Source organism: Xenopus laevis, chromosome 2L (assembly GCF_017654675.1).
Source record: "Xenopus laevis strain J_2021 chromosome 2L, Xenopus_laevis_v10.1, whole genome shotgun sequence".
Taxonomy (NCBI): Eukaryota; Metazoa; Chordata; class Amphibia; order Anura; family Pipidae; genus Xenopus; species Xenopus laevis.
The window spans coordinates 9933685-10002628 of record NC_054373.1 but is presented as its reverse complement, the minus strand read 5'-3'; the positions used below and the strand labels follow the sequence as shown (position 1 = coordinate 10002628).

General features: G+C 38.9%; 1 protein-coding gene across 1 annotated transcript; it reads left to right on the top strand.

Annotated features, from left to right (window-relative positions):
- Window positions 1–19699: 19699 nt before the first annotated feature.
- tmprss2.10.L (transmembrane serine protease 2 gene 10 L homeolog) lies at window positions 19700–60540 on the top strand. The gene is made up of 19 exons (XM_041581524.1): window positions 19700–19869; window positions 22356–22406; window positions 24390–24417; window positions 25421–25516; window positions 27519–27599; window positions 30446–30562; window positions 32939–33064; window positions 36496–36621; window positions 36853–36987; window positions 40074–40178; window positions 41976–42105; window positions 43857–43967; window positions 46636–46679; window positions 48827–48995; window positions 50346–50521; window positions 53816–53911; window positions 55396–55538; window positions 56980–57132; window positions 60191–60540. Exons 2-19 carry the CDS (start codon window positions 22404–22406, stop codon window positions 60194–60196), a joined length of 1845 nt encoding a protein of 614 aa, XP_041437458.1. The 5' UTR covers window positions 19700–19869; window positions 22356–22403; the 3' UTR covers window positions 60197–60540.
- The last annotated feature ends 8404 nt before the right edge of the window (window positions 60541–68944 follow it).

Here is a 68944-nt window from a genome sequence, read left to right as displayed (position 1 = left end):
TCCCATCTTGGATTTTGTTAGGAGTGTCAGTGACACTCACATGCTCAGTGGGCTCTGATTGGCTGTTGAGAAGCTAAGCTTAGGGCTCGTCACTAATTATCCAGCAGAAAATGAGCTTCCCCTGTAATATAAGCTGATGCTACAGGTTTGCTGATTATTCAATTCTGATGCTAATTGCACTGGTTTCTGTGCTGCCATGTAGTAATTATGTGTATTAATGACTAATCAGCCTTATATTGTGACATTTATATTTTATATATTCAGAATACTGTGCCTCAGTCACTAAGCTCACGTGACAGCAGCCCACAGCATGTACTGGGTCAGCAGAAAACGGGGAGCTACATGGGCAAATTTGGAGACACAGATCTTTACTGCTAAAGAGCTGTGGTTGCCATTGACTGGTAGAGAAGCACAAAACATAATGTACAACATTTCTACCTACTTCTTTGGTTAAGCTTTAGTTCTCCTTTAAACCCTTAAGGAGGGAGGAATAAACACTGCAGTTAATTAAAGTCCAATTGAATCTTCCCTTTTATATTATAATTTAATACTAAAGGCTTCAGCTACAACAAGGAAAAGTGCAAAAATGGACATACTCTGACATTTTTTGTATTTTAAACCCTGCCTTCCTCTATTTCTGAATTGTTGCAGGTCTCTGCGCTTCATTTTGGAGAGAAGAAACCTGTGACTGCCTACATGAATACAGTGTTGCCTGTGCTCAGCAGCCCTTTATTCATAAGAGGTGGGGGGAAGCAGTAGTCACCTCTTTTAGCCGTGCAACTTAAGATGCACCAGCAGAGACTTTGCTCTGCACTACATTTCCACAGAGAGAAGTACTCCATCCACGCCTGCACTATATTATCTATTAATCCAAAAGACATGAAACAGAAGTCAGTGATCAATAAGGGAGTCTAAAGTGCTGTTGTTTTGATGATGATGATGATGAAATTCCCACCACCACTAAAACCTAATATAAATGCACCTACCATTTCGTTTTCAAGCGTAGACATGCTGAGACCTAATTATAAAGAACCTAGAGAAATGAAAGACATTTGCAGCGTTATTTAAGCAAAAATCTCAAAAAGCAAAAATTGATTGTCGGTAATCAATTGACCAACCTGCCAAACAACTTTGACCTATTTTTTTTAGTTTCTATGTAACTAGTTAATAAAGTAATTTCCCATCCAAACATCACTAAATCCCTTTATCTAATTTTGTGATTATTTCTTAAGTAGCCACAAAACATTGGAGATAAACATCACCAGTGATTTTGCCCAAAGCAGCCAATCAGCAATTCGATTTGAACAAAAAACTCGAATTAATTGAGTTTTCGGGCAAAACCCTCCAAAAAAAAATTCGAACATCAGGCTATTAACATCTTCAAATGGTTCAAGGGACCTCTGTCATTGACTCCTACATGACCTTGACAGGTTTCAGATGGTGTATTTTTAGATTTGAGCTACTGTATTTCCAGGGACGGGGTAATAATATTTCTTTTAAAGGAAAACTATACCCCCAAAATGAACACTTAAGCAACAGATAGTTCATATCATATTAAGTGGCATATTAAAGAATCTTACCAAACTGGAATATATATTTAAGTAAATATTGCCCTTTTACATCTCTTGCCTTGAGCCACCATTTCGTGATGGTCTGTGTGTTGCCTCAGAGATCACCTGACCAGAAATACTGCAGCTCTAACTGTAACAGGAAGAAGTGTGGAAGCAAAAGACACAACTCTGTCTGTTAATTGGCTCATGTGACCTAACATGTATGGTTTGTTTGGTATGTTTGTGAGTACAGTGAATCCTACGATCCCAGGGGGGGGCCCTTATTTTTTAAAATGGCAATTTTCTATTTATGATTACCCAATGGCACATACTACTAGAAAAGTATATTATTATGAAAATGGTTTATTTACATGAAGCAGGGTTTTACATATGAGCTGTTTTATGCAATATCTTTTTATAGAGACCTACATTGTTTGGGGGGTATACAGTGGCGTAACTAGTTGTTACTGGGCCCCATAGCAAATTCAATTTAGGGCCCCAAAATATTTATAAGTTGGCCTATTTTACCAAGATATATTAAAATTGCTAATTAATTAGGGTCTCACTGGGCCCCCTACACTCCTGGGCCCCCCTGCAACCGCAGGGTCTGCTTCCTCTATAGTTACGCCCCTGGGGGTATAGTTTTCCTTTAAGCCCTGCACTGGATATGTGCAGGAGTAAGTATAGAGCTGCCAACTTTCACAAGTCTTCCCCACTTTCCAGAGATCTCCGGCTGGGCAAGGCTGGCACTAGGATGAAGCTGACAATGATCTCAGCATCTGGGAACAGCATTTTTATTGTAAGTGGCACTTTCCATGAGCACATGCAAGGAGACAGGGAGAGAACACAGGGAGCAGCAAACAGTACCTGGCCCAGCCTTATGTCAACAACACAATTGCCTTTATTGTCTTTATAAACTGGCATAAACAGCATTTGGAACAAATATACAAAGTGCATGGAACCATGTTTCAAGAGTCTGTTACAGTTCAGTAGAAGCACTGAACTCTAACACCCTACCAATTCAGAAGTCCCCTACTGTGTTAAATCTAAGCATTAGACTTTTATGAGCTTTAAATTTTCCTAGAACTATTACATTTCTGTACGAACAATTTTCCTAGCTACAAGTAAAAGGCTTGAAGATTTTGCCAAACAAATTATTATTAATAAAGCTTCGCTTGTAAGCTCTTTGGGCTGGGTACCCCTTTCCATTGGTCTTTTTAGCAATAAATATTGAATATAATTGTGTGTGTATGTATATATATATTCTATTATTGTATTGATCCCTGGATATTCTATTCATTTATTTTTCTAAAGTATAATGCTCTATATAAATTAACTATACATACAAATATACATAAAACATAGTGACAAGTATTGTTTGTTCATACCTGGTCTGATAATTCTCTATCCGTTCCTTCAGTGATATTGAGAAGATAAAGAGAGAAACAGGACACTGAGCATCTGTAGATATCGAGTACAATAAAGCTGTATTTATCAGTGCCAGGCTTTGGTATGAGGAAAGAAAATCACTATAAACATGTAAAACATATCAAAAGGTACATTCCGATGTCACAGTCCAAACAGGACATCATTACCTATAAAATGTGGAGGGAGGAGCTTATAAAAGTAACATTTATTTGTACAAGATAAAACAACACAATAGCATATAAACATTAGTGATATACATTAATGACAGGCATCAAAGCAAAGGGCATCCAAATCTTTTGGCCTTTAGAGCTTTTAAATGGATTCTGTCAAGGGAAAACATCTCTTTCACAAAAAAGTTAATAGCACTCCTCCAGCAGAATTCTTCATTGAAATCCTTTTTTCAAAAGAGCAGATAAACAGATATTTTTTTTTAAATTTCATTTTGAAATCTGACATGGGGCTAAACATGTTGTTAGTTTCCCAGGTACCCTCAATCATGTGACTTGTGCTCTGATAAACTTCAGTCACACTTTTTTTTTTAACAGTTGTTTTTTTTACACATTTTTGAAGTTCAAAACATATGAACAAACGTTATAAAATATATTAAAATGATAAAACAGGAAGCGTTATAAATATGCAGTGTAATCATTTACATGTATGCAAAGCTGAACAGAGCCGCATCAATGTAGTAGGTAGTAAAGAAAGTAATAATATCAGGTTTATATGTTCATGTACAGTGGTCATAGTTATCAGCTTAGTTGTAACAAAGAAAATCAGTGTAATCTTAGCTCTAAAGAAAAACAAGAAAAAACCTCAGACACAAGAAAACAAAAACAATAAAACCCCCCGCAACAAATTAACTAAATGTCCATCCAAGAGAAACAAATATATGGATAATATGCAGAAGAGAAATTATCTGTGAATAAATGTAGTAGTAATTAGCGCTAGACACCATTTGACTATTAAGAAAGGGAGTCATTTGGCTCCTGTGTAGGGAAGTATTTGGTCAGCCATGATTCCCAAACCACCTCAAATTTAGATGGGCATCCTCTTTGTAAATATGTTATTTTGTATACTGGGTCGTTATTGTTTACCATTAATATCCATAGCTCCCTGTGGGTGCCGTGGTTGCTTTCCAGGTTTTAGCCATTACCTTTTTGGTGTGTATAAACAGTGCTGAAAGGAGAGTACTGTTTCTTCTATTACCTCTCTCCAGAATGTTTGAAGGCATGACCTGAGGGCATGACCAGACCATATGTATGAGTGTAGCAGGGGAATAGTTACATTTCGGGCACAGTAGGCATATAGTAGGTGGATTCTGTGCAGCCTATGTGGGGTTAAATACGTTCTGTGCAGACATCTGAATTGCGCTTATTAAACTGATTCCAATACAGCTTTCCATATATCTGTTCCCCATTTGGCATATAGCTTGGGGAGTATTGGTTTAAGGGGTAAACTAAGGAGTCTATAAAACTGTGAGAAAGATGTGCTTCCAAACGGGTAGGTAGTATAGCAGTATATGATAGATGGGTAGCAAGGGGATGTTTTAGCTGTAAAAATTGAAATAACATTTTATTTGGTGGGTTGAATTTAGATTTGAGGTCATCACAGGGTAGAAGGGTGCCCTGGTCAATCATGTGTCCTATATATTTTATAGACTATTGCGCCCATAGTTTAGGGTCTGGAATGGTCTTCAAGTGGAAGCATAGGGTTAAACCACAGAGGGACAAAATGTGAACAATAATTTTGGTCTCTGAAGAAGTACTTTCCAGTCTGCAAGTATAGCTGACATACTGTAGGCTGTGTGAAATGATTTGCCCAATACAGTGATAAAATCAATTAATCAATTTTTTAAACAAGGAGTTTGGGATGTGACATATTTAAAAACATATTTAAACTAAGTTGATTATTCACAGGACTGTTAAGACAATTGTGACCACGTTCTGAGTTTAACTTCAAGACTCTTCAGGATTGGAGCTAGGTTCAGTTCAATGAACTTGTCCAGGTCTTTATGTATGATGCCTAAATGTTTGAATGAGACAACCTAGTTTAAATTAGTATGTGTCTAGGATTGATCTGGAATGAACTGGTCTATGGAAAAATTATGGACTTGGATCAGTAAATCTTAAGCCATGAATAAGTGGTATGACCATTGATTGTTTCTAGTGCATTAGTAAGAGATAAGTGTGGGTTTTTCACTAAGAGCAAGGTGTCATCTGCGTGCACAGTCATTTTTTCCATATGTCGACCAGTTTTAAGCCCCACTATTTCCTCATTTTCCATTACAAGCATAGCCATTGCTTACATTGCAAGAGCAAATAGTAGGGGAGAGAGAGGAAAACACTGCTGAGTTCCCCTGGAGACATCAAAGGATGCCAATATGTTTTGGTTAGTTTTAACTTTGGTTAGAGGGTTATAATAGAGAGCCTGAACCCAATTAAGAAAATGTTGTCCAATGCCCATTGATTGCATTACAACCCATAGGTATTTCCACTCCACTGAGTCAAAACCTTTTTTATTATCAAGAGCTACGACTACTCTTTTTTTTTTTTAATGCTTTTTTTTTAGATTTTTCCAAAACATAAATATTTTGTTGTATGCACAATACTCTATTCTAACATATATAGGATAGAGGCAAGGTGTGAAAAGTAGAGGGGAAGGAAAAGTCACACTATAGTTCCAACAACATTAGTTTACTGATTGGATAAAGTACCTTAGGGTTGCGTTGACCAGTGCTTTCCATGCCTCTATGGTAGGTGCAGCCGGTCTATTCCATTTAAGTACAATCATTTTTTTGGCATAATATAAAAGAGTCTGGAGAAACACTCTGCTTTCCTTAGAGAAGACAATTCCCGTGGTTTGCCCCATTAGCGCAGTAGCTTCAGTGGGTTCAATTGGCAGTACCATTACTTTTGAAATAAAGTCAAAAACTTGTATCCAATTGTCCTGGATCTCAGTACAGGACCATTTCATGTGGTACCAATTTCCAGGGCCTCTTCCGCATCTGGGACAGGTTTTTGACCTATCCGGATTTAAAGAGTTGAGCCTTTCTGGCGTCATATATACACGGTGGATACATTTCACTTGTATCAATTTGTCCTTGGCTGGCACTAATGGTGGTAACAAGTCTTTTGTTAATGTGGGTATGTCTGAGTTCTATTTGGCTTGACAAAGGAGTTGCTTTTGGTTAATAAGGAGCGTGAGAGCCTGGTAAATAGTCGAGAGAGTTTATTAATGAAAGTGGCCTATAGAAGGCACACTGAGACAGGTCTTTCCTTTTCTTTGGGATAATGACAATTAAAGCTTTGGACATAGATTTAGATGAGATACCAGTTTCCACTATTCTGTTAAATTGTATTGACAGATGGGGAACTATTTCTCCTTCATGCTTTTTGTAGAATTCAGAAGGCAGCCCATCTGGGCCTGGAGCTTTACCTAATGGGAGATCAAGGATTGCTACCTTTACCTCATCATTTGTAATTGGGGCATCTAAGGCTGTTCTAAGGATTCTAGGTTCAGAAATGCCAATGGAATGAGTTCTAGGAATTGTTGTATGTCTTGGGCTGTCTTATTTATTTTTGAGGAATATAAAGTGTTATAATATTCCCTGAACACCTCTACGATTTGACAAGAAGTATTTACTTCCTCTCCTGCATGGTCTCTTATAGTGGATACAGTCGTAGTTTTCTGGGCATCCCTGCTAATAATTTCCCTGACTTATCACCCATAGTGAATACTCGGTGGGCCTGCGTGATTAGCTATTTTTTTCGCTAGCTCAGTATTTGCTAAGGATAAAAGTCTGTCTGATTGGAGCCAGTCATTCTTATTTGTATCTTTGGGGTCACTAAGATATTTTTGTTTTTTACTTCTGTTTCAAGCTCATCAATTTTAGTTTGTATTGTACTTTTAGCATGCTTAATTCCAGATATATACTGTATGCCCCCCTGGCTACTGCTTTAAAGGTATCCCAGACTACTTGCTCTGGTGCGCTACCCAGGTTAGTTTGCCAGTAATGGGTTACTTCCCTTTGCACTACCTGATTCACTCTATCATTGACTGCCCAGTGTGGTTGTAGTCTCCATATCATATCTGAGGGGTCCTGTCTTGTAGTAATAATCATTTCCATCGGAGAGTGATCCGATATACCTCTGGGCAAGTAGGTTACTGTTTTTATTAGTGGAAGAACTTCCTGTGTAACATAAGTATGATCTATTCTGAAGTGGGAACTATGGGAAGCAGAGTAACAGGAGAACTCAACCTGAGCACTGCATATCTTAATAGCGCTATATAAATAAATGACGATGTTGATGATGATGATGATGATGATGAGTTGGGTGCTTCCATTGCCATGCCTCTGTCAGGTTACTGGTTTCTGTCCATTCTTTAATGGGAAGCCGGCTATAGTGTGTCCCTGTTCTGGTGTCCAGCTGGGGATCAACTACAGCATTAAAATCCCCCATCAAAATCCAAGTGGTCTCTTACAGCCAATGCCTATCCCCTTTCACAGTAGGAATTTTATTATTATTGAGTGTCACCTACATAGAGTAGCACAGTTATAAGGGTGGTTTACTTTCAGCAAGATGGCACCTTTTGTTCCATTATGCCAGCCCATAACATTGCTTTAGGAATACAACCCTGATGTTTCTGAACTACAGCTCCCAGCATGTCTCAACCATCATTATATGTTACATTAGTATGGGATTTGTAGTCCAGCAACAAGTGAGTAAAGTTAATTGGCAGTGTTTACTACCCCTTTATATTTTACCCTGTTGAGAAATGATTAATTAACCTAGGGATCCAGAAGGATTGACAGCAGTTCAATCTCTTTTATAGCTGTCCATACTGAGGCAGAAATGCCCTAATTCATGGACCTTTTGCCATTCTCCCAATGAATCTCGGCAGCCAAACCATTATTTTAAGTTATGGCTCGGGTTCTAATTTTATCTTAATTATAATAAATAATTATTTAAGAACTAAAGTGTTGTTTCAGTGATGCACTCATATATTATACATATATATATTGTAATGATAATTTTCCCACAAGGAAACCCTTCCAGTACTTTCCCAATATTTATTCCCCCCCATATAGTTTTTTTCCCTTACAGTTCACACGGAAGTTGCCTTCAGCCAAGTCAATATACTACAAATGCCTAGAGCTGCGTATCCTGTAAAATCATAAGGCACCAGTGAAACCATCACATTTGCATAAAACTTTCTTTATACTGTGTGATGTGATAAAACAAATGTCTCTATAAAGTTTGTGTTTGTTGTGATTGGGGGGGACTTACCTGGCACAAGAAGGAAAACGTGACTTTGTGATGCACGTCCTGTAAGGGAGGGTTCTAGGTGCTCCTCGATTAGTTTATTGTATAGTTGTTTTTTTTTGACAGGGGCAACAATTCTGATGTGGGCGACAATTAAACCTACGCCCATTGACTTTAATGCACGTCAAATGTCGCCCACGTCAGAACTGTCGCCGGCGTCGATTTTGGTGACAAATTGACACCGGCATCAAAATTTGCATTTCGCAAATTTCACTACGAAGCAAAGCATTCTGTATAGCAGGTCCTATACCTGAATACAGTATACTGTATATGTGGAACAATTTACAATCTATTGCAAAATATGGGGGACAATATACTATATAACAGGGGTGTAACCTCCCATTCCTAGGCCACTCCTCATTGGAGAAATTTCGTGTTAAATAAGTTTATTCTACCAATTAAGGATAAGGGAAGTCTGAGCCATTAATCAATTGTATGGACAAGTTGTGACATCAATGGGTCTAGATTGAGCTCCTTGAATTTGTCTATTTGCGGGTGTATAACTATACCCAGATACTTTGTTGTTTCTACGTGAACCAAGGGAAGTGAAGCATCCATATTAGTTAGGGCTAAGGGATCTAGCTCCATTATAGATGATTTTGCCCAGTTAATTTTAAGGCCTGAAAATTGTGTATGATTGTTGATTAAAGATAGGGCCTTATTGTCAGGGAGCCGGGAGCTCCCACCAGGGAGGTAGTCAGGATGGAGGAGGAAGCCCTCCGGAGGAATCAAAGTCGCGGTGTCCAAGGGGTTAATCAAACGGATAATGAAGTTCAGGCGAGAGTTCAAAGGCAGGCAGATAGAAGCAAGATCAAAAGTCCAGGCAAGGATCAGGATAACAATCAGGAACAAGATTCAACAATAACAGCTCACAGGGAACCCAGGATACACACAGGAAATGTTTCCTATTCTTGGGCGCCATCCTGGTGCCTGGGTTGCGCTTTTAAGTTTGAATATGGTGCCATAGTGACGCCATTGGCGTCCTGACGCCGGCGTCGATGCGCTGGCGTGTTTGCACCGGCGCTGCTACCCACGTGGCGGCCATGGGCGCCACCATTTTGGGAGCGACGCCGGTAGGAACGGATGCGCCGCCCGGAGTTCCTGGAACTGCTCCGGGCGGCGTTCCTGACACTTATGCAGTGATGGACCTGGGTCATTGAGATAAAGAAATGTATCATCCGCAAAGAGCGAAATTTTTTCCCTAAGATTCTCTATCTCAAGACAATGGGGCAAATTCACTAAGCCGCGAAGCGCCGAACGCTAGCGTTAATTCGCTAGCGTTTGGCATTTTCGCTACTGCGCAAATTCACTAACGAACGCTGGCGTAGTTTCGATAGTGTTACTTCGCAACCTTACGCCAGGTGGTTTTTCGCTAGCGACGAAACTACGCAAATTCACTAACTTGCGCAGTGTACCGAACGCTACCTTTTACGCTAGACTTCCTTCGCCACCTCAGACCTGGTGAAGCGCAATAGAGTAGATAGGGATTGTTTAAAAAAAAGTCAATTTTTTTTCTAAGTCCCAAAAAACGCTGGCGTGTTTTCTACATGATGGGTGATAGGCTGAAAAAGATCGAAAATGTTTTGGGGCTCCCCTTCCTCTCCCCTACATTTCCTGACTCATGGCAACTTACCTAGACAGTGGGCACATGTGTAGGGCAAAATAAAAATTTTATTTGCTGATTTGAAGGTTTTCTAGGCATTTGTAGTGCAGATACGTGTTCCTCCACTGAAATTTGAATTTCGCGCCGTATGCAAATTAGCCTTCGCTAGCATAACTTCGCTTTATAAAGCGAATCAACGCTAGCGCAACTTCGCAACCTTACGCTACCCCTGTGCGCAACTTCGGATTTTAGTGAATTTGCGGAGCCCTGGCGAAACTACACCTGGCGAAGTGAGGCGAAGTTGCGCCTGGCGCAACTTCGCATCCTAGTGAATTTGTCCCCTTGTATCTCATGGGTTGCTCTAATTAGACATGGTAGTGGTTCAATAGCAAGGGCGAAGAGACCCGATGACAGGAGGCACCCCTGGCGAGTTCCTCTAAATAGTCTAAAAGGGGGACAAAGCTCTAAATTGGATAGGATTCTGGCAGTAGGTTGGTTATACAGAGCTTGGATCCAGGTTATAAAGTTTTTGCGGCATCCAAATAATTTCAAAGTTTGCCATAAGTAGTCCTATTTGACTCATGATCCAAGAAGGCAATGACTCTAGTACCCATGTTTGCGTGAGTGATTGCAAGATTGGTGTATCGCCTTCTAATATTTAGTTCTGCTGCTTTATGAGGAATGAAGCCTACTTGGTCAGGAGCTATTATTGAAGTTATCACATGGTTTAACCGTTTTGCCAGTACTTTAGCAAATATTTTAGCATCCGAATTAATTAATGAGATGGGCCTATAAGAGGAGTGTAATTGAGGGTTTTTCCCTGTCTTTAGAATTAAAACTAATGTGGCGTCTTTAAAAGACGGGGGGAGAGCTTCTGTAAGTGAGGTTTGATTAAAGATATCTGTGAGGAAAGGGGCTAGTTGTGTGCGCTGCTCCTTTGGTAGCTCAGGCCTATGGGGATCCGCCATTTTAGAAGGCCTCACAGAGTGATGAAGATGTCCGAGGATTCTGCCGCAAGTAGTTTTTTTTGCCCATTGGTTTGCTCCCAGCGATTAGCGATAGTCTATAGACAGTTTCACTGCTGACAATATCAGGATATTGACCGGATAAAGCTGTTAATCAGAGGAGCTAAGGCTGCGTGCGTCTGATCACATCACTAGTTGGCCACGCCCCCGATTGTTTTGCCCTTAATAAGTATTAATTATAGCTTAGTTGGGATCAAGTAAAAGGTACTGTTTTATTAAAGAGATAAAGGAAATAATTTAAAATGGAGGGTACAAGTATGGCCTATTTCTAAGCCACTCATTCCTTTACCTGTGGTATTGTCTATCCCCTTTCACTCTAGGGGGCAAATTCACTAAGCGCCGAAGCGCCGAACGCTAGCGTTAATTCTAAGTCCCAAAAAACGCTGGCGTGTTTTCTACATTATGGGTGATAGGCTGAAAAAGATCGAAATTTTTTTTAGGGCTCCCCTCCTTCCCCCTACATTTCCTGACTCATGGCAACTTACCTAGACAGTGGGCACATGTGTAGGGCAAAATAAAATTTTTATTTGATGTTTTGAAGGTTTTCTAGGCATTTGTAGTGCAGATACGTGTTCCTCCATTGAAATTTGAATTTGGCGCCGTATGCAAATTAACCTTCGCTAGCGTAACTTCGCTTCACTTAGCGAATCAACGCTAGCGCAACTTCGAAACCTTACACTACCCCTGTGCGCAACTTCAGATTTTAGTGAATTTGCGGAGCGCTGGTGAAACTACGCCTGGCGAAGTGCGGCGAAGCGCGGCGAAGTTGCGTCTGGTGCAACTACGAATCTTAGTGAATTTGCCCCTAGGACTCACCTAGCCATGGACATTATTGTTGGTCACCTACCCGGAGTAACACAGTTATAAGGGTAGTTTTTGATCCCTTATAAGATGGCGCTTTCTGTTCTATTATGCCAGCCCATAACATTGCTTTAGGAACAAACCCTGATGTTTCTGAACTGCAGCTCACAGCATGTCTCAACCATGATTATATGTTATATTATCCTGGGATTTGTAGTCCAGCAACAACTGAGTAAAGTTTAGTTGAGTAGTGCAGTACATCAAGGTTTACTACTACTTTAAACATTACCCTGCTGGTAAATGATTAATTAAGCTAGGGATTCCAGAAGGATTGCCAGCAGTTCAACCTTTTTTATAACATAGCTGTCCATACGGAGGCAGAAATGCCCTGATTCATAGACACAAGCAGTATTGCCATTCACTAGAAAGAAGACAGTAGAGCAGAACTAGGCGAGAAATAGAGGAGAAAGGTTAAACACAAATGGGCAAATAAGACATTTATAAGCAACTGATCTCATTCCTGAATTGCTTCTTTCCTTCTGCTTCCTCTTTATCTCACATGTAGCAGTGACTGTATGATAATTAAAATGTTTATTACATTGACTGAGTTTCAGCTTAACCCTCATTTACCTTAAGTTTTTTTTTTTATATTACTCACGTGTTAAACTTTTCTCTAGTGGAGAAGCAGTGGTTGAAATTGAGAAAATCTCCATTTTTCAAGTATGAGAAACCTGCTTCAGAAGTATATGGTGTGGTATATATATGTGTGTTATTTTAAGTTACGGCTCAGGTTCTAATTTTATCGCAATTATAAATAATCATTTGAGAACCAAAGTGTTGTTTAAGTGATGCACTAATATATTATACATATATAAATTGTAATGATAATTTTCCTAAAAGCCAACCCTTCCAACACTTTCCCATTATCTATTCCCCCCCATATAGAGTAACTTTTTTCCCTAACAGAGTACATGGAAGTTGCCTTCAGCCAAATCAATATACTACAAATGCCTAGAGCTGCATATCCTGTAAAATCACAAGGCACCAGTCAAACCATCACATTTGCATTAAACTATCTCTTTACTATGTAATGTGATAAAACAAATGTCTGTATAAAGTTTGTGTTTGTTGTGATTGGGGGAACCAAGAAAGATAACGTGACTTTGTGATGCACGTCCTGTAAGGGAAAGTTCTAGGTGCTCCTAGTTTAGATTATTGTATAGTTTATATACAGTATATATATAACATAGCAGAGCAGGTGCCTTGAGTGTGTAGTTGAGAATGTATGTGTATGTGCCTGTGATTATAAAAACTGTGAGAAGCTTTTGTAATGACAGGCACATGGGTTTCTTCTGTAGAGAAGAGACAAAAAAAAAAAGGACTTTGCCAACAACGTTTTACTCACAGTTCATTTCAGAGACCTTATTTTTCAGCCAGGCCACACAGATCCTTCTTCCTTGTCACACTTCCTAACATAGCCTTTCTTACTGTCTTCTCAGAGGCTCCTTAAGCACTACTGTATCTCTCTCTTTGGGGCATATTTACAAAAGGGTGAAAGTGAAAACTTGGAGTAGCAAAGAATGAACAGCACCAGTTTACCAAAAGGAGAACAGGGCCAGAACTAGGGGTAGGCAGAGTAGGCATGTGCCTGGGACGCAAAAGCTGGGGGCGACAGGCACGTACCTCCTCTTTCTAATCAAATGCGGGCGATGCTCAACTATTACTCACCACTTGTTGTAGCGCCTGGTGCCAACTGCTGGTACCACTGCCAGGGACCGACATATAACAAACACATGCTGCAGCACTCTGAATCCTGTGAAAGTGGTTTATTGTGCCAACAAACTAGACAACATTTTGGGCCAATGCCCTTTCCCAAGCCTGTCTCAACGTTGCCTAGAAAAAACAAGATCATTTACAACTCAATGGAAGAGGTCCATTGAACCATTTGAAGATGTTAATTGCCTTCCTGACATTCAAGTTTTTTTATCCCGGAGAAAAACGGGATTCACATTCGATTCGAATTTTCAGGTCGGGACTTTTCTATCAAATATTAGACATTCAAGTTTTTTCACAAATGACCTCCCATTCGAGTTGTGAATACATTCAAATTTAATAGTGTAAAAGAAAAAATTCACCTTGGCAATGCCATTTGCCAAGTAGTCTCTGCAGCATTTGTTAATAATTATAGATAATCATTACAAAAAAAAAACTCCATGTCTGTGTATTTTGTAATGACAATATTTCGTACAAAGCAACCCCTCAAACATTTCCCCATGATCTCTTCCCCCATATATAAGGCATCTTTCGATTGTTGCCAATCGTTATTCCTGTAGCAAAAAGAAAAGCAGAGCAGGCAGTAACCAAAATAAACGTGTTTATACAAAGAAATTACATACATAGAACATACAGAGTTACATACATGAAGACCAGTACCAGTACAAGAGTGTAAGGGAGTAAGGCCCTGTGCAAAAGAGCTTACAATCTAGTAATGTCGGCAAACATTAGTAGGGTCATTTATAAACACTGGGCAAATTTGCGCCTGAGCATTAACCCATAGCAACCAATCAGTGATTAGATTTTTTTTCAACACTGAAAGCTGATTGGTTGTCATGGATTACTGCCCAGGTGCAAATTTGCCTAGTTTTTATAAATTACCCCCTGTGTGTCTTTTTTGTTGCAGAACCACCAACATTTATGATATATATTTTCTCACTCAAAATGTTTTCCCTCTGTGTTTGGATATAATCAAAGGACATTTCTTTATTGCTAGGAAACATTTTAACGGATGTATTAAAAATTTAGTCTAACCTTGTTTTCATCGTGGAATTATGCCCCAGAGTTTCTTGTTTTTTTCCTCTTCATCACAGTGTACAAGGAAGTTGCCTTTGGTCAAGACAATATATTACCAATGACTGTATATCCCATAAAATCATATGGCACCAGTGAAACCGTCACATTTACATAAAACTATCTCTAAACTATGTGATAAGACAGACATCTCTACAAAGTTTGTGTTTGTTGTGAGTAGTGGAGGGAGGGAGCCTGACACAAGTAGTCTTCAGTAATCTTCAGTAGTCAAACGATCCTATCTCCAAGACTAACGCCTACAGTACATAAGACCACCACTCACCTACCCATCCTTTAATGGTGCCCTTAAAAATAGAGGTTGGTCTTCAAAAGCTCTCCCCTATAAAAACTACAGTGGGGGGGTCACCATTAAAATGTGATGTCTCCGGCTATCCCAGATAGTTATTGTTATGGATGATGACTTCTTGAAGACCTGGGGTCCAAGGTTCTATTCCAGCCAGGGAACTACCTGCAAGGAGATTGTATGTTGTTTGCATTGGTTTCCTCTGGATACTACGGTTTATTTCCACTCAAACTGTGTAAACAAATGGATCCTGATCAAATTGACCAATGTGAAGAGAACCTTATATTGTAAGCATTACTGGGGCAGGGACTATAAAGATAAAATATATCAGCATAATTAAATAATACAATAATACAGGAAACTGATTGCTATATACGACTATACAAATATATCAAATACAAGGAGAAATGCAAAGATTAGAGAAATTGATTAATTTGGTGCCTCCTGGGGGAAATTTCTGCATTTGGTATAGTCGTTTAAGAAATCTTCAGTGAGTATTGATTGTCTTTAGATGCACCGAATCCACTATTTTGGATTCGGCCGAAGCCCTGAATCCTTCGAAAAAGATTCGTCCGAATCCCGAACCTAATCCGAATCCTATTTTGCATATGCAAATTAGGGGTGGGAAGGGGAAAACATTTTTTACTTCCTTGTTTTGTGACAAAAAGTCACACGATTTCCCTCCTCACCCCTAATTTGCATATGCAAATTAGGATTCAGATTCAGTTCCCCCGGGCAGAAGGATTCGGCCAAATCCAAATCCTGTTGAAAAAACCAGACTCCCCTAATTGTCTTGGATGTGAGATTTGAGAGATACTAATGTATAGGTTACCAAAGATTTTGTTACTAATCTTGCTATCATTGGGATCATGAATAGAGATGTCGCGAACTGTTCGCCGGCGAACTTGTTCGCGCGAACATCGGGTGTTCGCGCTCGCCGGAAGTTCGCGAACGTCGCGCGACGTTCGCCATTTTGGGTTCGCCATTGTTGGCGCTTTTTTTTGCCCTCTCACCCCAGACCAGCAGGTACATGGCAGCCAATCAGGAAGCTCTCCCCTGGACCACTCCCCTTCCCTATAAAAACCGAAGCCCTGCAGCGTTTTTTCACTCTGCCTGTGTGTGCTGAAGAGATAGTGTAGGGAGAGAGCTGCTGCCTGTTAGTGATTTCAGGGACAGTTGAAAGTTTGCTGGCTAGTAATCGTTTTGATACTGCTCTGTTATTGGAGGGACAGAAGTCTGCAGGGGTTTGAGGGACATTTAAGCTTAGGTAGCTTTGCTGGCTAGTAATCTACCTTCTACTGCAGTGCTCTGTATGTAGCTGCAGTGGGCAGCTGTCCTGCTTCTGATCTCATCTGCTGACTGCTGCAATAACAGTAGTCCTTGTAAGGACTGCTTTTATTTATTTTTTTGTTGTTTTACTACTACTACTACTACTACTATAAGAGCCCAGTGCTATTAGTCTAGCAGTGTTGGGGAGTGGGACTGGTGTGCTAATCTGCTGCTCCTAGTAGTTCAGCAGCACCAACTTTAATTTTTTTTTTTTAATATTCATTTTTTTTTTATTTTACTTTTTTTTATTTTACTACCGCTGTAGTAGTGTATAAGTTGACCTTTTAGGCATTATTTGCCCTGTAGGCATTATTTGCACACTGTTTTCTTCAACCCGCCATCTAGCTGTGTGACCTTGTTCACATTCTGTCTAAATATCCATAATATTACCGTCTCCAGAAAAAACACCGGAGTGACTTTTTTCAAGCAGCCATAATATATTTTACGTAATCCGTATCCACCGCTGTAGTAGTGTATACGTTGACCTTGTAGGCATTATTTGCACACTGTTTTCTTCAACCCGCCATCTAGCTGTGTGAGCTTGTTCACATTTTGTCTAAATATTGATAATATTATCGTCTCTAGAAAAACCACTTGAGTTACTTTTTTTCAAGCAGCATTCATATATTTTACGTAATCCGTATCCACCGCTGTAGTAGTGTATACGTTGACCTTGTAGGCATTGTTTGCCCAGTTTTTTTGGCCGCAGCCACTGAAGCACAGAGGCCAGAAAAAATATGCCATATAAATGCTGAAAATAGTAATTTTTTGCCATACGTTGACTCAACGTATATGGCAAAAAATGACTATTTTCAGCATTTATATGGCATATTTTTTCTGGCAACTGTGCTTCAGTGGCTGCGACCAAAAAAATGCATATTTTCTGCATTTATATGGCATAATTTTTCTGGCCTCTGTGCTTCAGTGGCTGCAACCAAAAAAATTTATATTTTCAGCATTTATATGGCATAATTTTTCTGGCAACTGTGCTTCAGTGGCTGCGTCCAAAAAAACTGGGCAAACAATGTCTACAAGGTCAACGTATGGCGAAAAATTACTATTTTCAGCATTTATATGGCATATTTTTTCTGGCAACTGTGCTTCAGTGGCTGCGTCCAAAAAAACTGGGCAAACAATGCCTACAAGGTCAACGTATGGCAGTTGTTTAAAGAGAACAGTAGATTACTAGCCAGCAAAGCTACCTAAGCTAAAATGTCCCTCAAATCCCTGCAGACTTCTGTCCCTCCAATACAGAGCAGTATCAAGCAGATTACTAGCCAGCAAGCTTACTATCATCTGTCCCTGAAATCACTAACAGCTCTCCCCCTACACTATCTCTTCCAAGCACACACAGGCAGATTTTTCAGATACATTTTTGCCCTTGATCCCCCTCTGGCATGCCACTGTCCAGGTCGTTGCACCCTTTAAACAACTTTAAAATCATTTTTCTGGCCAGAAATGTCTTTTCTAGATGTTAAAGTTCGCCTTCCCATTGAAGTCTATGGGGTTCGCGAACCGTTCGCGAACCGCTCGCATTTTTGCGCAAGTTCGCGAATATGTTCGCGAACTTTTTTTCCGACGTTCGCTACATCCCTAATCATGAATACTTAAGGGCAGATTTATCAAGGGTCGAAGTAAAAATTCGAATTAAAAAAAGTCAAAATTCGAAGTAATTTTTGGGTACTTCGACCATCAAATAGGCCAAAATTCGATTCGAATAGAAAAAAATTGAATTCGAATTGCAAAATTCTACAATTCGAAAATCAAAGTACTGTCTCTTTAAAAAACTTAGACTTCGATTATTCGTCACCTTAAACCTGCCGAACTGGACCTTTATAACCTATCTGGAGTCTTTCGCTTAAATTTGAGAAGTCAAAGTTTTTTTTTTGTGAAATCGTTTGACTCCTTCGAATTGAATGATTTAATCATACGGTTCGAATGATTTGAATTTGATTGAAAACTGACCTATTCCATCAAAAAAAACATTGACTTGAATTCTACTAAAATGGTTGAATTTCAAAGTATTTTCACTTTCGAAATTCGACCCTTGATAAATATGCCCCTTAGACTGTCTGCTATGTACTTTAACTGATATATCAAATTCTGTCTACTTGTACTCCTGGATTCATTAATTCAACTTGAAAATCTCCATAATAATAATAATAATAAAAAACAAAACCAATATGATCATAGTGTTCTGTAAATTTTCCAGTTATAAATTACTAAAACAATGAGAAAAAAGTGATTATGATTCTTTATGTAGGTGTATATATATATATATATTATAGACTTAAACTTAATGATTGATTGATGCTAAATTTATATACAGTGGGGCCGATTCACTAACTTCGAGTGAAGGATTCGAAGTAAAAAAAACTTTGAATTTCAAAGTAAAAAAACTTTGAATTTCGAAGTGTTTTTTGGGCTACTTCGACCATCGAATGGGCTACTTCGACCTTCGACTACGACTTCGAATTGAAGGATTCAAACTAAAAATCGTTAGACTATTAGACCATTCGATAGTCGAAGTACTGTCTCTTTAAGAAAAAACTTCGACCCCCTAGTTCGCCATCTAAAACCTACCGAACTCAATGTTAGCCTAAGGGGAAGGTCCCCATAGGCTTTCCTAAGTTTTTTTGATCGAAGGATATTCCTTCGAACGTTGGATTAAAATCCTTCGAATCGTTTGATTCAAAGGATTTTATCGTTCGATCGAAGGAAAAATCCTTCAATCGTTCGATCGCACTATTTGTGCTAAAATCCTTCGACTTCGATATTCGAAGTCGAAGGATTTTAATTCCCAGTCGAATATCGAGGGTTAATTAACCCTCGATATTCGACCCTTTGTGAATCGGCCCCAGTGTATACACATGTATCCAGAGTTATCCCACAATAATTTTCAGACTGGCTCAGACAGGTAACAGCCATTTGTTGAACTAATTTGGTTAGAGTGATATGGCTCGTGCAATAACATGGATTTGTTTTGAGATAATCTGGCTGTACATTATATAAACACAGGGACTATTTCTGATCCATTGTAGAATATCGGGTGAAATTTTAGAAATACGAGGTTTTGCATTAGGCACCCTAGCCCAGATTTACAGCACCTTGCACTCATACCTTTAGCCTTACTCTATAACTGGGGTGTTACTTGAGCACCCAGGGCTGCCCTGCAAAACACATTAGTCCCCTAATCCCCTTACACATATACAGTAAGTATGACATGGATCCAAAAGAATAAAGGGTCCCAACCAGATATTCTCTTCCTCAGAACCCCCCTAAAAGTATGGGGTTTGCTTCTCTATTTGTTACATCACTGTTCCTACCCCACTCCCTCCCTAATGAGCCTACATACAGTATAAGCACAATAAGACAAAAATCTTTATAGATTCTGCTGTTTTATGACTTTTTCAAATGTTGCTTTTTAAAGCTTCTCCTCTCCTTGCACTTTAGAGTTAATCTTGTTTGAGCTAGTAATGTGTCTTGTAACTTGTCTCTATGTATTTACATCGATTTTTTTTCCTCATACCAGAACCTGCCACTTCCAATAAATACAGCTTTATTGCACTCAGTATCTACAGATGCTCCGTATTCAGTCTCTCTTTATCTTCTCAATATCAGTGCCCTGAAGGAACGGCTAGAGAATAATCAGCTCCAGGTATGATCAAACAATACTTGTTACTTTACTTTAGTTATGTATATTTTTATTTATATAGAGATAATTGTGTGCATATTTATTGGACATACAGAAATCAATAAATAAAAATACAAAAGTACAATTGTATTCAGGATGTAGAGCTAAAGAGACAGGAGGAATGATATATCTCAGTATTTTCTGAAATATACTGCGACCAATTCCACACGGGTTATTTCCCCTTATTTATCAATACATTTTCCTGAAAAATTCCAGTTCGGGGAAAAAATCATTCAAATTGTACAAATTTTTCATATTTTTACCCAAAAAACACAAAAATCTTCTGATCACTGCATTTTCCCACCTAAAAGTCAACAGTTTGAAGGTTTTGTGCTGTGGTTAACAATACAGCTTAGGTTACAAGTTTTATAGGGCAGATATACAGTATTTGGATTTGATAAATAACCTCCTTAGTATGTCATAGAATGCCCTATTTTTAGTGATGGGCGAATGTATTCGCCAGGCGCGAATTCGCGGCGAATTTGCGCAATTCGCCGCCAGCGAATAAATTCGTGAAACGACCGCAAAATTTGCCGGCGCAAAAAAAAAATTACGCGTCAAAAATTCGCTGGAAAAAATCCCCGGCGTCAGAAAAACGGGCGCCGGCGTCAAAAACGAGACGCCAGCGAATTTTTCGGCGAAGTGAAACGGCGCAAATTCGCCCATCACTACCTATTTTTGGTCTTCATGTATTGTAGTTGTTGAATAATTTGCCTTTCTTTTCTACCTCTTTCCAGTTTGCAATATGCAACGCTACCTACCTGTTTATCGGGGTCACTGATCCCAGCCGCCCAAAATCGATTGCTCTGGGAAGCTACAATTTTATTGTTATTGTTCATTTTCTACTTACCTTTCTCATTTATTCATATTCTGCCTTTCTTTAAAACCACTGCTTGGTTGATAGCATAAATTAGAACGGAGTAGATGCTGAACATAAAATAAAATTCTTAGAATTTTACTGTCTACATAATATAAATTAATTGATTTATAATAAACTAATCATTAAAATCAAACACTAATTTGTCACAAAAAATTATTATAATTATTAAAATTAACATAGGATATTGTTAATAACACACAACATATTTGCTGGGAATACCACTAATCTGTTTTCTAAATCTTCCCCTATGTTGTATGAAGTCAGACAGTGATGAAACTTTTCCTTGAAATTCATGTTCCATGTTCGCAAAACAACAAAATTGCTACGAAGGGCAGCCTTTGTTTGGCAATGCAGTCACACTGTTCAATATTCTATGTTTAATTATATTAAGGTTATCTGGCACTGTATAATGTTTATGTTAGCAACATAGAGGGGGTTATTTATCAAGCTCCGAATTTATCTCAGTATTTCTAAGATAAAAATCCGAGCAACTCCAAATTCCCGATTGAACCTTATTTATCATTAAAAAAAAATAGGTTCAGGCAAACTTCGGACCTTTGCCCGAAAAGTTCCGAGTTTTCAGACTTTTCCCGCAAAAACCACAAGTTTTCAGATATTTTGGCCCAAAATCCCCGAAATCATCGGATCTCGGTATTTGCTTAGATGTATAAGGGTCAAGGCGCTAAGGGGCACATTTACCTAGGGTCGAATATCGAGGGTTAATTAACCCTCGATATTCGACTGCCGAATTAAAATACTTCGACTTCGAATATCGAAGTCGAAGGATTTTGCGAAATTCCTTCGATCGAACGATCGAAGGAATAATCGTTCGATCGAACGATTAAATCCTTCGAATCGAACGATTCGAAGGATCTTAATCCATCGATCGAAGTATTATCCTTCAATCAGAAAAACCTTGGAAAGCCTATGGGGACCTTCCCCATAGGCTAACATTGGCCTCAGTAGGTTTTAGGTGGCGAACTAGGGGGTAGACGTTTCTTTTAAAGAGACAGTACTTAGATTATCGAATGGTCGAATAGTCAAACGATTTTTAGATCGAATCGTTCGATTCGAAGTCGAAAGTCGTAGTCGAAGTAGCCAATTTGGTGGTTGAAGTAGCCAAAAAAACCATTCGAAAATCCTCTATTCCTTCACTCGAGTTTAGTGAATGGGCCCCTAAGAGTTTTATAACATATCCCTATAGTGGCATCAAAATACCTACAATCAAGGCAATTCTGATGTTGTATCACTTCGAATAATAAAGTCTTGTAAATTTCACCGATTCTGGGATGATTGTCAGCTTCCTCGTGCAGCCAGCCTGCCTGGAACCTGGTGAAAGTTGAAAGCTCTAGTCCTGCCTCTTCAATTACTGTTTCCACACATCCAGTGCAGGACTCAAAATGAATATTAATACAGCCACATACAGCTTCATCTGTTACTTTACTACATCAATTGCAGTGCTTATTTTTAAAGCTTACTCCCAACATGAGAGATTAAAGTTTAAAGGATTTTTTTTTCACTTTTTAAGATTTTTCATACATAATGCTGCAGTTTTCTGTTGTCCCTCTAGGTTCTTATCTTGAAATAAGGTCTGAGCATCGCTGTGAATGAAACAGTAATGGTAGGTACATTTATTTTTTGACATTTATTATAAATGTTTTACTGAATTCATAGGGGGCACATTTACTAAGGGTCGAATATCGAGGGTTAATTAACCCTCGATATTCGACCCTCGAAGTAAAATCCTTCGACTTCCAATATCAAAGTCAAAGGATTTACCGCAAATAGTTCGATCGAAGGAAAAATCGAATGATTCGAAGGATTTTAATCCATCAAACGATTTTCCTTCGATCAAAAAAAGCTTAGAAACCTTATGGGGAAGGTCCCCATAGGCTAACATTGAAGCTCGGTAGGTTTAAAGTGGCAAAGTAGGTAGTCAAAGTTTTTTTTAAAGAGACAGTACTTCGACTGTCGGATGGTCGAATAGTCGAACGATTTTTAGTTAGAATCGAAGTCGTAGTCGAAGGTCGTAGTAGACTATTCGATGGTCGAAGTACCCAAAAAAAACCTTTGAAATTCAAAGTTTTTTTACTTCGAATCCTTCACTCGAGCTTAGTAAATGTGCCCCATAATGTCATCAAAATTGGTCTCTGTCTTTTCAAGCCCTTACAGTATGCCACTGCCAAACCTGACATTTTTCCTTATTATTGTTATTATTATTATTGCCAATATACACCTCTTTATTTCACAAACAACTGCTTAAATGCTAATTCATGCCCTCATCCAATCTCTTGCTGACTAGTTTTTCATACTCCCTCCTCTCTCCAATGATATCACTAATAAAGTCCGCTGCTAGAATCCACCCGCTCTTTCCTAAGAGGGAACCTGTTCATCCCCTGGTAAATCTCTATTATGGCTGCCTGTTAAAGTGGCAGTAAATTCATTTTTACTCATTGATAACAATAAATTATTTTACTAAATTATTTAGGGATAACCAATTGGCTTTGTGATTCTAAGGGGGTTATTTATCAAAATCTGATTTTTCCTGCTTTTTAATAAAAAAAATCCGACCAAACTAATATCCAAGATTTGACCTTATTTATCATTGATAAAACTTGATAAAATCGGTTTTGCTAAAAAAAATACCCCACAGGTTTCACGCTCAAATTTTTCATGAAATCACTTGAAAAATTGGATTTTTAGTGAAATTCAGTGCAAACCAAGATATCTTCATATTTGAAATGGGACCTTTGCCTTTGACTTCTACAGGACCCGACAGCTTGGAGATGGAGTATTTTCCATTATTAAAGATATTGGCATCTCCATGTGGCATATTTATCAAGGGTCGAATTTTAAAGTTAAAAATACTTGAAAATTTGACCAACGAATTGAAATACTACAACTTCGAATATCGAAGTCGAAGTTTTTTTCATCGAATTTGGGTATCCTGCGGTCGAAGTACTGTAAAATCATTCAATTGAGCAATTAAATCCTTCGAAATGAACGATTCTAAGGATTTCAGCGATTGATCGAACGATTTTACTTCAAATTCCAAAAACGTAAAAAAATGCTCTAGAAGGCGAAGTATTGAAGTCAAAGTTTTTTTAAAGAGACAGTACTTAGATTATCGAATGGTCGAATATTCAAACGATTTTACTTCTAATCGAATTCGAAGTCAAAGTCAAAGTCGTAGTATCCTATTCGATGCTTGCAGTATCCAAAAAATTACTTCGAATTTCCAATTTTTTTAACCTCGAAAATTCCTTCGAATTCACTTCGACCCTTGATAAATCTGCCCCCATATATCTGAATATTCATGTTGTGAGCATCCGTGATTTCGATAAAGCTAAAAAAAAATGCTTTCCTTGTTTAAAATATTAATTTTTAGTGCTTATCAACCAGCCACCCAGCTAATAAATCGTGTTTTCTAAGGAAGATAGAAAACTCATAAAAATATTTGCTTTGTTTCCCAGTTATAACACTGGAAAAAAAACATTTTCCAACATAACTACATAGGCTTTAATATGTATGTCAAATAGGGTAGCACATCTTATAATGTTTTAAAACTGATTTTTGTTTATTTTTTTTTTCCTTTTTAATGTAGCAGTCTGTAACACAACAAACAATTCCACGTAAGTGTGTTTTAGTAATAAAAGGTTAGCAAACCAAATGATTTTTTATGGGGTACTGTTTGTCCCCATTATGTTTTGTCTACAAAAATACATTCTATACACAGAAATATCCCCAGTACCCAAAATGGAAGTTTCTCAGGGTACACATGTAATTGTGGGCATATCCATTGGTAAAACATACAAAATACATATTATTAGTTAAGTATGAGAACACAATTAAGTTTGTGCATAAAATAATATCATTATAGTACAAACTCCATTCTGTAAATCTTAACAAGCATTCAGTCACACAAATTTAGGACACCCATGTGATAGAACCAGTGATGTGTAGTGATGGGCGAATAAATTCGCCTGGCACAAATTCACAGCAAATTTCCATGTTTCGCCGCCGGCAAATACATTTGGGAATCTCCCGCAAAAATTTGCCTGTGAAAATTCGTCAATTCCGATTTTCACAATTTTTTCGTGAAAATGTTCGAATTTCGCGATTCTTTTGTGAAAAAGTTTGAATTTCATGATTTTTTAGTGAAACTGTTAGAATTTCCCGATTTTTGCGTGAGAACATTCGAATTTCATGACTGAATTTTTTGTGAACTTTCCGATTTCACAATTTTTCGCAAATTTTTCGTCGTTTCGTGAATTTTGTGGGAAATTCGCGAATTGCAAAGCGAACCGGGAGAAATTCCCCCATCACTAGTGATGTGTAAAGTTACTTACAGAATGAATTATGTACAAATAAACTTGGACAAACTATACCATATAATGGTGTAAATCACTAGTGTATGCCCAGCTAGATTTTAATGATAGATGATTGTAACAAAAATATAGATTCTGTAGCACAGAATTCATTCTATTAACAAAATGTACACCCAGTTTTACAAAACATAAATTCTGTGAAATAATACTGTCAAATTAATGAACCAATAAGAAGCAAGCATTACCCAATAAGAAGCAGGTTTGAATTGGAGTCCATTATTTCGTAAATAATGTGTTATCATTCCAGGCTACCCTGCACTACCAACATACAATCCTGATGTGCCTAGGGTAAATCATGTAGCAGCAACTCCAACACAAAGCCAGCCAACATCGATGACTTTAAGTAGGTGAATTTTTTACGGATAAAATCCCTATCACAGTAAAGCAGAGGTTTTCTCATGGAGCAATTTAAATATTTGTAATTTATTAAGATTTCATGCAGGGCTAAAGAAAATATGATATATACCGTTTTCTGTTTGTTTTTCTATCTGTGCTGAGTGGCTTTTAAAGTTACAAGAGGTGGCTTTTTGCCGCCGCTTGTAACTGGCAACTCGCTGCTGCCTCAGGCAAAATTCCCACCTTGCCTCATGGCAGGAGCGAACCTGTTTCTTGGAACACTTTCATTGAACAGAATCACACAAATTTTTCTTGGTTTATTACCCGCAGACCTGCCTTCTTTGCTTATGAAAGGTTCTGGTTTACACACTGTCTCCACCTAGTGGGCACTAAGGTGTACACCTAAGGGGAATGCCACTAGAAAAATAAAACACACAAGGTTTTGCAGCAACAAATATACATATGATATAAATGTAGGAGGGTAAGGATTTTCTAAGCCCGAGTGATTGAGTTGGCCAATAAGGCTGGGTCCTTTTTCCCTAGAGTGTGGGGAGAAGTCCTCTGAAATTATAAAAAAGATGCCCACGTGTGCTCTGCCTCTTCAAGTGCACCTATTAGCTGGAGGAAGTGGGGTGTTGCTGTTAGGGCCTGAGGTGGAGGTAGACTTCAGTATAGGAGAAGTAAGTGTCAGGACATAAACTTTTATAGGTCCCTATGACAGTTAGGCTCAGGAAAGTTATTGAGCAGTTAAAGGAAAACTATATTCCCAAATTGAATCCTTGAGCAACAGATAGTTTATATCAAATTTAGTAGCATATTAAAGAATCTCATCAAACTGGAATATATATTTAAGCAAATATTGGCCTTTTACATCTCTTGCCTTGAAACATTTTGTGCTGCCTCAGAGATCACCTGACCAGAAATACTGCAGCTCTAACTGTAACAGCAAGAAGCGTGGAAACAAAAGACACAACTCTGTCTGTTAATTGGCTCATGTGACCTAACAAGTATGGTTTGTTTGTGTGCACTGTGAATCCTAAAATCCCAGGGGGCGGCCCTTAATTTTTAAAATGGCAGTTTTCTATTTAGGATTACCCAATGGCACATACTATTAAAAAAGTCTATTGTTATGAAAATGGTTTATTTACATGAAGCAGGGTTTTACATACAAGATGTTTTATGCAATATCTTTTTATAGAGACCTACATTGTTTGAGGGGTATTGTTTTCCTTTAAGCCACCAACGAAGAGTTTAGTGAGGAGTTAGTACTCTGCGGCACCTCTGCTGCCATCATAGGGACCCAAGCGGTCAGGCTCAGGATTGGGTAGATCCTGGAGTTATACACCTCTGCGGGCTTCACCTAGGGATGTGGAGTTGGTGACCATGAGGCAGGCAATACTACTCACTGAGAAAGTTGGTGTAAGAACAAAGAAAGATTGTGAGTACTTTACATGTAACTGTCCTGCTGCCACTTGCTTTACCAACTGAGCACACTCTGTAAATTGGAAGAGACTGGTATCTTGAAGTTTACCATCTGTTAATAAATGAATTATTTTTAAAGGAGAACTAAACCCTAAAAATTAATATGGCTAAAAATGCCATATTTTATATATTGAAGTTACTTTGCAGCATGTGTCCATCTCCCATCAGAGCACTGTGATGGTAAAAATTTTTGCCAGGTTTTGCCCCCAAAAAATGCCATAGACTCAAATGTACTGTGAGCTGAAAAAGTCGCCACAAAAAAAATCCCCATTGAACAAATTTCACAAATCTTTTGGTGAAGTGAAATGGAAAAGATTCACCCATCAATTTTGCTGCATACTGATGTGTACGCTGTATAGCATGTACTAAAATGGACAATGTAAAATATTGCATAAAAGTGTCTAAGGTTTTTTGCTGACAGGGCATTATTGCAAAGACTTTGTACTTTCTCTTTGGGTTTTGGGTTGATGCTTATGCGTTCCTTTCCTTTCTTGCCATTAGTGATATTCATTTTTGTTTTACTTTAGGAACAAAGATTTTAATTTCAATCGGGACTGTTTCCATCATAGCGGTACTAGTTTGGGTTGCAGTACTTACGTGGTATTTTGGTGAGAGAAAAAATGTATTTTGTGTATTTTTCACAATGTATCTGCTTTTGTCAGAATTCCAACATTATTTTTGGATTTTGAGTCCAGATAGTGTCGCTTATGGTGCTTGGCATACATGATGTTTGCATGTGATTATTTAGGTGCAGTTCTGCTGTGTGTATGATGCTTGTTTCTGTTGGAACCATAAAGATACTGTTGTCTTAAAGGTGGCAGTAACTCCAGAGTCTCCCAGTGTTAAAGGGAGTCTAAACCCCACCTCAGGGCTGGAAATAGGGGTAGGAAGAAGAGGCAACTAACCCTCCATCACTCTCCCCTCCATCGCTCTCCCCTCCTTCACCTCCCCTCTGATGCTCTCCCCTCCGTCGCTTTCCACTTCCCCATCGCTCCCCCGTCCCTCCCCTCCATCACTCTCCTTCCCCTCCGTCGCTCTCCCCTCTGACACTCTCCCCTCTGTCACCTCCCCTTCATCAATCTCCCCTCCTTCTCCTTCCCTCTGTCGCTCTCTCCCCTTCACCATCGATCTCCCCCCTCCCCATCACTCTCCCTCCCCTCCGTCGATCTCCCCTCTGATGCTCTACCTCCCTCAACTCCCAAAGATCACTGCTCATTGGACATTGGGAGACAACAATAAATGAATTAAGATCCACATGCAAATAAATATATTACCTGCAAGGAAACCTTAGCAAAAGAGAAATTCCTTCAGACAGAAGGAATAAGCAAAGTGTCCCTATAACTAGGAGTCTCTATTTTATAGTTTTTGAGCTAACAGATGATTAAATGTGCTCAGTTAAGACATCTAATATATATTTTTTTTATAAAATTGAGCATGTTTTAGTTTCTCAAGCTATATTTCTTACCTATATCAGTGAAAATAGGAGCACTTCCTATATGTCACGGCTGAACCCTCTTGTCCCCTCCCTCAGGAATGTTACCTTTGCTGTTTGCTACTGAGCATGCTCAGTTCTTCTCAACTCAGATTACTAAACATGCCTTCCAGTCCAGCAGAAAATTAAGATATTTTTTCTTCTAACCTACTCTCCTGGACTCAGCATAAAAGGGTAGTAAACCCTGCTGCACTGCACTGCTCAACCAAACATTACTCAGTTGTTGCTGGACTACAAATCGCAGAATAATGTAACATATAATGAAGGTCGAGGCATGTTGGGAGCTGTAGTCCAGCAACATCAGGGGTATATTCTTAAAGCAATATTGCACAATAAAACTTTCTCCCAACTCTCCAAAGCCAGCAAAAGGTCTGGGGCAGGCAGAGTTCTCTCGCAGCAAGGGATGGGCTAAGGTCAGAGGCAGGCTGAGTACAATTAAAGAGAATGTTCAGGAAACAGGCAAATCCAGAGGTCAAAAATCGCAAGTAAGGGTTCAGCAGCAGCAAGCGATCAGCAGCAGCAAGCGATCAGCAGCAGCAAGGGTTCAGCAGCAGCAAGGGTTCAGCATCAGCAAAGGTTCAGCAGGAGCAAGGGTTCAGCAGCAAGAGTTCAGCAGCAACAAGGGTGCAGCAGCAGCAAGGGTTCAGCAGCAGCAAGGGTTCAGCAGCTGCAAGGGTTCAACAGCAGCTAGGGTTCAGCAGCAGCAAGGGTTCAGCAGCTGCAGGTGTTCAGCAGCAACAAGGGTTCAGCAGCAGCAAGGGTTCAGCAGATGCAGGGGTTCAGCAGCAGCAGCAAGGGTACAGCAGCAGCAAAGGTACAGCAGCAGCAAGGGTTCAGCAGCAGCAAGGGTTCAGCAGCAGCAAGGCTTCAACAGTAGCTAGGGTTCAGCAGCAGCAAGGGTTCAGCAGCTGCAGGGGTTCAGCAGCAGCAAGGGTACAGCAGCAGCAAGGGGTCAGCAGCAGCAAGGGGTCAGCAGCAGCAAGGGGCAAGATCATCAACGTGAACTTAATTATCCAGCACTAGGAAGCAGGAGAGGACTGGCTTAAATAGGCCAATATAGACCGGAATATTAACGCCTGACCTTAATTAGAGTGAGGGTTGAGAAAGAGTAAATAAAGGCAGCAAGAGTCTATATGGATAGTTGTGAGCAGCAAGCTCCAAGCACTTCCAGCGGCTCAGCAGGATATGAAACATCATAAAAACCATACAGGCCAGGGTTTGAATCCCAGAGTCCTCACATCCTGTTTGTAAATGTTACTAACAATATGTTAGAGGGAAAATGGCTGCCGGATGAAAGTTATTTGTTTTCGGAAAATGTGATGGTGCTGGTGAAAAAAGGGTATACATGGTAGAAGAATGTAGGGGTTACATGTCCTTTAAGAGGATGCCTGGAAAGCTGGAGATGTAAAGGTGGCCATACACGGAGAGATCCGCTCATTTGGCGATGTCGCCAAACGAGCGGATCTCTCTCCCATATGCCCACCTTGAGGTGGGCAATATCGGGCTGATCCGATCGTAGGACTCTAGGGCCCCACGATCGGATCCTAACGAATGGGAGCGGGCGGGCGGATCACGGGACCGCATCAACGAACAGATGCGGCCGCGATCCGACAGGATTTTTAGTCCCATCCGATTGAGGTCTGGCCGACTTACGGCCAGATCTCAATCGGGGAAGCCCGTCGGGGGGCCCCATACACGGGCCAATAAGATGCCGACTCGGTCTGTCGGCAGCTTTTATCGACCCATGTAAGGCCATCTTAACTCTAATCTATGAAGCAGTCCACACATTATAGTTAAAGGCAAATAATATAATGTTAAATGATAAATTGATTTATAAGAGAAATTCTCACAAGTTACACACTTTATAACATCTTTGCTAATGTGGATCATCTGATATTTTATTATTATGATAAATAGTACATTTTTTTCAACAGACAGTATAAAGAGGTTTCTTTTTTGTAGTCACACGTATCCCAAACTGTGAAATCCAATGTACCTACTCTTCCAAGTGTATCTCTCCGTACCAGATATGTGATGGTATAGAAGACTGCATTTTAGGAACTGATGAAAAAGATTGTGGTAAGAAATATTTTTGGAAAATCATTAATGTGAATGGCTTAAGCCAAGCCTTGTAAAGTACATTTCCGAATAGTGATGGGTGAATAAATTCACCAGGCACGATTTTGTGGCGAATTCCCGTGTTCGCCGCCAGCGAATAAATTAGCAAATCTCTGCGAAAATTCTCCGGTGAAAATTCGCCTGCGGCAATTTCCTATTTTCACGATTTTTTCGTGAAAACTTTCGAAATGCTCGATTTTTACGTGAAAAGGTTCCAATTGCTTGATTTTGCATGAAAACGTCCGAACTTCACAAATTTTTCTTGAAAACGGGCGAATTTCACTAATTTCTCGTGAAAACAGCCGAATTTCACAAATTTTTCGTGAACTTTCAGTTTTCACGATACTATTTCTGAATACTGTTTTTGCACATATATACATTCCAGTTTACTGTTGCAGCTCTCAACAAGAGAATTATCTAACAATTATTCTTCAAAATTCATTCATATAAAAAGCTTTACCAAATGATAATCTACCAAATGTGGCATATAATGAGAATCAAGCATCACAGAGCTAATAAAGTCCATTCCCCACTTAAAGGGGTCGTAAACCCCTGCTACTGTTCAACCAAACTTTACTCAATTGTTGCTGGACTAAAAATCCCAAAATAATGTAACATATAATGAAGGTTGGGGCATGCTGGGAGCTGTACTCCAGCTACATCATGTTTGTATTCTTAAACCAAAATTGCAAAATAATCCCAAATCTCCACAGCCAGCAACTGCTTTAAAATGCAAAAAATCCTCCAATGAGAATCCCAGCTGATCTGTGTAAATCTGGCTCCATGTTCTTTGTTCCTGCAACTGGAGTTGGAAGCTTTAAGCCCAGTTTCCCAGCACTGAACAAGTCTGTCCTTTATCCCCATGTTTGATTCCAGTGTCATATAATGAAATAAAAAATTACATAATTATCTCTGTATGTAAGATAGAAGCAAGATGGCTGGCATGGTGCTGCCATTCTTATTGGTCAGTTTTTTTGCATTTATAATGAAGTAGAGGTTCCTTGTTTTGTGACAAAAAGTCATGTGAGTTCTCTTCCCACACCTCATTTACATATGTAAATTAGGATTCGGGTGAGGCAGCAGCTCAGATGCCGCCCTCCCTCTACGGCTCGGTGCTTAAAAATCAGTGTCGGAGTGGTCAAAAGGGGGCAGCATCACTAGTGCATTGAGCGAAATTGCACTCTTTGCGCTAGCGGAGCCGAATTTCTGGTTTAAAAACCGGAAATTCGGCTGTTAAAGTTACAATAGGCGGCGTGGTTGGCCTTGGCATGCAGGCATAGCTTATGGCTGGTGCAATGAATTGACTGTGTTGGCAAGTTTGAATTATTTGAATTTGAATTCTTGATCATTTTAACTGTGAAATTAGTTAAAGGAGTTAATTAATTAATCAGCGGTGGCCTTTATCCCCACCAACTACCTGTGTCTCGTTGTTTCATTTATTTTGTTTGGTAAGGGGATGTGTTATCTAGGATTCCCATGGGGAGAATGAGATGAATTGCTGTAAGGAATGATTCCTGAATAGTATTTACTGTATGGCATAAAACACTCTCCCACCCTCGTCCCTCAAAAAACAGTGTAGAGTAGAAACCACACTCTATGTGGAACAATGTCAGATCTGTAGTGAGATTAAAATATAACATTCATTCATTTTTGGATCACAGAAGTATAGAATATATAGAGTAAAAGGGAGGGGTTAAAGGGAAACTAAAACTTAAAAAATATAGCTAGAAATGTTGAAACATGTGTTTAGTGCTTTTGTACCGGCCAAAAGCCTCAAAATTAAGATCCTTGTCTCTAAAAAGCCGACAGTAGTCTGCTCTTGACGGATGTTACTTACATGAGCTTTGGACTGCCGCTTGCTCTTGTCATTGCCTGTTTGCCATTAAACATGCATGCAGGCTAACCAATCACAATCCTGTCTGGCTGCTCACTAAGAAACTAAAGCCCTGTTCTGGCACTCTGATCTTGGCTCACTGCTACACTCTGTTGTGTGTAGGAACACGCCGAATCTCTCATTTTTGATTTGGCCAAAATCCAATCCAACAACAAGACATTTGGCCAAATTCTGAACAAAATCGAAAACCCTAATTTCTTAGAAAATATAAAACAATTGAATCAATTGTGATTTGAAAACAGCCATGTTCCTTCATGAATTATAGCTTGAATGAAAGCTTCTGGACAATCTGCCTTCCCACAGCCGATAAACAATGAAATGCCTCTGTTATTTAAAAAGAGACAGCGGAGAACTCATTTTATGAAGTCTATTGTAGTACTGATGATAATTTCAAAAATGTTTTTTGATAAATGTTATAATGTGGTTTGTTTATGTATTTACAGTCACAACTGCGCCAACCTGCCAAATATATTGTTGGAATTTCATGTACTCTCACACGTGCATCTATGCCTACCAGATGTGTAATGGGGTACGAGACTGCCTTTTTGGAGATGATGAGATGAATTGCGGTAAGAAATGATTAATGAATAGGATTTACTGTATGGCATAAAGCCTGCCTCATAAAACACAAGCATCACAGAGCTAATAAAGTCCATTCCCCACATAAAGGGGTCGTAAACCCCTGCTACTATTCAACCAAACTTTACTCAGTTGTTGCTGGACTACAAATCCCAAAATAATGTTACATATAATGAAGGTTGGGGCATGCTGGGAGCTGTAGTCCAGCCACATCATGTTTGTATAAATTGCAAAATAATCCCAAATCTCCACAGCCAGCAACTGCTTTAAAATGCAAAAAATCCTCCAATGAGAATCTCAGCTGATCTGTGTAAATCTGGCTCCATGTTCTTTGTTTCTGCAACTGGAGTTGGAAGCTTTAAGCCCAGTTTCCCAGCACTGAACAAGTCTGTCCTTTATCCCCAGTGTCATATAATGAAATAAAAAATTACATAATTATCTCTGTATGTAAGATAGAAGCAAGATGGCTGGCACGGTGCTACCATTCTTATTGGTCAGTTTTTTTGCATTTATAATGAAGTAGAATTCCCATTGGTGAATTTTCTTGCATCTATTATTATGATTTTTCGCAACATTTACATAAAACTAGGGGGCCTTATGGCTGAGTTTATATCCACTTTAATTCTTGCACAAAATGCTATTATCGTTCCTTGGAGCTCCTGTCTGCTTATTACCAGTTACCATGATACCTGAATTACATAGAGCATTTAAAATGGTCTGTTATATATACTTTATCCTACTCTAACGGGGCCCATTAACCTCTGATTGAAAATTACCCTTTCTGGTCTTAAATGGTGAATCCAATGAAGTAGAGGAACACAAATGGTGGGACTTCACACTCAAAGCATTGGTTGGGAGAGTTTGGGGTCAATGGGTATTTGTGTATATATGATAGTAAAGTCTCTGTGTTTTTATACACATATGTAATTGTATTAGTGGCAAAAAGGCCGGAAAAAATATTTTACCACAAGGGGGAACTTGAGCCAAAGCATTGAACATTCTCTGCCATAAGTGACACAATTTCTGATGGCTGATTCAGTTAATGACTATAAGAAGGGCTTGGATGATTTATTGGACAGACATAATATCAAAGGCGATTGTGATACTAAACTCTATAGTTAGTATAGGTATGGGTATATATCATTTATGTGAAAGTAGAGAGGGGTGTATGTATGGATGCTGGGTTTTCATTTGGAGGGGTTGAACTTGATGGACTTTGGTCTTTTTCCAACCCAATTTAACTATGTAACTATGTAAACCAGTGGTTCCCAACCAGTAGCTCATGAGCAACATGTTTCTCACCAACTACTTGAATGTTGCTCCCAGTGGCCTCAAAGCAGGGGCTTATTTTTGAATTCCAGGCTTGGAGGCAAGCTTTGGTTGTATAAAAACCAGATGTACTGCCAAACAGAGTCTCCTGTAGGCTGCCAGTCCACATAGGGGCTACCAAATAGCCAATCACCACCATTATTTGGCACCCCAGGAACTTTTTCATGCTCGTGTTACTCCCCAACCCTTTTTACATATGAATGTGGCCCACTGGTAAAAATGGTTGGGGCCTCCCTTAAATCTTGAGCCATGTGTATCTCCTGGTCTAAGTTTCCTAAAACAGGTCTAAGTTTCCTAAAACAGGGAGAAACATCAATTTCAACTCCAATTCAAAATATAAAAATGTCATTTCTATTTGTTGAACCTCATAGCCAATAGATGTTTCATCCTCTACTCTTATTTGTGGATGTTGTTATTCCTTTTGTGTGAATAAAATAATATACTAACTAGTTAAAAAGGCCATGACTAGTAAGGAAGCTGATATAACTTATAGCCCTGTAAAATGAGAGTCCTAAACACTCTATAAGCCACAGATACAAGAAGGCCTAGGACATGGTATGTAACTGACAACAAATTTGGGATGCACCGAATCCACTTTTTGGGATTCAGCGAATCCCCGAATCCTTCATGAAAGATTCGGCTGAATACCGAACCAAATCCTAATTTGCATATGTAAATTAGGGGCGGGAAAGGTTCCTTGTTTTGTGACAAAAAGTCACGTGATTTCTCTTCCCTCACCTCATTTACATATACAAATTAGGATTCGGGTGAGGCAGCAGCCCAGATGCCGCCCTCCCTCTATGGCTCGGTGCTTAAAAATCAGCGTCGGAGTGGTCAAAAGGGGGCAGCATCGCTAGTGCATTGAACGCAATTGCACTCTTTGCACTAGCGGAGCCGAATTTCTGGTTTAAAACCCGTAAATTCGGCTCTTAAAGTTACAATAGGCGGCGTGGTTGACCTTGGCATGGAGGCATAGCTTATGGCTGGTACAATGAATTGACTGTGTTGGCAAGTTTGAATTATTTGAATTTGAATTCTTGATCATTTTAACTGTGAAATTAGTTAAAGGAGTTAATTAATTAATCAGCGGTGGCCTTTATCCCCACCAACTACCTGTGTCCCGTTGTTTCATTTATTTTGTTTGGTAAGGGGATGTGCTATCTAGGCTTCCCATGGGGAGAATGAGATGAATTGCTGTAAGGAATGATTCCTGAATAGTATTTACTGTATGGCATAAAACACTCTCCCACCCTCGTCCCTCAAAAAACAGTGTAGAGTAGAAACCACACTTTATGTGTAACAATGTCAGATCTGTAGTGAGATTAAAATATAACATTCATTCAATTAGCTCAAGCTCAAATAGCTGATTTTTTGGATCACAGAAGTATAGAATATATAGAGTAAAAGGGAGGGGGTTAAAGGGAAACTAAAACTTAAAAAATATAGCTAGAAATGTTGAAACATGTGTTTAGTGCTTTTGTACCGGCCAAAAGCCTCAAAATTAAGATCCTTGTCTCTAAAAAGCCGACAGTAGTCTGCTCTTGACGGATGTTACTTACATGAGCTTTGGACTGCCGCTTGCTCTTGTCATTGCCTGTTTGCCATTAAACATGCATGCAGGCTAACCAATCACAATCCTGTCTGGCTGCTCACTAAGAAACTAAAGCCCTGTTCTGGCACTCTGATCTTGGCTCACTGCTACACTCTGTTGTGTGTAGGAACACGCCGAATCTCTCATTTTTGATTTGGCCAAAATCCAATCCAACAACAAGATATTTGGCCAAATTCTGAACAAATTCAAAACCCTAATTTTATTATTCAAACTTAGAAAATATAAAACAATTGAATTAATTGTGATTTGAAAACAGCCATGTTCCTTCATGAATGATAGCTTGAATGAAAGCTTCTGGACAATCTGCCTTCCTGCAGCCACTAACCAGTAAAAACCAGTAAAAAAAGCCAATGAAATAGCTCTGTTATTTAAAAAGAGACAGCGGAGAACTCATTTTATGAAGTCTATTGTAGTACTGATCATGATTTCAAAATTGTTTTTTGATAAATGTTATAACGTGGTTTGTTTATGTATTTACAGTCACAACTGCACCAACCTGCCAAATATATTGTTGGAATTTCATGTACTCTCACACGTGCATCTATGCCTACCAGATGTGTAATGGGGTACGAGACTGCCTTTTTGGAGATGATGAGATGAATTGCGGTAAGAAATGATTAATGAATAGGATTTACTGTATGGCATAAAGCCTGCCTCATAAAACAGCTTACGTACATTTTTTCCACTGGAGCTGTGCAGAAAATGCCAGACGTGAGTGACGTCACATAAGATTAAATGGGCTAATATTATAAAGGGATCAACACTTATCATTTTATTGTTGTAATAAAAATCGTTTTTTGATAAATGTTGTAAAATGTTTTGTTTCTGTACTTACAGTGACAAAAACCATAACCTACCCAACCTGCCAAATATTTTGTGAATATAGCCCCAACACTTACAGATGCATCTTTCCCTACCAGATGTGTGATGGTACAGCCGACTGTCCTTATGGAGATGATGAGATGAATTGTGGTAATGATTCATGAATAGTATTTACTGTATGGCAGAAAGCATTCTCCTATCCTCCTCCCCCAAAAACACTATCGAGTAGAAGCCACACTCTACGTGTCAGATCTGTGGTGAGATTAAGGGGGCTATTTATCAAGGTCCAAATTCTTCTAAGTATTTCTAATTCTAACATAAAAATCCGATCAACTCTGACTGCCCAAATGGACCTTATTTATCATTAAGAAAGGCCGAAAAAATCGGGTCGGGCAAAAATCCGATAACTTCTGTGCTTTTCCCGAATTTTTCGTACTTTTCCGCAAATACTACATATTTTTCGGAGTTTTCCCCGAAATGATTCGATATCGGTACGGACATCAGTGCAGACACTGAGACCTTCCCCATTGACTTATACAGGACCTCGAGAGCTTTGAGATGCCGGATTTTCGGAGTCTGACTTTTTAGACCATCAGGTTTTAATAAATTCTGAAAAATTCCTCATATTTTTTTAGTCCGAAAACGAATTATTCGAATTTCAGATATTCGGAGCATAATAAATAACCCCCTAAATATTAAATTAGTTCAATTGCCTCCAATAGTTTCAATATGTTTTTTTCCCTTATGCATGAACATTATATCAAGATATTATTTCCTCCCCCAAAAACAGTACAGAGTGGAAAGCACACTTTGCATGGACCAACATTAAGGTAATTATTTATCAAAATCTGAAAAATTCAGATTTTTTCCCCTTATTTATTAATACATTTTCCCAAAAATTTCTTGTGCGGGAAAAAACTCAATAAAATCGTGGAAAAAAAATGTAAATTGTACGAATTTTTCAGATGTGACTTTTTCTAATTTGATGCGTGAAAACCACAAAATCTTCAGATTATTGCACGAAACCCAGTGCAGATCAGGATATCTTTGTGACATCTCCCACTGACTTCTACACTGAACTCGGAAGGTCTGAGTTGGAGTACTTTTTTATTTGTACTTTTAACAGCCTCAAGGTTTAATAAATCCTGAAAAAATTAAGTTTTTTTCCCAAAATTTCCCCCCCCCCATTAAAAGGCCAATGAGAAAAAAAATCTGACTTTAATAAATAACCCAATAGATATGTGGTGAGATTAAAACATTATGTTAGTACAGGTATGGGACCTGTTATCCAGAATGCTCGGGACCTGGGGTTTTCAGAAATGGATCTTTTCATAATTTGGTTCTCCATACATAGGCAGCAGAAGATGGTTTTGTTTGGGGGGTCCCAAAAGGAGGAGCAAAACACAGCAGCAAAAATTGACCACACCAACTTTGTTTATGCCATGCCCACTTTCTTTATGCCAAACCCGCTTTAGGGCCACACCCTAGCAGCCTCTACCTCGCAATTAATCTTGAGTGATGCATATGCATGCTAAAAAGCAAAGGAGAATCTCTGTATGTGCCAGTATGTCAAATCCAGTTATATACATTGCTGACAGAAAAAAAGCTGATTTATTTTAAGAACTTCCCCTTTAGCCACTATTTTATGACGCATATCTATTAAAATTACCAAATTGAAATATCAAAATTTTCTAGTAAAAAAATAAATCAATTTTTTTTTTAAAAATAAAAAGAAACCCCCTTCTGCTCACTTCCCTGAGCTCACAGGTCCTGACCCACAAGCACTCTCAATTCATTGAGCTACTGGAGAAGAGGCAGGGAAGGAGCTGTGGTCGATAGCTGCCTTCTTCCACAAGCATATATGTACCTCCCAATGTTTAAAAAACAGACAGGGACACAAATAACTGCTATGCAGTTGTGAAAATGTTGGAAATGCTTACCTCCACTAGTGCCGCACAGAAGACACTCTCCAAGGAAGCAGCAGGGTGTGGCGAGTGGTATCTGGAAAAGCATTTTATGTAAAACGCGTGTAAAGGCTGAACGCGATTGGTTGGTTTAAATCATGCTAGCTATTGGCTTCTTCTCACTCAAAAGGCAAGAAAATTGCGGCGGTTTTTGGCGTGAATAGGTAAAAATGCTGGTCACTCTGCTGTAAGTTAAATTCTTAGAGAAAAAAAATTGGGAGAGAATTTTTTTTGGGGGGGCTATAGCCCCTGTGGCCCCCTGGGTTCTGATGCCTATGTCTCCATACATTAAGTCTACTAGAAAATCATTTAAACATTATAGGTGGTTATTTATTAAAATGTGAATGCTAAAAACTCCAAACATTTGAGTTTTAATTTTAATATGAAATCCGAATTTGTAGTGGAAAAAAAAAATTGTTCGAGATTTATTATACCACGAGGCTGCAAAAAGTCAGAATCTGAAAATACTCCATCTTCAATCTGTCAAGGTCCTGTAGAAGTCAATGGCAGAGGTCCTATTTACAATTTGAAGATATTATTGTCTGCAATGGGTTTCATATGATAATCTGAACATTTGGGGCTTTCCCGCCAATTTAACAATAAATTTGGACTTTTCAGTCATCAAATCCGAAAAATTTAGATTTTTCGCATAATAAACTGAATAAGTTGCAGTTTTATTGCGACAATCCAAAAAAAGTTAAGCTTTTTCCCGATCTGATTTTTTTCAAGTTTTTTTTTTAATAAATAAGGGCAAATCATGGATTCTAGTTTGGTCTGACTTTTTTATTTAAAACACCAGCAAAATTCAGGTTTTGATAAATAACCCCCTAAATAAACCTGATAGGTTGGTTTTGCTTCCAATAAGGATTAACTATATGTTAACTGGGATCAAGTACAAATTACTCTTTTATTATAACAGAGAAAAAGGAAATAATGCTTAAAAATGTGAATTTCTTAAATAAAATGGAGTCTATATGATATGCCTTCCCGTAATTTGGATCTTTATGGAGAACTGTTTTCCAGATAAGGGATACCATACCTGTACTATTACCATGAAAAGTGTCACAGAAATATGAGACCAAATATGGAGGCTTGAACACCGAAGGCCTGGAAACCATGGTTTTAGAGCTAATAAATTGTGCTTCTTACAGTGAAGGCCAATGGCATGGAGGCATTTTCTTAACATTATCTTACTCAAGACGGGTTTTTGATTAGAGTGTAAATATTTGATTTATATCTTGTTATATTTTTATGTTTCAACAACAACAACAGATTATTGTGAAAAGAAATGTGGTTCATCCATAAGCTGTGTCCTGTCTTCCCAGTGGTGTGATGGAGTGTCCGACTGTCCCAATGGAGAAGATGAAATGTCCTGTGGTGAGTAGTGATAGGCAAGTCTTACCCAGGTCTAGTTGTAGATCAGCTACCTGAAAATAATTGAAAAAATTAAATGCTTGCAATTTCTGAAAAGCGATGAATCAAATAATTATGAAGAAAAAAACATTTGAAAAAAGGGAAGAACCAATGGGTCCAGGCCTCGATTAACAGCAGCAGGATTACTTTTCAGTGCTTAGTAAATCCTTCTTTTCTTTTTTATATTTTATTAAGATTTTGATTTTGAAAGAAAACATCCATTTTCAAATTTAAGAAAATAAAGAAATAAAATTAAGAAATACAATAATTTAAATTAGATATGCTAGACATGCTTCTTCTTCAGAGGAAATAGGGTTAACCAGTGTTGGACTACCCCCAGGGGTTGGCCCATCAAGGGCCACACACACACACCCATCCCAGGCTCCTGACCCCTCTACTCCCCCTCAACCAACTCCACGCCCCCCCCCACACCAAACACAACCCCCCTCCACCTGCCTCAATCCCCCTCCAGTGCATACTTGGTTTTGTTTTATTGATCAGAGGGGGTGGGAGGTCAGGGAGCATGTAGTTTCAGGCAGGTGGGAGGAGCAGTTCTGGAAGTGTTGTGAGAACTTGAGCCCCTGATTACCACTATTGACCACCATTCCCTAACTGCTTGCTGCTAAAATATACATATTAGTATTAGGAGTGGTCCAAACTGGCCATGAACAGTGTGTCAGGGAGCCTGGAGCTCCCACCAGGGAAGTAGTCAGGATCAAGGAGGAAGCCCTCTTGATGGAGCAAGGTCGTGGTATCCAAAGGGTTAAGCAAGAGGATGGTCAGAGTCCAGGCAAGAGTTCAGTGGCAGGCAGATCTAGATCAAATAACGAGTTCAGGCAGAGGGTCAAAACCAAGGCAGGAGCAGGAATCTAGATACAGGCAGGAAAACAGGAACCCAGGTTCAGGGTAGCAGAACCTATTCTTGGGCGCCATTCTGGCGTCCTGGGCGCCCTTAAATACACAAATTTTGGCACCATAGTGACGTCACTCGATACGCTGGCGTCAATGCGCTGGTGTTCCTGCGCCGCACTGAGGTCATTGCGCCGGCGCCGCTACCCACGTGGCGGCCATGGGCGCCGCCATTTTGGGAGCGATGCCGGCGGAGGAGGACACGCCACCCGGAGCTCCTGGGACTGCTCCGGGCAACGATCGTGACACAGTGTATGCATAGAATAAAGAAATCACATTTATGGGATTTTATTAGGTGCCTGTATTTTAAGAAGCATCTTAATTGGTCTAGGTTCTAACCAGTGTAGAATCAGACTCTGAAGGGTGCAAGGCAGTTTATTTAAAATGATACCCCATGCTCGGGCCCAGAGACAGAACGTATTGTAGATAGTTGCACAGCTGTATAATGATGATTCTGAAATCACTTACATAAAATTATATTCCCAACTGTACCCATACATATGCATATTTCTGATTGGCTCAGAAACCTTTCAGAAATTTACTCTCATGAGAAACTTTGATTTTATATCTATGAACAACCAACCATATTTTGTTTGGATCACAGCTCCTTAGTATGGTCAGCCCAGGATCCACACAACTAAAATAAACAGACTTCTGTGCTAAATTTGTTCCCAGTGGAACCCTGATCAACACATATAGATCTATTAAATGGAGTCCACAAGAAATGAGTCTTGGAAGATTCTTCCTGAAATCTGTATAATAATCTGCTTTGGTGCTGTCTGATTTAGTGGAGCATATTAGATGCAGAATTGCAGGATATTCTCTAAGGAACAAATCTAATTTCTCTTCCAGTGAGATTATATGGAGCAGACTTCCAACTGCAGGTCTATTCTACATTAAAGTCAGCATGGCTGCCCGTGTGCAGTAATAACTGGACTGATGACTTTGGGAGGTTTGCCTGCCAGGACTTTGGATACAACGGGTAAATATATCACTGATGTCAATTCTATAGGGGTTATTTATGTGCAAGGCAAGGTGAAAAATGCAAAACCATGTGCAATCAGCCAGGTCTGCCGGTCGCTCCAATTTGAAGCATAAAGAAGTGAGGTTGCCCTTATGAATACAGCACAACCTGTGTTTGGCAACAATGTATTCATGAGAGAGGGGTGGGAAAGTGAAGCAACAGTTTGACATGCCACAATGGGACTGGCTTGCATCCACCATTACTGTGTACCTCACATCAAATATTTACACACAGAAAGGTCCCCATTGGGACATTTTTCAAGGCAAAAAGGTCCCAATGGTCCCAAGTTGGTAATGCATACAATAATACGTTTTTTCTAGCAAAATTCCCACTGTTGCCAGTCTTCTTTTACATTTATATATTTATACAGTATGAATTTTATACAAGGGCCAATAATAGCATGTAATATAGCCTTATACATAAGTAACATAATGGTGCTTATTGATATTTAGTTATGGCTATACCATCCACTTTTCGCAGCACAGTCCTGATCTTCCTTCCATATCCTGTTGTCCTGGATGATTCTTTAAATGTCCCACATTGCCTCCTCTGTTCTTCTCTGCTCCCTGATCCTCTAAAAAAAAATCAAAGATGGATGGGCGTTCCACTGTGGAATGCATGGCCATCTTGGATTTTTAAATGGGTAGTAAACTCTGCTACACTAAGGGGCACATTAATTTAGCTCGAGTGAAGGATTAGAATGAAAAATACTTCGAATTTCAAAGTATTTTTTTGGCTACTTCGACCATCGAATTGGCTACTTCGGCCTTCGAATCGAACGATTCGAACTAAAAATCGTTCGACTATTCGACCATTCGATAGTCAAAGTACTGTCTCTTTAAAAAAAACTTCGACTAGCTTCTTCGCCAGCTAAAACCTACCGAGCACCAATGTTAGCCTATGGGGACCTTCCCCATAGGCTTTCTAAGTAATTTCTGATCGAAGGAAAATCGTTCGATCGATGGATTAAAATCTTTCGAATCGTTTGATTCGAAGGATTTAATCGTTCGATCAAATGATTTTTCCTTTGATCGTTCCATCAAACGAATTGCGGTAAATCCTTCGACTTCGATATTCGAAGTCGAAGGATTTTACTTCGATGGTCGAAAATCGACGGTTAATTAATCCTCGATATTATACCCTTAGTAAATGTGCCCCTAAATTGCTCAACCAAACTTTTTGCAGTGGGACATCGTTATGGTTGGGTTTACAATCCCGTTAATATATTGATTATCTATTTTATGTAGTAATTATATTGGCACATCTGGGATTATTATGGCTGTTATCAAATTAATTTAGTGTTTATACTAACATGTCCATTTTCTGTAGCAATTATGGGTCATGTTTTGGTAACATGGGTATGGTGTTTAGGGACATGGCCACAAAGTTGACCCTCTTTCTATTTTTCAAGTCTATTTTTCAAGTTATAGTTACAAAGGGGCACATATTAATAGCCTAGGTTTTGGAATGAGATGTTGTACAAGCAGGTATACACCTATGTTTGGCTAAATAGTGTATTGTGATATTTTACTGTACATTTACAGACAAGTAAAGAATGTAACTTTACTAAATAGAGTATATTTTCCTTTATTTATATGTATGCCTTCCATTTCATATTTTCTGTGACATATTCCATTCATTATACTAATCTATAATATATCTGCCACTGTTCCATTAATTCACACAAACATGTTTTGTCTTTTATTCAGGAGCAGCTATAGCAGATATGATATTTTGCCATCCATCTATTCCCCTAATGGGTATTTCAAGTTAGACTCTGGATCTTGGACCAGTAGGTTCTATACAAGTGTTCAGAACAGGTATGATTGTAATGTTTATTTCTCATCAGTGTAATAAGAGATGCAAAATGTGTGCCTGCGTATTTTTTGGATCAATTATCTAGAATGCTTGGGGCCGTGAATTTTCGGGATAAGAGTTTTTTTCTGTAATTTGGCTCAGCATACTAAAAACTATTGAATCATTAAAGGGATCCTGTCATCGGAAAACAAGTTTTTTTCGAAACGCATCAGTTAATAGTGCTACTCCAGCAGAATTCTGCACTGACATCCATTTTTCAAAAGAGCAAGCAGATTTTTTTATATTCAATTTTGAAATTTGACATGGGGCTAGACATGTTGTCAATTTCCCAGCTGCCCCTGGTCATGTGACTTGTGCCTGCACTTTAGGAGAGAAATGCTTTCTGGCAGGCTGCTGTTTTTCCTTCTCAATGTAACTGAATGTGTCTCAGTGGGACATGGGTTTTTACTATTGAGTGTTGTTCTTATATCTACCAGGCAGCTGTTATCTTGTGTTAGGGAGCTGTTATCTGGTTACCTTCCCATTGTTCTGTTGTTTGGCTGCTGGGGGGGAAAGGGAGGTGGTGATATCACTCCAACTTGCTGTACAGCAGTAAACAGTGATTGAAGTTTATCAGAGCACAAGTCACATGACTTGGGGCAGCTGGGAAATTGACAATATGTCTAGCTCCATGTCAGATTTCAAAATTAAATATAAAAAAATCTGTTTGCTCTTTTGAGAAATGGATTTCAGTGCAGAATTCTGCTGGAGCAGCACTATTAACTGATTCATTTTGAAAAAAACATTTTTCCCATGACAGTATCCCTTTAAGTAAATCCAGTAGGATTACTTTGTTCCCAATAATTCATGCAGGTTAGTTATCATCAAGTACACAGTACTGTTTTATTAGTACAGAGAAAAAGGAAATTATTAAAATAGACTCTATAGAAGAGGGGATCCCTTACCTATACAAATAATCCCATACAATTCATGGTTGGTGGGATGTAGTATTTCCTGACCAGCTGTTTAAAAGAAAATATCTCATTGGTGAGCCTTGGGTTACTAGACCGTAAGCAAACTTTGCTCATATTATAACAATAGCCCTCATGCATAATGTAAATGGGTAATATAACAAAATGCACTGTTTTTATTCCAGGTCTTTTAACCCATAGCAAGTAATCAGTTTCTTGCTTTCTTAATTGTATTGATGTCACATGCAGCTTTTCAGATAATAATTTCCTAATTAGTATCAGTTGTAGTAGTAAATAAAAGAAACCACTATCTGTATATCTGCACCAAACTATGCTTCTGTACTATGTATCGGTATATATATATATATATATATATATATATATATATAGTCAATCCAAGAGCCGGCACTCTCGACAGCAGGTTATAGTTGCCTGGGTGCAGTATCAAAAACGAAATTTCCAACGTACAAGCAAGATCCGCACTCACAGGTCTTAAAAATGAATAAAAGTTTTTATTGTAAAGGGCTGACGTTTCGGCCTCCTCCGAGGCCTTTTTCAAAGTACACAATACATAATACACACGCATTAAATACCCTGGTTGGCGGGAAAACAGGCCAACTTGAAAATGACGTATACACCTCATCATCAGAAATCGACTACTACTAAGTTGTCACATGTTATACAATTTACACATACTAATCTGCCACTCACAACTGATAACATAATTTACGACAAACTATTTGATACCAGTTAAAATCAGTTAAAATCAAGATACTGTGCAACAAAGTTCTTAACTTCCTTTGCCAATTGCTATGACATTCAAATTGCTATCTATATTTATTGTAGGAAGTCATTGAAATGTCACCCAGTGCAATTGCAAAGGAAAAGGAGAACTATATAGTATATACAGGAATGGGACCCGTTATCCGGAAACCCGTTATGCAGAAAGCTCCAAATTATGGAAACGTAGTCTCCCATAAATTCTATTGTATCCAAATAATCCAAATTAAAAAAAAATCCTTTTCTCTGCAGTAATAAAACAGTAGCTTGTACTTGATTCCAACTAAGATATAATTAATCTTTATTGGAAGCAAAACCAGCCTATTAAGTTTATTTAATGTTTACATGATTTTCTAGTAGAATCAAGGTATGAAGATCCAAAATACGGAAAGATCCGTTATTTGGAAAGCCCCAGGTCCTGAGCATTCTGGATAACAGGTCCCATACCTGTACAATCACTTTATGCAGCAATATTTTTTTCCAAAATTCACTAATTTAATATAGCAAATGAAAAACAAACTGATCATTCCTCTTACCAGTTAGAACCACTATTTTAGAGCGAAATAATATCACTTCAGCCAGATGCTTCAGTAAAGTGGGCATGGGCTGGTCAGGGAATGCGAAGCAGAAGATAAGGATGGTCAAGCTAGTGATGCTCACATTTTTTTGCCATGCATGTATTGTATATGCTGCGAATATCTGGATTTCGCAATTAGTGGATTTCTTTTGAGAAACTGGTACTTGGGCAGAGGGTCCCCTCCAGCAACACCCCTTTACTCTATGTGGTGGCTCACTACTCACACCCTCTTTTATTCTTCTCAACTGCTGAGTCTCATAGAGCATTCTTGGAGATATATACATTCCCTCTAGAGTTTTCCCAGTCACTGTGCCACATTATATGTATATATGGACATTAACCAAAATGTACTTTTATTCACAGTTCTTCCTGTTCATCGGGATATGTGGTCTCTTTACATTGTATAAGTAAGTGTTACAATATGGCCATTGACATGAAAAATGTTATTTTTGTAGTAAAAGTTTTTTTTATAGCTGAAAGGGAAGGTTGCCTTGTTCCTATTCTGCATCTTTCTGTCAGGGTTACTAAACCCAGCAACAAAAAAAATGTAATTTAAAGAAATTAAAGAAATGTTGTATTATAATGCACATAAAATAGGGATGCACCGAATCCAGGATTCGGTTCAGGATATGGCCAGGATTCGGCCTTTTTCAGCAGGATTCAGATTCGGCCGAATCCTTCTGCCCGGCCGAACCGAATCTGAATCCTAATTTGCATATGCAAATTCAGATATTGGAATTGATTGAAGACAATACCATGTCCTACAATAGTGTGACTGTTCCATAGAAGCATTTTGTCAAAAAAGCTACAGATAACAGTAGGGGGCAGATTTATCAAAGGTCGAGGTGAATTTTCGAATTAAAAAAAAATTCGAGCTATTTTTGTGTACCTCGACCAGGGAATAGTCCAAATTTGATAAGAATTTAAAAATTTTTTTGAAAATTCGAATATCGAAATTTATCATACTGTCTCTTTAAAAATGCAACCAACCATTCGCCATCTAAAACCTGCCAAATTGCTGTTTTAGCCTATGGGGGACCTCCTAAAACAGGGGTCCCCAACCTTTTTTACCCGTGAGCCACATTCAAATGTAAAAGGATTTGGGGAGCAACAGAAGCATGAAAAAGTCCCTTGCTGTGCCAAATAAGGGCTGTGATTGGCTATTTGGTAACCCTTATGTGGACTGGCAGCCTACAGGATACTCTGCTTGACACTATACTTAGTTTTTATGCAATTAAAACTTGCCTCTAAGCCTGGAATTCAAAAATGAGCACCTGCTTTGAGGCCACTAAGAGCATCATCCATGAGGTTGGTGAGCAACATGATGCTGGTTGGGGATCGCTGTCCTAAAACCTACTTGGAGTCAATTGGTGGACTTTGAAAAATAAAAGTTTTTTTTGGGAAAAACGTAAATTCGAATTTGATCGAATACACTATTACTTTGATTCGTAACAATTCGAATTTGGCTGAATACGAACCTATTTGATCGAAAACTGACCTATTCGGCCAAAAAAAAAACCTTTGACTTAATTTCGGTTGGTCTTTCTGAATTCAAATTTCAAAGTTTTTCAAATTCGAAATTCGACCCTTAATAAATATGCCCCTAGGTGTTACTTACTTATAATAGTATATGTCAATCTCTCTATGAAAGTTTTCATTCATCCAAGTCATGGTATATCTTTTATTTGATGTGTCAATCATTAACAGCTCTTGTTTCTTGTCAGAACAATAAAGGGAACATACATTATAACTAAAACATTAGTACACGGTACAGTGGTGGAATAACTAGAGTCACGCAGACTCAGGTACAGGATTAACTCTTATTTCTTGTCAGTGATAAAACAAAGGACATTTTAGCTTGCAATTGCTAACTATAGAAACTTTAATTGCTGGATCAAATTTACATCACAGTTCTATAAATGTTATACAGTCAATTTTCCATTATTAAATAGGTAGATGTTCGTACATTTCCTCTGAGCTCTCCTGTACCCTGGTCTGACTATCAAGACTTTACTCCTAGCTGGGCCCGCCTGTTTGCTCATCAGGTCTTTAGCCTGCAGTTGCCAGCTTCTCTGTACTTATCCCTGCTTTCTCTATTGAGTATATGCTCACTTTGGCATACCACAGGTTTTCTATTATATCTACATCACAGGTACCTTGCCTTATAATACCCACCAGAGATGGTTCCAGTGTACAATCAAGCTCTTCTCCTGTTCATGTCCCTATCTGGCATTGTGCCTTGTTGTGGGTCCTAACTAAGGCCTTTTCAGATTACTCAACTAGATAATATACTCTTGCCTAAGATCCCTAGAATGAGCTGTTACAGGAATATTCCTACACTAACTATTGCCTGGGGCATAGATCCCTGATTTACTGTGAGTTTGACGTCTTCAGTCTTAGGTTTCTCTTATCATCCTCCCCTACTGAGAACTCCTTTCTAAGTGTCCTGTAGCCATGCCTTTATTTTAACTGGGTAGTTATAAAAAAAAACGACCTTCTTTATATAACTTCCTTCATTATATACCTGCATTGATTTAAATTCCATTTTCCACAGGCTGTGGTGTATCTTATAACAACATATCCAGCCGAATAGTAGGAGGAACTAATGCTGTCTCAGGTATGTGGCCATGGCAAGTCAGTCTACAGTACAAAACAGGAGCTTTATGTGGTGGCTCCATCATTTCTCCCAAGTGGATAGTTACTGCAGCTCACTGTGTATATGGGTAAGACATTATGGCTTGATCATTATTGTATTTTCTTTTGAGGTATTGTTTCTTTGACATATAAAGATTTAAAGCCATGTACTAATGTTACCAATGATAACACTGGGGAGGATGTGGATTCCCTTTGGGTAGAGGTTTCAGATGGATTACCAAGAGAATTATCATCAATTACCATGAACATTATCATTGGTGTATGCTACAAACCTGCCAGTTTGAGTGGGGAGAATGAGACCCAACTAGTATCACAAATGGAAAAAGCTTCACAACAAGTCTGATTTGTAAGGTGAGCATAAGTGAATACAATCAAAGCACTAAGAAAGAAAGTGATTTAATCCTGTTCAAATTTTATAGAGGAGGCATGCTGGTACAAGGTAGTTTTCCCCACCAGCCCCACTATGATTTTTCCCAGGGAACCCTTGCACAGGTCCAGTATACTAACAATTTTGTTACAAACGGACTCCCAAACCCAGAACTAGAGGTTACAGTCGCTGCTCTTGCGCCTATAACAACTACCTTTCACTTCGGGAGGAGATCTCCACTACTCGGGTGCCACCAGGTCTTATCATGAGAGGACCAAGGAGACAGTTCTGAGAAGACAAGGGAACCAAATGTTATAAATGGAACAGAGAACAAGAAGTATGGTTGAGGGACAGGCCGGGTTGGTACCAATCAGGAGAAGCAGTACAGATTCAAGAGACAGGGGAGTAGTCGAGGTCACATGCTGAGTCAAACACAACAATATCGCAGTACAAGGCAGGATCCCAGAGAGGTGTCAGTACATGGGCAAGAGTCAGGGCAGGCAGTGAACTAGACAAGGTCAGGGTCAGGAACAGCTCAGAAAAACTAAAAATGACACCCAGGAACTATTGAAATGGACCTTACATTAGGCAAGGTGAAAAGGGACATGGCACCTTTAAATATTTGAACTTCACAGATTTTGTGGTTTTCAGGCAAAAATCTGAAAAAAATCAGAGTTTTCAGGTGAAAAATCCTTTGTTTTTTTCAAAATTTTTCATGTTTTTCCCGCACAGGAAATTGATAAATAAGGGGACAAAAAACAATACGGATTTGGTCAGAGTAGTTTTACGAAAATAATGAGCTAAATTCCCGAGATTCGCCGCCGGCAAATAAATTTGAGAAACCGTTGCCAAAAATTAGCCGGTGTCCAAAAAAACAGATGCCAGCGTCAAAATCGAGATTTCGGCTAAGCGAAACGCCCCAAATTCGCCCATCACTAACAAACAAATGACAATGCTTTGGAAATGTTTGCTTATTTCAATGAAAATATCTGTTTATATTGATTTATGATAAAAACTTCTGCAAACTGAGCATCACACTTTTTCTTGTTAGGTCTTATTCAAGTGCTTCTGGATGGAAGGTTTTTGCTGGGACACTGACCTTGCCAAGTTACTATGACCCCAATGGCTACTCTGTGGAAAGGATAATTGCTCACCCTGGTTATAAGTCTTACAATCACGATAATGATATCGCCCTAATGATACTTACAGATGAAATAACATTTGGCTGTAAGTATTTGTCTGCGAACAAGAGGGAATTCATAGCTACCGTATATACCCGAGTATAAGCCGAGTTTTTCAGCATCCAAAATGTGCTGAAAAAGTCTACCTCGGCTTATACTCAGGTCAGCAGGCAGTAGCTGAGATTGCAGTCACTTTTAATCATTCCTATACCAACAGTTCACTTGGGGAGAGACTGCAATATCCCACAATGCCCTCTGTTGGTTATATGAAAGAATAACAGTGCGCCCTCTGTTGTTTATATCAAAGAATAACAGTGACTGCAATATCACACAGCACCGCCTGTTGGTTATATCAAAGAATAACAGTGCGCCCTCTGTTGGTTATATCAAAGAATAACAGTGACTGCAATATCACACAGCGCCCTCTGTTGGTTATATGAAAGATTAACAGTGACTGTAATATCACACAGCACCCTCTGTTGGTTATATGAAAGAATAACAGTGCGCCCTCTGTTGGTTATATGAAGGATTAACAGTGATGGCAATATCACACAGCACCCTCTGTTGGTTATACGAAAGATTAACAGTGATGGCAATATCACACAGCACCCTCTGCACATGGTAGTGGGACAGTGGGACAATGCACACAGTAATCCGTTTGGCAATTCCCTGTCACCATCAACTTTGCAAAGAAGTCCGGTTGATCGCTGGGGCGGTCTCTTTGGTGGAATGTGCGCTGCTGGGAGACAGGGCTGTAGTTGTGTCTAGGCTTATACTAGAGTCAATAAGTTTTCCCAGTTTTCGTAGGTAAAATTAGCTACCTCGGCTTATACTCGGATCGGCTTATACTCGAGTATATACGGTAATCAGAGAATAAAATGCATTATAAAGCCAACTATAACACTGTTTCACTGTGCCCTTTAGTTTTCTATAGAAGTTGACAAAAAAAAATTACCAATGAGAATTCTACTGACCAAAACCTACAGGTGCAATTAATTAAAAAAGTGTGTTGGTTTTAGTGTCCTTTAAATGGGATCTTAAAGGGACACTAAACCCCACAGTTGTTACTGGACTACAAATCCCAGAATAATGCAACATATACATATAATGAAGGTTGAGGCATGCTGGGAGCTGTAGTCCAGGAACATCAGAGTTCTATTCTTAAAGCAACATTGCACAATAAAACCTTTCCCCAAATCTCCACCGCCAGCAAGTGCTTTAAAATGCAAAAAAATCCTCCAATGAGAATCTCAGCTGATCTGTGTAAATGAGGCTCCATGTTCTTTGTTCCTGCAACTGGTGTTGGAAGTGTTAAACCCAGTTTCCCAACCCTGAACAAATCTGTCCTTTATCCTCATGTTTGATTCCTGTGTCATTTAATGGCCCCCAAAAAGCTGTAGTTCAGTAACACCAGGCCTGGTTTGTAATAGCATTGTAAAAAAATATTTCCCCTAGCTTATGGTGGGGTTTAAAGGGGGCAGTGGAATTGTTTTGTGGATGTTTTAGAATTTTAACATGCTTTGTTTATTTCTCTCGTTATCCAGAAATCTCTGAATCAAAAGAAGGCCATCTCTCATAGACTCAATTGTAATCAAATCTTTAAAAAAGTGTTTCCTTTTTCCCTGTAATAATAAAGCAGTACCTTGTACTTGACCCAAATGAAGAAATAATCAATCCTTAATTGGAGGCAAAACACTGGGTTTAATTAATGCTTAAAGGGCATGTAAAGGCAAAAAAAAATAAAATCCCATGTTTACTTGCTTTAATGAAAAAGAAACCTATCTGCAATATACTTCAATTAAAAAAAAGTGTACAGTTCTTATAGGAAACCTGACTGTATGCAGTGAAATTCTCCCTTCATTTACTGCTGTGGATAAGCATTGTCAGACGGTCCCTAACTGCTCTGCAGGGAAACAATCATACTTATGAACAGCAGGGGGAGCCCCCGCCTTACTTCCCAGCCATGCAGAGCTCAAGCAGCTTTGTTTGTTTCCCTGTAGAGCAGTCGGTGACTGTGTAGAGATTTGTATTGGATTTTATTTTGGTTTTACATCCCCTTTACTGTTTCCAACTCCAGCTGCAGGGACAAAGATCATGGAGCCAGATTTAAACAGATAAACTGGGATTCTATTTGGAGGATTATTTTGCTGCAGCCACTGGTTCTGCAGAGTTGGAGAAAGTTTGTATTAAACAATACAAAAACTATAAAATCCACATTAGATTACATGACAACACAGGACCCAGTGCAGTCTGTATATTCTGATTATTAATCAGTCTTGCTGTATCGGCTACTGACAGATATTATTGACTTGTGCTGTTTTGATCATTTATGACGACCCCTAAGCAGCCCAGACCACACTGAGCATGTGCAAAGTCTTGGTCTTGCAAAGATGTTTGACAAAGTTACAAGATGGTGACCCCCTGTGGCCAACTTTGAAAAAATAAATAATTTGTTTGATAAGTCTTGTGTTGCAGTAAGTTCATGTTTATGTTTAGTGTACAAAATACAGCATTTCTAGCTTTATTCTATTTTACACTTTACTTCCCCTTTGAATTATTTTTAGTAGGCCTAAAGGGGTTGTAACCCCAACCATAATGCTCTCCCTCTGAGCCTCCAAAATTTAATAATGAGAATTCTACTGACCAACTTCATTATAAATGCATAAGAACTGACAAATAGAAATGTTGAATCCCAGCACCATGTCAGGCATTTTGCTGTAATCTTACTTATAGAATTATTTATTCTTCATTATTATATGACACTGGAATCAAACATGAGGATAAAGGACAGACTTGTTAAGTGCTGGGAAACTGGGCTTAAAGCTTCCAACTCCAGTTTCAGGAACACAGAACATGGAGCCGGATCTACACAGATCAGCTGGGATTCTCATTGGAGGATGTTTTGCATATTAAATCAGTCGCTGGCTGCAGAGGAAAAGTTTTGGAAAATATTTATTGTGCAATATTGCTTGTTTTGCTGGACTATAGCTCCCACCATGCCTCAACCTTCATTATATGATACGGATTTGTAGTCCAGCAATTGAGTAAATATTGGTTGAGCAGCGCAGTACAGCAGGGTTTACTACCCCTTTAAAGGGACCCTAAACCCAACCATAAAGGAACCAGCCCCTTAGTGCTCTTGTACATCTTTCCAGAGTCAATCGTTTTCTTTCTAAATTGTAAAGTTCAAGTTGACATCTCTGCAAAGATAAGGGCTGGGTAGCTAGACAGTGAATAAGAATCAATGAAACATCGATGGTCTACTTGCCTTAGAGCCAGAACAGCCCATATAGCTGTATCATGTCTGTAATGATGTGACTCTACATGTTAATTGTTTCAGATACCACCCAGCCGGTGTGCTTACCCAACTCTGGAATGTTCTGGGAGGCTGACACATCATGTTGGATATCTGGTTGGGGTTCGACATTTGAAGGAGGTAAGAAAAAGTCCAAAAAGATTTGGTTGCTTTTCAATTAACATGGTATGTCTTAAAATGAAAGGTATTAAAGGATTTACATAATTCTCATATAAGAATCCAAACTCTGTGTCCAATGGTGTAACTACATGGCACTGAAAATTCTCTTTGGTGATTTCTTTAAAGGGATACTGTCATGGGAATTTTTTTTTTCAAAGTGAATCAGTTAATAGTACTGCTCCAGCAGAATTCTGCACTGAAATCCATTTCTCAAAAGAGCAAACAGTTTTTTTTATATTCAATTTTGAAATCTGACATGGGGCTAGACATTTTGTCAATTTCCCAGTTGCCCTTGGTCATGTGACTTGTGCCTGCACTTTAGGAGAGAAATGCTTTCTGGCAGGCTGCTGTTTTTCCTTCTCAATGTAACTGAATGTGTCTCAGTGGGACATGGGTTTTTACTATTGAGTGTTGTTCTTAGATCTACCAGGCAGCTGTTATCTTGTGTTAGGGAGCTGTTATCTGGTTACCTTCCCATTATTCTTTTGTTTGGCTAATGCGGGGGGGGAAAGGGAGGGGGGTGATATCACTCCACCTTGCAGTAGAGCAGTAAAGAGTGATTGAAGTTTATCAGAGCACAAGTCACATGACTTGGGGCAGCTGGGAAATTGACAAAATGTCTAGCCCCATGTCAAATTTCAAAATTGAATATAGAAAAATCTGTTTGCTCTTTTGAGAAATGGATTTCAGTGTAGAATTCTGAACTGATTAACTGATTAATTTTGAAAAAAAATTTTTTTTCCCATGACAGTATCCCTTTAAGCATTTGTAATTAGGTTTTCCATCTTGCTGTATTTGGGTATAACATTATTTTACATTTTGCTGTGAATAAATGATAGCCCCTATAGGCTTTCCGGTTTCAGGTATAATAAATATCTTTTGTGGTCAATTACTAGCGGCTATCAGTGACAACCACAGAATACAGTGCAGTGCAAAACCTGATACAGCTATGGGACCTGTTATCCATAATGCTCGGGACCTGGGGTTCTCTTGATAACGGATCTTTCCCTATTTTGGATCTTCATATCTTGTCTACTAGAAAATCATATAAACATTAAATAAACCCAATAGGCTGGTATTGCTTCCAATAAGGATTAATTATATCTTAGTTTGGATAAAGTACAAGCTACTGTTTTAAAGGAAATAATTTTAAAAAAATTGGGTTATTTGGATTAAATGAGACGGCCTTTCTGAAATTGGGACCTTTCTGGATAATGGGTTTCTGGATAACGGATCCCATACCTCTATTCTGACCAAAAGGCAATGCTTGATTGGAAATTGTAGTCTTATCACCCAATTAAAATGCTAAGAAATGTATAATTTCTACCAACTGATTTTCCCCAGAACCTGTAGTTCCTTATTAATGAAATCTTTTAGGTTTTAAAACTCTCTCTGCTCCTAATTGTGTTTAACTGTTGATTTCTTGTTTACCCTTTTAATTTTAGGTTACTCGTCTACAGATCTCAAGTATGCTGATGTTCCACTGATTGACTCAGCAAAATGCAATAAATATAATATGTACAATGGGAGAATTACATCTTCCATGATGTGTGCTGGTTATATTTATGGGGGAGTAGATACATGCCAGGTAAACCCCACATGTCACTATAACATATTGGGCATTATTTATAAAGATATTACACTTTTTTTGCACCTAGTATAGCTGCTGTTTTGCAGTTAAAACTTAAAGTACTTGTGCTTTTCCTGTTAATATAGCTGCATCTGCCTTTGTGCTTAATTATTTTGAGTTAGGGCAAGGCACAATGTTAAAGGGATACTGTCATGGGAATTTTTTTTTTTTAAATGAATCAGTTAATAGTGCTGCTCCAGCAGAATTCTGCACTGAAATCCATTTCTCAAAAGAGCAAACAGATTTTTTTATATTCAATTTTGAAATCTGACATGGGGCTAGACATATTGTCAATTTCCCAGCTGCCCCAAGTCATGTGACTTGTGCTCTGATAAACTTCAATCACTGCTGTAATGCAAGTTGGAGTGATATCACCCCCTCCCTTTCCCCCCCAGCAGCCAAACAAAAGAACAATGGGAAGGTAACCAGATAGCAGCTCCCTAACACAAGATAACAGCTGCCTGGTAGATCTAAGAACAACACTCAATAGTAAAAACCCATGTCCCACTGAGACACATTCAGTTACATTGAGAAGGAAAAACAGCAGCCTGCCAGAAAGCATTTCTCTCCTAAAGTGCAGGCACAAGTCACATGACCAGGGGCAGCTGGGAAACTGACAATATGTCTAGCCCCATGTCAGATTTCAAAATTGAATATAAAAAAATCTGTTTGCTCTTTTGAGAAATGAATTTCAGTGCAGAATTCTGCTGGAGCAGCACTATTAACTGATGCGTTTTGAAAAAAACATGTTTTCCAATGACAGGATCCCTTTAATGTTTGTGGTTCTGCAGGCGCTCGAACTTATTGCCTCATCAAAGAAAGGTGTCAAAGGGACATTAACACCAAAAATATAGTACTTAATCCTCCATCAACTGCTGTGATATTAGGTATTTTACTCAAATTTAGATTTTTTAACTGCTTCATCCAGAATTATACATATAAATAGTGATGGGTGAATAAATTCACCTGGCGCAAATTCGTTGAGAATTTCCACATTTCGCCACTGTCAAATAAATCAGTGAAACTCCAGCGAAAATTCGGCAGCGTCAAAAAATTTAAGAAGTGGCTTGCCTCAAAAATGCTGTGCGTCAATACTATTCGGACGCCCATTGACTTTAACGCCGGCGTCAAAATTGACGCAGTTTCAAGTTTTGCGAATTTGTCACCGTTTCACAAATTCACAAAATTCGCCCATCACTTTTTATAAAATGATCTGCTGCAGCTTCTAAAAAAGGAAACCTGGGCAACAGGCAAATGAAGTCAGCTTCATACTTTATAAGTAAGGGCCTCTCCTGCATACCCCTAGTTCTGGCCCTGATTCAGATAAATTAGTTCATGTAGTTTTGGAGAAACAAATTGTTATCATTAATTAAAATGGTTATTTGTTTTTATTTCATAGGGTGACAGCGGAGGACCTTTAGTAACCAAAAAAAATGGCACTTGGTGGCTTGTTGGTGACACCAGCTGGGGAGATGGCTGTGCCCGACCCAATAAACCTGGAGTATACGGAAATATGACCATGTTCTTGCAATGGATATATTTACAAATGAGGGTGAGAAACACTAATTTGTCATCACTGTTATCATTACCATCCTGAGGAATTCAGACTTTTTTTTGTCTATAATGTAATACCCTTTAATGGCCTGCAGCTTTATTTCCAAAAATAATACACAATGAGGGAAGGATGGGCAAAAGAGAGAGGGTTAAGTCATCTTCTTTGCCAAAGCTGTCGTGGATACTGTAGTCATGGAGCAGGCTATGCTGCAGTCTGCTACAGTCTTGGATAGTCATCCTTTTCAAGCAATTCCTGGAAAACCACAAACTAATAATACAGTTCATAAGGTGCCAGGCTTCCAGGATTGCCCCTTTTGTATGGTTTCCCTGAAACCGTCCATAAAGCACCGCAAGGTTCCTGGGCCCACAATCTCTAAATTCATGTTCGAGGGCATCAACCAATGACTGTGCAAATATGCAATCCGAAAAAGTTAGCAAAACTGTTTTTATTATGAGTGATGCTTGATGGTCAATGCCAGTACCAGCACAGGTTACAGACATGCATGAAGGTTGTAAGGGTCTACCTTGGATAGCCATCCATGCAATGCTCATGTGCTTCTTAGTTAGCCTGTCTGAAGAAACATTTTTCTAGACAGACTTGGTTGTAACTGAAGACTCCAACAAATCTCTGACCAACTTATGGATTGTCTTCAGTTTCAGGCTTGACTCCCTGCAGTTGGTGTTCACTCACAACCGTTGTAACATCCAGGTAAACCCAAGGGGTGTTTCAGTTGTAATGGCAGGAGCTGTTCCAATTGTCCCACTGTAGAGTGTGCCAGAGTGGAAGCTGGAAATAGCAGGACATAGAGCTGCCATCAGAGTTCTTGCCTTTTCCAGTTAGTGTTTGGCATATGTAATGCAAACATGCAAAGAAACTACTCAGCAGGTTGGGGATGTCTGGAACACCCTTTTCACCTAAGCAGGGCTCCTTGTACATGACTGACTACTTTACTCTATCCATCTTGGAACCCCAGATGAAGTGAAAAACTGTCCTAGCGATGGCTCTGCAGTCCTCTGCCAGATGTCTCCATGCCTGGGCCATATACTGCTGATTGGGTACAATATAATTTTTCTATGAGGCTCCAAAGACCAATATTTTGATGAACTTTAGCCATTCTCTCATCCTAGAACTTCAGAGGGCACTCTCAAAGCAAATTCCGAGGATTTTGATGAAGTTAGACTTGATGGAAAAGAGGAGGGTGTCAGTGTCAGCAGTCAGGTTCCGATATTCAGGGTCTCTGACTTCAAGCAGTTGACAATCTGACTCACTATGGCCTTCAACCTGTTAGCTAGTACCTTGGTTAGCTAATACCTAGCTATGCCAATGTGTATGTTACAAAGTTTGTAAGGGAGTGCCAGCTGACGGAGTCAAGCTCAACTTATGGAGTCTATTCCAGGGCTGTGTAACTCCAAAGTCTATTTGGGGGATATTTATTCAGACAAACTGACAGAGAAGTGCATGGATGGCTATACAAAGTGATGCATGGCTGTAGCATTGCCCACGGTACATAAACAAACAGCTATGTGCACCTTTTTGGGATTGCCCAGTTGTAGAGGCCCTGCTTGATGCCCTGGAAAATTATCTCAGAGACAGTGTAGCAGTAACTTTTTCACTCACAATGTGATGTGTGTACTATTTCAGGGCACCCATATGGAAGGGGCAATCCTGGAAGCCTAGAGCATTATTTTATTTACTTTGTTAAAGGGATACTGTCATGGGAAAAATTAATCAGTTAATAGTGCTGCTTCAGCAGAATTCTGCACTGAAATCCATTTCTCAAAAGACCAAACAGATTTTTTTATATTCAATTTTGAAATCTGACATGGGGCTAGACATTTTGTCCATTTCCCAGCTGCCCCTGGTCATGTGACTTGTGCCTGCACTTCAGGAGAGAAATGCTTTCTGGCAGGCTGCTGTTTTCCCTTCTCAATGTAACTGAATGTGTCCCAGTGTGTCCCTATTGAGTGTTGTTCTTAGATCTACCAGGCAGCTGTTATCTTGTGTTAGGGAGCTGTTATCTGGTTACCTTCCCATTGTTCTTTTGTTTGGCTGCTGGGGGGGAAAGGGAGGGGGTGATATCACTCCAACTTGCAGTACAGCAGTAAAGAGTGATTGAAGTTTATCAGAGCACAAGTCACATGACATGGGGCAGCTAGGAAATTGACAAAATGTCTAGCCCCATGTCAGATTTCAAAATTGAATATAAAAAATCTGTTTGCTCTTTTGAGAAATGGATTTCAGTGCAGAATTCTGCTGGAGCAGCACTATTAACTGATTCATTTTGAAAAAAAAATTTTTTCCCATGACAGTATCCCTTTAAGGAAATGTTGCAGTTTTCCAGGAATTTCTTTATTCTAAAGAAAGATTATGACAATCCAGGACTGTTGCAGGCTGTTTCACAGTTTACTCTGCAACTACAATATCTGTGACAGCCTTGGGAGAAGGGAACTAAACACCCTCTCCTTGTTACATACACAGATTATAATGTCATTTTGTCTTCATTATTATATGACACTGGAATCAAACATGGGGATAAAGGACAGACTTGTTCAGTGCTGGGAAACTGGGCTTAAAGCTTCCAACTTCAGTTGCAGGAACAAAGAACATGGAGTCAGATTTTACAGATGTTAATGCAGCCAGTGGTTCTGTAGAACTTGGGAAAGTATTAATGAGCAATACAGAACTACTATGAAACCTAATACATGGCAAAAAATGCTTAATTTATATTATGAACATAAAAAAAAAAACATTTTGAACTTACTGCACCAGGACAGGTTTTGAGACATATACTACTGTAAAAATAATGATTTATCACTTCAATGTTGTGCACAGGGAGCTGCCAGATTGTGACTTTCTAAGGTTATGTGCATTCTCAGTGTGATCAGAGATGCTGTTGGGAGACTGTAAATTATTAAAAAAGCAAAAGCCAGGTAACATCTGCCATAGAAAATGATACAGAAAAACTGACTAGTAATAAGAACCAGAGTAAACAGACTGTACTGTTTCCTTCCATATACTGATTTAACTCAAAACAAATTATTCCTTTCTTTTGCAGACTTGATGACTGATGAATGATCCTCTTGATTCTACTCTGATTATGTAAATACAAAACTTACGATAATGAGAGAACACAACTGATGATTTATTACATTGAATTAATATTCCGGAGTGCTCACATAGAATGCATGTAATATTGGTTGAACTGAATGACATTTGTGAAGTCCCTTGGGAATGTGTACATCTCCAGCATTTGAAAATCAAGAATTACCTTGTTTCCATCCACCTGTCTCCACCAAGATAACTCCCAATTCGAAAAAACGTCAGATTGCCCATGTTCCAATGTGACAGGACACTCTCTCTCTCTTTTTTTTGCTGCAGCCCTAAAATATGCAGAGTTTTTGAACTATGAAGGATCTTCAAAGATTCATGCTAGCTAAAAGGCTACAAGGAGTTGCGCTCTGTAGAATAATAAAGTTGATTTTTTTTCAATCCGATGTTAAACTTGGATCTGTGTGTTGGTTCTTACTGGCAAGGAATAGATTATGTATGCTATGCATTCTAACATGAACACTTATCATGCTTGAAAAAGTGGAGCGATGCTACAGTACATAGCAGAGCTCACACACAGTAAGCCACACCCACAAGTATAGACCACACCCACTGTTAAAATAGACCTCGTCCACCAAAACTTTCTGGTTTTGCCCAATTTAAAGCAAAGCTATTTTACAAATTCCATCTACTGAACAACAGTTTGATGCCCAGTATATAAAAAAAACAAAACACCTTGTTGCTTAGGACCAAAAAAGCTAAATACCATACAATTCCCAAGATGCAGCATTTGCCAAATTTGAAAATGGAGGGGCACACCTGCCATCAACTTGGAGCAAATCTGCCTGTTAAATTGGCAAAATTTACTCCCCAAAGGGCGCAACAGCATATTTATAATTTTTATTTTATTCTTGTAATGGTTAGATTTTATTTCCACTATTTTTAAATAAAATGAATAGAATTTCACTTAAGGATTTATATTTGTCAGAACAGGATGCTGCTGCCATATTATCACACATAATATATTCTCCATTCTGCTCTCCCTCATTTTCTGCACTGCTCTGCTCAACCAAACTTTACTCAGTTGTTGCTGGACTACAAATCCCAGAATATTGTAACATATATTGAAAGTTAAGGCATGCTGGGAGCTGTAGTCCAGCAACATCAGGGTTGTATTCTTAAAACAATATTGTACAATAAAACATTTCCAAAACTTTTCCCCAAATCTCCAACACCAGTAACTGCTTTAAAGGGATTGTAAACCCAGCCATAACATTGTTCCACAACGTCCCCTAGTTTTCTATAAAAGTTGCTGAAAAAAGTAATTATAGATGCACAAAAATTCACCAATGAGAATTCTACTGATCAAAAACTTTATTATAAATGCAAAATAACTGACAAATAAGAATGCTGAATCTCAGCACCATGTCAGGCATCTTGCTCTTATCCTACATATAGAGATAATTATGTCTATAATTATCAATAATTATGGTTTTCTGCAACTTCTGTAGGAAACCAGGGGGAACTGTTGGGTGTGTTACAGCCATGCCGAGACGGGATGAAAATACAGACTCCTTGCAGATACTGCTCTAACTTGAATGAGACTGCAACAATGCAGAACAGCAATAAATATATAATTGATAATACAATAAATATAAAATCAAAAATCACAATAAATGAAAATATGATTTTTTTTTAATGTTACAACAAATATGATACACATATAGTACTTCCACAGTCTGATTTCCTTATAGATTATGGGTGATAAATAACAGGGATCATATGAGATATGGGTGCAGATTCACTAAAGGTGGAAAAAGTGAGTGTTTTTTATAGCATGTCTTAAAAATGATATCACTTCTAATATTTTTATAATTAACGATCGATTCACTAAAAGTTCACTTTTCTAAATTAAGAAGTGATATTTTTACATTCATTTTAGCTGAATTGTGTGCGGTATTTTATAGCATGCATTATTTTGTGTGCGATATTTTAAGCCATTTGATATTGTCACACGTTAGTAGTGCAATCTATAACATCTAAGACACTCGGGATGCCACTGGCAGAATAGAAATCTCTTTTTACAGTATTCTAGTCATTCCTTTTCCTGGGAAACTTAATATTATTCCAAGGTATCATAAAAATGTGTTAATGGCTGTAGGTAAGGCTCCAGTTCCTCATAAAGGTCTTTAATTGCTGCCCTACAACTCCTCATTACATCTTCCTCTATTAATCCATGTGATGTTGTTTAGTAACTCCTACTCCTGGGAGATATTGAATTTCACAGTAATTATCACACTATTTTAATCTTTTATCATGTGAAATATTAAATTGACGGTGCCAATGCAATACACAATTAAATGTCACACTCAAATGGCATGATATGTCCTAGTGTCAGTCTGCTTTGAAGCCCTGTCTGTTTTGCCAGTTATTGTACTTAAATGTATGGCTTTTTATTGCTAATAATCAGCATCCTCTTCTGAAATCTGAAGTAGCATTTTTGGTATTTAGATAGTGGCACAGCTAGATGTGTTTAGTGTCCTTGTAAGAGTTTGTGATAATATGGTGAGTTATTGCTTTTCTGTGTGCTTCAGCTCTACAGAAAAAAAAGGCTACAAACTCCACAGGTAAAATATAGAGCAGGTCACAAGTTGTAAAGGGGATCTAGGATGGTGCAAGCCGGTTGGAGGAGCCATATTGGAGATTCGACAGGTTTGCTGAGTGTGCACTTGCATGGCCAATGGTAAAGGGAGCTGGAAAGAATAATATAATTATGTTTAAAAGCAAATGTATAGTTTATAAAGATAAAAGATGGAACTGTGTTCAATTCTGAAAAACTGTTTGGCAGTGGGTCTAGAGACTGACTGGTTAAACAAGGAAGGCCACTGCCTGAAGAAACAGTAAATTGTCCAAATCTCAAAAAGAGTTAGAGTAAAGCAATACTCTAAGTTTATCTCCATACTACTCAGTAGAATATTATTAATTACAGCAAAATGGAGATAGAGGATAAATTATACAATGCCAGCGGATAATTAAACATGGAGTTTTCAACTATTCTGGGGGCTGTGTCACATTCGGCACCCTAAATCCAGAACCAGTGCTAGGCTCCCTGGTCTTGGCTCTAGCTTCTACCTAAAACAGCCTTTCACTTCGGGAGGAGCCCTCTGCTAATTGGATGCCACCAAGTCTTATTAAGAGAGGAGCAAAATTAAAGGTTCTGGATGAGCAAAGGGGCATGATTATTTACCAAGGATACTGGATGGAAGGCAGCACAGGTTGGAAGACAGACCAGACAATGCAGCGTAGACGGGCAGGCCGGGCCAGCACAAGCAGAGTTGAGAATAGTCAGGGTCGGTGGGTCGGTGCAGGCAGAGTTCTAGGAATGGTCAGACAGGCTAAGATCAGGATTGAAGAGCGTAGAATAGTCAGGCAGGTTCAGCTTGGAGAGGTCAGAATAAACAGGCAGGAAATGGTCAGGATACAGAGTTCAGAATAGTCAGGTAACAGTCCAGGTCAAACCAGTAAACAGCAGGATTCATGAAGAAAATACACCCAGAAAATTAGCAAATAGAAACAAACAATGGGCAATGAGTTTCCACTCAAAGCCTCTTTAAATACTTTGAATTTAGTGCCATTGCATGATGGTGTCATCACGCCGGTGCATAAACCCAGAAGCGCATGGCTGCGCACGCCATAGGAGAGCCGGCGCTGAACAAGGAAGGACGCATATGGCGGCCTTCCCCGCCGGCACCAGGGCAAGCCACTAGACCACCAGGGAAAGACTTTGTTACATTACCCCCCTCAAGGAGGGGCCACTGGACCCTCAAGCTTACCAGGAGACCTGGGATGGGACTGTCTCCTAAGGTTGTCAGCCTTGATATCAGATTTGGCCTGACTGTTTACCCACACTGAAGGGGGACATGATTGCTGGTGGACCTGTACAGCAAGTTTTAACATAGAAACATGGAAAAGTAAAATAACTTAAACATATCAGGTAACTTGAGACAGACAGAGGTTGGGTTAACAATCTCCACAATAGGATAAGGACCAATAAACCTGGGCCTTATCCAAAAGGCCCAATAATAACAAAAGAACAAAAAAACAAAGCTTTAGGTGTATATATATACATATCCTTCTCTTTATAAAGCAGTCTTATAGTAGTAGAGGCTATGTACCTACATATTTAGCCACTAAATGTGCTCTCCCTTATATACAAAATCACATACATTCAAACCTATTCTCATCCAAACTCCACCCCTGCCAAAGGGTAGTCACACCCTAGAGAAAGTCCCAGCCAATCAAGTTGATATCATATGATGACATGAAAACCTACAAGTTTGTAGTGTCCTGTAGATGGCAGTGTAGACCAACTAATGGTGTTTAAGATGTCCTGTGGGTGGCAGTGTTGCACAGACAGTGACTTCCATACCTGACCTTTATTCCCAGGGTCTCAAACCTGTTCTGACACCTTGAGGGTGTAAACAACATATCCTTTCATCCATTGCTGTTGGGATCCGCCCATGCCATTCCCTTCCTGGATTTTCCCTTTGTAGTTTCCTCACGTGGTGCCGGTCTGTTGACTCCTCTTTTGTCCATGATGGGAGTTCCTCATTTACACAATAGTGTTAAGAGATAGATATGAAAGCAATCGCCTTTTACTACAAGAAAACCTTTGTTTTTGTCAGTTGTTGCCCTGTGCCATCTGTGTTTATAGTGTACAATGCCCTGAGCCCAGAGTCACTGTTAAGTTTCAGTTATGAGATATGAGATATTACATTCCCCCATTTGTGTCTGAAGGACACACCACATTAGACAATCCTCATCGGACTTGTACTGATATCGGTGTAACATCCTTGTGCCAGAGATGATTCATGCTACACACTCATACATACACACAATCTTATCTAACTAGAGTTTTACCACAAATTAATAACAACAAACTTTAATACTAAAAATTAATACATATATAAGCAAAGACAAATGAAAATGAAATTAAAAATATTTGAAATCAATGCAGGCATATTACAAAGAACATGAAAATCGTATTTCAAGGAATCAGTGATACTTCTTTTAGGAATGACACATTGTTCCTTTGCGTGTCCAAACTTTTTGCAATTGCTGCAAGTCTCAGATGACTTATTATCATGGAGTCTCACTGGTAACAAGGTTTCTACTTTTGCAGAAGCAATTTTCATGCCTCTTTGTGCTTCCACTTTCAAACAGCGCACCAGGGCCGGAACTAGGGGTAGGCAGAGTAGGCGCCTGCCTAGGGAGCAATCATGGGGGGGAGCACTTTGCATGGCCTTTAATAGTTTTTCAATTTTATAAACCACCTGTTCCGACCCCCTCTTGTCCGTGATTCGTACTGCGGGCAGAAGTGCTCCCCACCTCCCTCTTGGCAGCTGCTGGCACAGGTACATATTTGTGGCAATATCTTGGCTTTTGCACAGGTAAACAGATGATTAGGGGCAATATGATGGATTTCTGACTGCTGCTGGCACAGGTACATATTTAGTAACAACATGATAGATTTTTGGCTGCTGGCAAAAGTATATATTTGGGGCAATATTGTGGATTTTTTGGCTGCTGTTGGCACAGATACAGATTGGGGGCAATATGAGGGATTGGCTGCTGCCGGCTCAGGTATATGGGGCAATATGGTGTCTGCTGGCTCAGGTACACAGATGTTTGGGTCAATATGATGGATTTTTAGCTCCTGCTGGCACAGGTACAAATTAGGGGCAATATCTGGCATTGGTACAGATTGGGTGTAACAATATGATGGATGTTTTGGCTTATGCTGGCACAGGTAGAGATTGGGAGCAATTTGAGGGATTGACTGCCGTTGGCACAGGTACAAATGGGGGCAATATGATAGATGTTGGCACAGGTACATGGAGCAATATGAATGGTAAGGTGGGAAATGGTAATGCAGGACCGGTTGGGGGGGCACTGATTGAAGCCCTTGCCTAGGGTGCCAAAATACCTTGGCCCAGCCCTGGAGCACACGGTTACCTTCTTGTGCAGAAACTGAGTAACACAGCACATATAGACTTGTAGCAAAGTCAAGATGCGGAAAACATTAGCAAAACTATGACAGGAGGTATGAGATAATTCATAATTGTATTAGCCTGACTTGAATGACCAAACAATGTATCCCACCAATGGCGCTTGGAATCTCCTTCTAACAGATTGAACACCCTTTTCAATTCACTCTGGTCATGGTGGATTACAATGGTGGCTTTGGCCTGATTTTGCTGTAGTTTCTTTAACAGCAATTCGTCATTGTCAAATTTCCCCTTTCCTAAATTTACAGTAATTCCTTCAGATTTATGGGGCTTTGGTACTAGAAATTTGCCGTAAAATTTGTTATTATTGGGACATTGTAACTCCATGTAAGAGTGCGGATTTCAGTAAAGTTACCTAATGTACACCATGCGCCTCTAGTTACTGGTGTTATGGCTGCACAGTCTTGGTTGGTTTTGATACACTGGTGGTCTGTCCCTTTATATATTTTCCCCATCAAGAACACATATGGAAGAATTCTTCCAACACTTTTCATCAATAACCTTGTACTGCCCTAGTGAGCATAGCACATCTTGATTTCTTTGAGGGCAGAGGGAAATGTCAACTTGCTCCCATACTTCTTGTTCCCTAATTGCATTGGGGTAATCTAACCTTGGATGTAATAGAGTATTTTCAACAGTTAAAATACCAATGGAGATGATCCTATACACAGAAGAAAACTGTTGGTCTGTGAAAGGTATTAGGGATGAGGCATAACAATTTTCAAAGTCATGATTGATACACCCAACCCATGCATTTGCCCACCATTTTGGGTTTGTGAAATTTATGTAAATTATGTAATTCGGGAGGTATAATGTCAATGTCTACCTTATTAAGCATACCAATCCCGCCCCAACTCCACCCAAAATTGTACCAAAAACATCCCTCTTAGTTCTGGTATTCATATTATGAAAGAACTCATAATTAGAGCTCACATTTTTCCTAATGTCTTTGGGGATCATCCAATTGTGCAGAGCATTGATATGGTTCAGTGTATAGGGTTCACAATTCTTATCATATGTCCTTATCAACCACTGAGAAAGATTAAAATGCCAGGTTGCAAATGTATACTTGACATTTTTAACAAGCACTTGTTTGGAGTCAAGATTGACCTGGAAAGGCTGTCCTTTGTAAAAAAAAGAGTATACCAACAAATGGTTACAGTAAATTGTAATTTTTATCATTGTTATTATTACCATGTATTTATAAAGCAACACCATATTCCACAGTATATACACTGATCATACAAGATTACAAAATAAATCAATTAGTAAGGGACACAAGAGGTAAAGAAAGCACTGCCCAAAAAATCAATCCAAAGGTTTTGGACAGTTCTTTTTTTTAACAATCTTAAAGTAAAGTACATTTCTTTTGGAATAAACTAAATGCCACTTGCAATTTCCATAGCAGGAGCCTACAATAACTGATCTTCTGTGTCTCCTCCTCCTGGGATGTTCTCTTTTCAGTTGTCCGGTAGGGAGAGGTTTCATAGATTGTTATGAACCATAAGCAGTGGTCACTGTTAGCTTAGTTCAAAATAAAATCTTTCAAATCAAATGCCGGGTATTGTTTAACTGTATATCTGCAAAAGAATAACAATTGATGGTGATAATGCAATGAACAGGTAAATATTACACTCCAGATATATCATCTGAATGCTAATTTTGGTTTATGCCACCCTATGCCAAAAATGTTTTATTTATCGAGTTGGAAAAAAAGCAATTTAGTCAGTTTAACTCTTTTTAAACTGAGAGTTATGAAATGCCAGCAAAATTATTAACTTTATTTTGGTAAAAATTGTACAGGTATGGGATCTGTTATCCAGAATGCTCAGGACTTGGGGTAAGCTAGACAAGTTATCTTTCCGTAATTTAGATCACCTGACCTTATATCTGCTAAAAAATAATTTACACAATAAATAAACCCAGTAGGATTGTTTGGCCAATAAGTATTCATTGTATCTTAGTTGGGATCAAGTACAAGGTATTGTTTTATTATACTGAGAATCATTTTGAAAAATTTGGGTGTACAAATAATGGATCCCATACCTCTACTCTACTCCAGATTTGCAGTTTGCTGCTCCAGAGTCATTAACTGGTCTTGTGTAACTTCCAAAGTACCATATACACTAAGGGGCATATTTATCAAGGGTCGAATTTGAAAAACTTTGAAATTCGACTTCAAAAAGACCAACCGAAATTAAGTCTAAGTTATTTTTGGCCGATTAGGTCTGTTTTCGATCAAATAGGTCCGTATTTGGCCGAATTCTAATCCAATCAATAGTGCTTTCAATTGAATTCGATTCAACGTTTTTCCCTCAAAGTCCAACAATTGGGGGCAGATTCACTAAGGGTCGAATTTCGAAGTAAAAAATACTTCGAAATTCGACCCTCGAATTGAAATCCTTCGACTTCGAATATCGAAGTCGAAGGATTTAGCGCTAAACGTTCGTTCGATCGATCGAAGGATTTTTCGTTCGATCGAACGATTAAATCCTTCGAATCGAACGATTCGAAGGATTTTAATCCAACGATCGAAGGAAAATCCTTCGATCAAAAAAAGTTTAGCAAGCCTATGGGGACCTTCCCCATAGGCTAACATTGACTTCGGTAGGTTTTATCTGCCGAAGTAGGGGGTCGAAGTTTTTTTTAAAGGGAAAGTACTTCGACTATCGAATGGTCGAATAGTCAAACGG

Excerpts from the sequence above, each read along its gene's own strand:
- tmprss2.10.L (XM_041581524.1), top strand. Across the intron at positions 53,912-55,395 it reads GGGTTCGACATTTGAAGGAG|GTTACTCGTCTACAGATCTC; the intron begins GTAAGAAAAAGT and ends TTTTAATTTTAG. Across the intron at positions 55,539-56,979 it reads GGGGAGTAGATACATGCCAG|GGTGACAGCGGAGGACCTTT; the intron begins GTAAACCCCACA and ends TTTATTTCATAG.